Below are 72,089 nucleotides of genomic sequence, written 5' to 3' on the forward strand. Positions count from 1 at the left end.
GCGCCTGCACGCTCTATAGATCCGAAGGGATGTGAGTGGGATACTCTTGCCTCAGACCTCACATCTCAATGTAAGCGGGATTAATCACCGTCCTTACGCCGCCGTCGCTTCCTCGACAGGCTGGATTAACCACCGTCCCTGCCCGGCGCATAGCGTCTCATAATCTCAGTAAAAACATTATTTCAGTGGTTTTCAAAAAAAGCATTTTCAGTATACAGAGATTCATCATCTCAATCCAAGTCCCCGACTCATCTCAACCACTGTCCATTCATAACTCAGTTTCCAAATATCAAAAGTTCATCATTCCTCATCTCATATACCAATCATCCTTCACCTAACGTCAAACCATTCTCAACACGCCAGTAACCTATGCCTCCGTTTTCTAATTTATCATAAAATTATGTATTAGAACCTTTAAGTTATATCCCATGTTCTAATACTCGTAACTAGGCCCAAAAGTCCTAAATGGTGTTATAGAAGCTTACAACCTCGTTAGGAAGGTGAAATAGTTGAAAACAAAGCAAAATTTGAGAAACAGGGCGTGTACGTCCGCAGAGGGGTGTGTGTGTGCACGCCCAGGAAATTTTTAAAAGTGTGCGTATGCACAGGTGTCAAAACTCAAAATGGTCAGTTCACTCACACAACCTGTGGCAGCGCCCCTAACAGACTGGCCTTCCCAACGTGTGCGTCCGCACAAGTTGTGCTAGCGCTGCAAACAGAACGCACTTCCCTGCTCGTGCGTGCGCACAGGTGTGTGCGTCCGCACAGGTCAAAATTTTTCGCAGGGTGTGCATTGATGGTATTTTTGTGGAAAACTGAATTTTCCAAAACACCAAAAACTAACTGGCAAGTATACCGGGTCGCATCAAGTAGTAAAACTCACTTAGAGTGAGGTCGATCCCACAGGGATTGATGGATCAAGCAACTTTAGTGGGTGATTAGTTTAGTCAAGCTAACATTGAGTGATTTGAGTGACAGTTGAAACAACAGAAAGTAAATGACAAGAGGAATTAAAGTGAAGACAGTAAATTAGACAGAAACTTAAAGAGCAAGAATTGTAAATTGCAAGAATCTTAAATGACAAGAAATGTAAATTGCATGAAATATAAAGGGGAGAGGGTGCTGGAAATTAAATTTTAATAGGAAAGTGTAAATAGCAATCAAACAGAGAAGTAAAAGGTGCAAAATCATGCAACAGATCTAAACAGAAAAGGGAAATTGCTTGAAGAATTCAAAACAGAAAAGCAGTGCTTAATTTGCAGCAATTTAAAAGTGGTTCAAGATCTCAGGAGTGCAAGAGACTAGAAAACAAGTCTAGATCTCAAATCCTTCCTTGATCCAATAAGAACAATTGCAAAATGAAAATGGAAGAGTAAATTGCAGAAGAAGAACAAGAGAAGTTACAGATGGAGAATGAAAACAGAATTTCTTCCAATCTCAATCCAAAATTTCAAAACAGAAAAGAAAACTAAGAGAGAAAGCAAAATGAAAACTAAAGAGTGCACAACTCCCTATTGGAGCTAGCCTCCTTTCTAATCGAGCTCTCCTAATGAGATGGAATTGATGCCTTTATATAGGCTTTACAAAGTAAAAAAATGAAATTGAAATGAAAAACAAATTAAATGAAAATCCTAATTCTAGCTTGTTCTTGTGCCTTTGAGTGATGATGTGGGCTTTGCTTGCTTTGGATCTGAGGAGAAATGGGTTTGGTTGGCCTTGATTCAATTTGGAGAAGAATTGAATTTAAATGGAATTTTTATTCAATTTTTGGTCCATGGGTGTTGCTCCCAGGGGAAAGCTCAGTTGGAAAACCCAACTTAGCTTTCAAGTTGTGCTGTCCGTGTCATTTGATGCGCATCCAGCCTTTGTTGTGTGCCAAAATGGTGCGCCAAAGTTTCTTGGTGCCTTGGGTCCGTGTCAATTTGTGGGGGAGAAGGGGGGAGATAGTGCTCAGTTGGAAAAACCAACTGAGCTTTCCTTTGTGGTGCCTTGCTTTCGGCCTCAAGGTCTTAGGTTCAACACTTGGTGGAATCACTTTTGTGAGCTTTTTTTCTTGTATTTTCATGAGTGGGAGCCCGATAAAGCTCAGTTGAGAAAGTGAACTGAGCTTTATTTTGCTTTCCTTGTTTTCCTTGTGTCTCCCCCTTTGAGCCTTGGTGGAAGCATTGGCTGATTTTTTTGCTTATTTTTAGCCCTTAAAGATGCATTTCACTCGTGCCTCAATTTCGTGCCAAATATGGACTATGATACATTGTTGGAAAGCTCTGAATATTAGCTTTCCAACGCAATTAGAAGCACATCAATTGGACGTCTGTAGCTCAAGTTATTGCCCTTTGAAGAAGGCATGGTCATGCTGTAAACACCCACTTTTAACTTAGCGAAATTTCTTGCCTCCAAGCACATTTTTCTTGTACGGCAAAGCTCAGTTCACTTAGTGAACTGAGCTTTGTGTGCTGATTGTTCATGCTTCCTTGATTTGGTCATGGGCCACGCTTTTAAAAGCGTGGCCTAAGGCTCTAAAGTGTGCTCCAACTTCAAAGTGTGCCCCAAAGCTCTTTATTTCTCCTTTTTAGCTTATTTTGTGCTTCTTTGCTTCTTTTTCTTCTTATTTCCTACCAAATTTATAAAATTAAAAGATAAAAAAAATATAATATTTAAGCACAAAAGCATTCAATATTTAAGCACAAATCATCAATTTCTTATATGAAAAAGCATAGAAAAACATGACATGGTGACATGTCATCACAACACCAAACTTAAACCTTGCTTGTCCCCAAGCAAGAAAAGAATCATGCAATAAAGATTGATAATCCAAGGTAAGAAGAATAGCAACTCAATGTTCATGGTTAGCTAGTTTTCTAAGCATGCTACAATCACAAAAGAGATGTAAATGATTGATGCTTCCATCTAGCTCAATTTATAAAATCTTTCTCTTATATTTCTTCCTTGAAACAAGCTTTTGATTTTCTTATTAGCTTCTCCTTTTGGGTGCTTTGCCCCATGAGTTGATAACAAAGCTACGACTTCTAAATGCTTTGTTTTCAAGTATTACCACTTGATACATAAGCACCACAAGCATTTGATTAGAGGACTTCATTAAGCTCATTTTTTTCTTTCCTTTTCTTGACTCTCTAATCATTGATGCTCAGAACCTTGAGCTTTGAGGGAGTGCTTTTGCACTTGAGCCTAGCCTTGACTTCTAAGTGTTTTGTTTTCAAGCATTTGGCTTGATACATAAACACCACAAGTACTTAACATATTGTCATTGGTACTCAGAGCCTTCAGCTTTCTCATTCTTTCCCTTTTTCTTTTTTTGATTAATTGTACTTGCTTCTTCAAGGTTTTCATGATTTTCAAAAGATTTCACAAAATGTCCTAGATGAAAACTTCAATTAAATAAAATCCAATGCAATTAAGCAACAATTAATCATACTAGCTTTCCAGTACTTGTATGCACATGCTAAAATCTTCTTTAATGCCTTGTTTGTTTATGATCATGATACTTTACTACTTTAAGCTTTACAAAACTCAAGTTGGTAGTCATAATGGCATGGCAACATGTTACAAATCAAAATTCAAGCTATGCCTTTATTCATACACACATGTAAACAGAAAAGATGAAGACAATCATGTAGTTTAAGAAACAAATGAGAAGAAAAGGAACTCTACAACCTTGTAGTTCATCTTCATTATTGTTGTCCTTTTTCCTCTATTCTTCCTCTTTCCCTTGCCAAACTCGGAATGCTTGCTCATCCTCAAGCAACAATTAGAACAATGGCTATGGGGCTAAGATAGATCATGAATGTCTCACACAATGAAATGTTAGTAGTACATGTGTTTAAGCAAGCAAAATTAAAGACAATAATCAAGGCACAAGAGACAGAGACATTGTGATTGCAAACATAAGAAGGTGTGCATGATACATTGCATAAAGATATAAGTGGCACACCAAACTTAGTGTGACACTTTCACTTGGAATTAATGCAAGTATCTTGAAAGAATTGGAACCAAATTTTGTTGCATAGCAACACCAAACTTAGAATGCAATCATATGTCAATTTATTTGAATTAAAACTAAGTAAGTGAAACTGTTATTTGTTAAGTACAATCACCAAGCCAAGAATCTGTCAGAATAAGGATCTCTTGGTGATGTACTAACAACGACAGTTAACAAGCAAACTAGAGGAAAATATTTAAAAATAGAAAAATGACTAAAGCAAGTAGAATGAAAAAGTGTCAAATCAAAAGAGAAAAATAAAACTGCAGAGGCATTATGATTATGCAGACAAGTAGTGTTGCTTGAATGAATTGCATAGAAAATAAGTGGCACACCAAACTTAGAATCTTGGTGTGTCACTTTCATTTTTTTATTTGATGCAATCATTCAAAATATATTGAAAACAATTAGTTGCAAGGCAACACCAAACTTAGAATGTAACCATATGCCAATTTATTGAATTTAAACAAAACAAAGAACGAAAATAAAGCAGAGAAGAGAAATTATACCTACGGTTGACATCTTGTTTACTTTCTTCCTTTTCTTCCAGTTTGTTAAGAGGAATGACTTCAAGGGAGGAGAAGATTCAGCTATTGCCCCCTGTCTTGGTTTCCTCTCAGCAAGCTTTCTTTTGTACATGGCTTGCTTGAGCTTTCTTGCTATTGGTCTAGGGGTTGGATTGTTTGTGGTTGACCTCCTCTTGAATGTTGTCCTTGGTAGCTTGGTCACAATCCTCTTTTTGGTGCTTTTGTTAATTGCCTTCACTTCCTTGAATCCAAGTCTTGGTGGTTGTGATTGTTGGAGTCTTCTTTTCATCAAGAGCCTCTTGTATTGGTGGTTCCATGTACTTTTCTGCTTTACTTGAGTTTGAAATTCTTTGGTTGTCTTTCTCACTTTCTTGCTCTTCCATTTCCTCCCTTGCACTCAACATTTGACTTAATAGCTTTTTCATTGAGGAGGTTTGTTGATCTTCCCAACATTTCTTCATCTCCTCTTCATATTTTTCAATCACAGATTCAATTGTTGAGAGTTTTTGGGTCAGGGACATTTGTGAGAGTTGTGAGTCTTCATGTTCCCTTGTCATCTCAAGTGCAGTTTCATTTTCAACTATTTCCACCACCTCTTTCTTTTTCACTAAAAATTCACTTGACTCAGTAGCCTCTTCCTCTTGTTTTTCCTCCTTTTTCGTTGCACTCACCAACTGAGCTAGCTGCACTTCCATGTTTTTGAGGGACGTTTCTTGTTCTTCCCAGTACTTCTTTATCTCCTCCGTAAATCTTTTGAGCATGGACTCAAGTTTTGAGAGTCTTTGGCTATTGGAAGTTTGTTTTGGTTGTGAGTCTTTGGCTATTGGACAATCTCTCATGTGACTTGACTGCTCAGAATTTGCAGTTTCTTGGTAATACTCCCAGCCACCATTAGAATCATGACTTGCATCATTTTGTGGTGGTGGGAAGTATCCTATATGATTCTCTTGCTCATCTTGTGTCTCTGAAACAAATCTCCATGGATTGGAGTGCTCAGACTTTATATTTTCTTGGTGATATTCCCTTCCACCATTAGAGATTGGTGATGGTGGGTAATATCCCATAAAATTTGTATGATCATAAGATGAGTTGAACTCCATTTGAATTTTGGAAAACGCAACACCAAGGAAAATTGAAATTACTCATATCAGATATGAAAATTTCTTAGTGAGGCAAAAACTCAAACACCTTGGTTTCAATTTAAAACAGAAAACAAAAATAAAGAAAATGCTTGATCTAGACTTCTCACCCACTTAATCATTGTTGATCTAAATCAATCCCCGGCAACGGCGCCAAAAACTTGATGGTATTTTTGTGGAAAACTGAATTTTCCAAAACACCAAAAACTAACCGGCAAGTGTACCGGGTCGCATCAAGTAGTAAAACTCACTTAGAGTGAGGTCGATCCCACAGGGATTGATGGATCAAGCAACTTTAGTGGGTGATTAGTTTAGTCAAGCTAACATTGAGTGATTTGAGTGACAGTTGAAACAACAGAAAGTAAATGACAAGAGGAATTAAAGTGCAGACAATAAATTAGACAGAAACTTAAAGAGCAAGAATTGTAAATTGCAAGAATCTTAAATGACAAGAAATGTAAATTGCATGAAATATAAAGGGGAGAGGGTGCTGGAAATTAAATTTTAACAGGAAAGTGTAAATAGCAATCAAACAGAGAAGTAAAAGGTGCAAAATCATGCAACAGATCTAAACAGGAAAGGGAAATTTCTTGAAGAATTCAAAACAGAAAAGCAGTGCTTAATTTGCAGCAATTTAAAAGTGGTTCAAGATCTCAGGAGTGGAAGAGACTAGAAAACAAGTCTAGATCTCAAATCCTTCCTTGATCCAATAAGAACAATTGCAAAATGAAAAAGGAAGAGTAAATTGCAGAAGAAGAACAAGAGAAGTTGCAGATGGAGAATGAAAACAGAATTCCTTCCAATCTCAATCCAAAATTTCAAAACAGAAAAGAAAACTAAGAGAGAAAGCAAAATGAAAACTAAAGAGTGAACAACTCCCTATTGGAGCTAGCCTCCTTTCTAATCGAGCTCTCCTAATGAGATGGAATTGATGCCTTTATATAGGCTTTACAAAATAAAAAAATGAAATTGAAATGAAAAACAAATTAAATGAAAATCCTAATTCTAGCTTGTTCTTGTGCCTTTGAGTGATGATGTGGGCTTTGCTTGCTTTGGATCTGAGGAGAAATGGGTTTGGTTGGCCTTGATTCAATTTGGAGAAGAACTGAATTTAAATGGAATTTTTATTCAATTTTTGGTCCATGGGTATTGCTCCCAGGGGAAAGCTCAGTTGGAAAACCCAACTTAGCATTCAAGTTGTGCTGTCCGTGTCATTTGATGTTCGTCCAGCCTTGGTTGTGTGCCAAAATGGTGCGCCAAAGTTCCTTGGTACCTTGGGTCCGTGTCAATTTGTGGGGGAGAAGGGGGGAGATAGTGCTCAGTTGGAAAAACCAACTGAGCTTTCCTTTGTGGTGCCTTGCTTTCGGCCTCAAGGTCTTAGGTTCAACACTTGGTGGAAGCACTTTTGTGAGCTTTTTTTCTTGTATTTTCATGAGTGGGAGCCCGATAAAGCTCAGTTGAGAAAGTGAACTGAGCTTTATTTTGCTTTCCTTGTTTTCCTTGTGTCTCCCCCTTCGAGCCTTGGTGGAAGCATTGGCTGATTTTTTTGCTTATTTTTAGCCCTTAAAGATGCATTTCACTCGTGCCTCAATTTCGTGCCAAATATGGACTATGATACATCGTTGGAAAGCTCTGAATGTCAGCTTTCCAACGCAATTGGAAGCACATCAATTGAACGTCTGTAGCTCAAGTTATTGCCCTTTGAAGAAGGCATGGTCATGCTGTAAACGCCCACTTTTAACTTAGCGAAATTTCTTGCCTCCAAGCACATTTTTCTTGTACGGCAAAGCTAAGTTCACTTAGTGAACTGAGCTTTGTGTGCTGATTGTTCATGCTTCCTTGATTTGGTCATGGGCCACGCTTTTAAAAGCTTGGCCTAAGGCTCTAAAGTGTGCTCCAACTTTAAAGTGTGCCCCAAAGCTCTTTGTTTCTCCTTTTTAGCTTATTTTGTGCTTCTTTGCTTCTTTTTCTTCTTATTTCCTACCAAATTTATAAAATTAAAAGATCAAAAAAATATAATATTTAAGCACAAAAGCATTCAATATTTAAGCACAAATCATCAATTTCTTATATGAAAAAGCATAGAAAAACATGACATGGTGACATGTCATCTTGCGTCTGCACGAGGGTGTGCGTTCGCACATATCAGAAATTATGAAATTCTGCAACTTTGCAGAATTTCAGATTTTTAACACAAACTTTGAATGATCATAACTTCCTCTACAAAATTTCAAATTTCACAAACTTTATATCGATTTAAAGGGTTTTCAAAGATCTTTAATTCTAGACAAGTTTCATCAATTTTTGAAAACCGAGGAAAAAGTTATGATTGAACAAAGTTTACCAAAAACTCTATTTTACCGAACTTCACAATTTACACAACTTCTAACCATACACATTTCAACTCATACCAAACCATTCAGAAACTCTATCTTTCATCAAAATTGACCTGTTGTGCCCTAATACACCAACATTACCACATTTCCCTTCACATTTCATCATCTTTAACATCAACACCAATATATCAGAATTTTACAACCATAATGCCAATTCATCAAATCCAACATCACTTATATCATCATTATGCCTTTTCAATTTACACAGTCGATCATCATTATCATATTACCATTACTCATCATACTCAAATCCAACAATCATTAATTCATCGTAAATCACCATATATCATCATTTAACAACTCAACAACCATTTAAATTCAAACCTATCCTATGGGTCACTAGCCTAAGTGTCCATGAATATTATATACTACAAAGAGGAAACTGAAACCATACCTTGGCCGATTCCCTATATGCTCCAAAACTCCAATTTAGCCCAAACAAGCTCCCAACCAAAATCCAAGCTTTTAATTCCACTCCAATAAGCACAATTAAGTTCCAAAAGCTCCCAAAGTCACAATAATCAAACTATATATGCATAAACCATCACAAATCAACCTAGGGTTCCATTTAAATGTAAATTCACAAGGGTTTAGTGGCTCTTACCTCTCCCAATAGATTTGGATGTCAAAAACCAATGCTAAGCAAGGCTTAGAGCAAACCTAAACATCCAAGATCACAAAAACTCACTTAATCATAAACCCTAAGAACCAAAATTTTGGAGAGAAGAATAGAAAGGATTTCGTGGTTACCTCTTCAGTTTCTTGTACGGGTTTTGTAGATCTCTTCACGAGGAACGCGTAGCCATAAACGGTGCGGCGATCGGAGCTCCGTAGCTCAAGATATGAGCTAGAGAAGAAGAGGGTGAATAGTGTTTCTTCTTCCCCTCCTCCCCCTTTCTATTTCTGAAGTGTGTGTGTGTTTAATGGAGTTGTGGCTGGTTTGGTTCACTTAAAGAGCCTTTATATGTTGGGCTTGGGCCCAACTTGGGTCCGGTCCAACCCGTTAGCGTTTTTAGCCCGTTTGGCCCAAGTTCGGGCCAAACCTTTAAAATTAACGCCCGGTTTTCCATTTCTAACATTTTTCTAAGGTTTTTGTCGGTTTTCATTTTTTCTCATGCGGTACCGGACAGACTTGAACTGGTTCAATCGGTTCAACTGCCGATTCGCAATTTTTTACGGTTTTTCGTAGAAAGCACATTTTCTGTCTCAGAAAAACCCACTGAGTCCAAAAATCACCTTTAAATCCTCAAATTCTCACTCTAACTTTTTAGAATCTAATTGGGCAATTAATCATTAAATTAACCAGTTGATTAGTTGCGGTACTTACACTTCATATGAAACCTTAGTGAATAAAGATCCTTGAAAGAAAGAAAGAAAGAGAAAGAACAAAAGAAAAGCCAACATTGGTGGCAAAGTTAGGCCACTAACGGTCAGCACCAATGTTGGTAACATAGAAAGAAAGAAACAAGGAATAAGCTAGGCACCAATAGCTTGAACCCTAAGATAAATGCCTGTGGTGCTTTTGTATTAAGATCTGCTTGGATGATTAGGTTCTAAGGAGTGTTTTAACACTTGGTAAATTGGGTTAACTAACCCAGGATTATCAACCAAAAGTTCATTATCAAGAGCAACCTAACTACAAAGCATTTAGTGACCCAAAGAGGTGCTGGGCATCAATGTATTTAGGCTGAATTGGAAGCTATTTGCCTGTGGTGCATATGTGTTGAGGAAAGGCTTGACTTAGTAAGTCTGAGGGGTGCTTCAACACCCAACACCTTGAGCCAACTGGGTCAGGAGTGTTGACCGAAAGCTTACCATAAAAAGCTGCTTCAACACAGAACACTAAGCTCCAAATAAAAAATAAGTTTCTAGCAAGAAAAAGCAAAAAGTAAGCACCAGGGACCAAAGAATAAAAAGGGTTCATAAAAGCAATTGAGTTAGTGCTTAAGGGGATGTTGTAACCTAGAAATCAATAAGTGTTGAGCTTCAAATACATCATGCATGAAACCCCATGAACTAGAATCAACTATCTTCCAATAAGGACCTAAACTCCTCTCTGTTTTCATTCATTCTTTCTTATGTTTTACTGCTTGCTTGGGGTCAAGCAAGATTTAAGTTTGGTGTTTAAAATGCCTAGGCATCTTAGGCTAGTTTCACAAGCCTTTTTCATTAGTTTTCATTTGGTTTCACACACGTTCTTAGGCAATAAGTAAGTATTTGGATGAGAAATGTATGTATGTCTTGATTCAATCAAACATTGTTATTTATGAGCATTTTCATGAGATTAATGCAAGAATTACTTGATGCTATAAATGATGCAATATCTTGTGATTATGTCAAGGTTTTGATGCATTTTGTTTGGTTGATGATAGGTAAGAAGAAGCTAGAGAAAGGCAAAGAAGAAGCAGAGGAGGCAACGTTGGTGGCCAAAGTTGGCTCACCAACGTTGCCATAAACGTTGACAAGGAAAGGGGAGCAATGTTAGTTGCCAAAGTTGGCTCACTAATGTTGTTGACAAATATTGCATACAAACGTTGGCTCAAGGAGGAAGCAACATTGGTGGCCAAAGTTGGCTCACCAACATTGCCACAAACGTTGACAAGGAAGATGGGAGCAATATTGGTGGCCAAAGTTGGCTCACCAACGTTCCAAGCATGAAAAGCAACGTTGGTGGCCCAAATTTCACTACAAGAAAAAAGGCCTATGGCCACGCTTTTTTCTTGCCACGCTTCAAAAGCGTGGCCATAAGTGGTCTATGGCCACGCTTTTATGAGGGTGGCGATAGATTAGAGATTTGGCCACATTTTTTTTGCCACGCTTCAAAAGCGTGGCGAAAAGGATCAACGGCCACGCTTTTGTGAGGGTGGCAATTGATTACAGAAAAGGCTACGTTTTTTTCTGCCACGCTTCAAAAGCGTGGCCGTAGATAGAAACAAGGACATTTTAAAAGCGTGGCCACAGGGTTTCATTACGGCCACACTTAGAAAATGTGGCTATATGCTGGTACACTTTTGCCACGCTTTAAAAACGTGGCCAAAAGTTTCTTTTTTGCCACGCTTCAAAAGCGTGGCCGTAGAGAGCAAGAATAACGTTTTAAAAGCGTGGCGAGATGGACCAAACCGGTTGACCCAAACCCGGCTCCCAAACCCGGCTCCCAACCCGGCCCAAACCCGGCCCCCAACCCGGTCCCCAACCCTAATCTCTCTTTCCTCTTCGAAGCCACTAACCCTACTCGCCTGTATCGAAGAGCTCCTCCCTTCGCCCTTCTCCCTTCGCCCGTCGCCCTTCGCCGTCCGAGCTCCTCCCTTCGCCCTTCGCCCTTCACCCTTCGCCCTTCGCCCTTCGCCCTTCGCCCTTCGCCCTTCGCCGTCCGAGCTCCTCCCTTCGCCCTTCGCCCTTCGCTCGTCGCCCTTCGCCTTCGCCTTCGTCACTGATGGAAACCACTTCTTCTTCATCTTGGTAATCTTCATACCCTTCTTCTCTTTCTTGTTCTTCTTCGAATCAGTGAGGATCTCTCTGTTCACCTTCAAGCTCCAGCAAACATGGGCGACGGCAAGCTCCTCCCTCTTCTTCTCCTCCAAGCCCTCGAATTCCATAGGTATGATCGATTTTCCTCTTTTTATTTTCTCGATTTTTCCGTTGTTTTTACATTTAGGGCTTTCCCTTTTCATTTTCATTTTCCTCTGATTCGTTCTCTCTGATTGCATGTTCCTTTTCATTTTTATTTTCATGTCCCTGGTTAAATGATAATGCTGAAGACGCGTTGCTTGCGATGCTGTGGACGTACGTGGTTTTTTTCTGGAATGAGAAAGCCACAAAGGTGCACTCTATTCACTATATTCTCCTTTGATTTTCGATATCTTATGTTGACTGTTAATATATGTTGTTCGCGGGTAATAATGGATTCCATGGACTTTTTCCTACTATGATGAATGCTGATGATGATGAATGAAATGTCTCAGCCACGTGAGACAGAAGGCTTCTGTAATTTACTCGTGTTGGTGTTAGAAAGAGTGAAATATATCTTCTTCCTTGTGCAGTTGTGAATGATTGAAGTCAAAACCATGTTTTATGCTGATAAATCGAATTATAGAAGTTGACTAGAACCAAACATTAATTTTATACTAGTTTTTTTTTTATTTTAATTTTATTTGGTGGATCGGTGTTTTTTAAGTTAAGAGTATTACTTAATTTGTGTGGACGATGATGAATGAGCATTATTTCATCATCACTTTGTTTGTGTGTCTTGAATAATACAATGGTGGCCTGGGAGCCTAAAACAGTTGCATTGTTAAGACCAGCATCTTAGCATTTTTTTATTTCTTTTTAATTCTCCGCTTGATGCTTGTTAAGTGATTATATGTGCCAGTATGTGTGTACGTCTGTGAGATGATATGGTTGAAACTCCCGTGCTCATTTAAAGGGACTAACGTCACTCATTTCTATTAAATATAAATGTTATCTAACATGGTTCAAACTTTCTGTCCCATTTTAAGGACTATTTAACGTTACTTATTAGCGTCAATTGTATTTTGTTTTGGATTCTTCTCTCCACTTTGCATAAAAACTCGCTTCTGATGAAAGATGCTGAAGTCACATAAAAAGTGTGTTTTCTTACTGGTTTTGGTATTCCATTAATTCTCACTGTTTGTTGCCTTTTGCCTAAACAGTATTTTCACCTCTAATGGCCTTATTTATTATTAGCTTTCCCCTAAAGAGATTTTAAGTTACTGACTTTATATGATGTCATTTCTATTGGTGGATTGTGACTTTGTGAATGAATATTAAGATATTCATACAATCGTCTTACTTATCAATACTTGATATGATATCGTTTATTTGAACTAATTAGTTACCTTTATTCTTTTTCAGCATGGCACTCTCGGGGCACTTGTCCAAGATTCTGTTAAGAGCCACTACGAGACCCTGTTTTACTGTTTTCCCTTCCCTTCCCCTGCTCCAATTCTCTGCTTTCCAGGTTCCCCTTTCATCTCATTTGATTTTATTTCTGTTTGATTAATCTGGTTTAGCTCATTCTGTTTAGCTTGTTTAGTTCAACTAATTTAGTTTAGTTGAATTAGGTGGTTAGAGAATCTGGACTGGTTAGTGGATGTAGGTTTTGTTTTGTTTACTGCTGCTGTTCGGAATGAATTTGTCTTTCCTCTGAAAGTTGTCCTAGATGAACTTGTTTATTGTGCTATTTTGGTGTTGAATTCTGGACCTGTGATTGCTGTTTGTTGTATTTTTTTTCATTGTCCAAAATAGATGCTGTGGAAGTGTTACTGTTTCATTAATTTTTCTTGGTTTGTTGTTGCTGAGTTCTGCTCTGCTTGTTGCTTGGTCCATATTATATGAACTGCAATGATTTTAGTTTGTGGAACTGGTTAAGTCATATGAATTCTGTTTGGTGCTTGCTTGAACCTGGGAAACATGCTATTTACTGCTGTTGTTTATTAAGTGTTGCTGCTTTGTGCCATGTGTTAGCAACTCGTTTCCTTGTTGAGATTCTTTGTGCTCATTATGCATTCATGCTCATTACATCCTTAATCATTGGCTGCTGCTGATTTCTCAATTTGCATTTCCTCTTCTGCTCACTTTCTATGCATGCATATATGATGTTCATTCTTGGATTCTTTTGGGGGGGGGGGTTTGCCTAAATTTGCTTGGCATTGGGAAATTGTTGTGTGATCATGCAATTGCACTTGGATTCTTTTGCAACAATTATTCATGGATCTTATTTTTCATTTTCTTTTCACTATTAAGTAAATAATTAAATTAATTTCACATTGTACAAAAGCACATGGGATTGTGGCCTAAAACATTGGATATCTGAAAGTAAATAGAAATTAAATTGATGTTTTCAGTGAGAAGGATTTCTGCTAATTCTGAGAGATTGAGGTTATTCATTTGTTTGTGATAGAAAACATTGTGTGCCTACTTTGATGTGGTTTCTGATGCTTGCATTGTGTTGCCATTATCTAATATAATCTGAAATTCTGAACAGCCATTTGAATTTGTATTTGCATTTCTCAATCATGCACTATTATTATATTGTCTATTGTTAATTCAAGTATAGTACACACGTCCTTTTCTTTTCTTTTAGCAAAAAAAAAAGCCTGAAAATATATAGAATAACATTGGAAGTATTATTTTTGCAGTAACAACCAATAACAACACTGAAGCTATTGAGAGAGAAGAAGAACAAGTTTGAAGAGGTTCCACTGTTTTGGCTTTGGTCCTTCCTCCCTGCTGGTGCCTTCGTCTCTGTCATTCCCTACTCAGTCTTCTCTGCCATTAGTCACAGATTTTGCAGTTTATTGCTTAGTTTTAAGGTGTGGAGCCTGGACCAAAGTAGTAGCTTCATCCACACTGAACATAAAACTTTCATTATTCTTTTTTCTTTTTTTCTTGTTTCCTTTTTTTTTCCACGCCACATAAATTGGAGCACATACATCCACATTCCACTGTTCTTCTTCCTTTTCCCTTTATATCATTTATTTATATTTATAATTATAATGTCATTCTATTTTTTTATAAAATTATATAGTTTTTTATTTTTCATAGCATCTTTCAATTTATAAGGGTAAGAACTAATTCGTCACAAATTTCTTTTTAAAATTTGTTGTTAGCCAATAGATTATTATATATATAAGAAGGAATTCAAATTTTTAACACTTACTTAAATAGACAATAAATTAATTACTTGACCAACTTAAGTAAGTTTTGTTGTATAATTCTTTTATATAGAAAAAAAAGCTTTAGATAAAAATGGTTATTCCTTCACTTTTTTGTCTAAGAAAAAATAGATTTAGAAAAATAATATTTTAAAATTGGGAATGCTATTAAATACTATTAAATGAATTAGGTCATTTAAGGACATTCTACTCTCATGCTATTTTTAATTAGTTGTTTGGGTTTCAATGTAGCTTATTATAGTGTTAGATGTTTGTAGCCACTTGAGGAGAGATAATTGTTTCATTTTATCTCATGATCGAACATGTGAATAATTACTAATAAAATTTATTTGTTAAAAAATGATTTATTTATACTAAAAAATATTAAACATATTTATATTTTAATATTTACTTAAGTCTTAGTCTATTTTTGTTCAGGCTTTCGATAGTTATCTATCCACTACTACTGCCACTTCTTTGTTCTGCTGCTGCTGTGGTAATATAATAATCTGCTGCTGCCGAGTAGCTGTTCGCTGACGCTGCTACCTCTCTAATTCTACTTCTGCTATGCTACCATTTTGTTGCTGTTGTGGAACGGATTAAGACAGTAATTAAGGTTGGTTTATGCAAATTTAAATACATCTATTAATTTGTTATTGATGTCATGCGTGCAACTTGGTGCTTTCCTGAGGCACTCATCACTTTAGGCACTTCTTTAAGCATTGCTAAAATTCAATTTTCTCTGTTATTTTATGTCTAATGCCTTCAAAGTATTTTCGAGGCTTGCACAATATTGTCTCTTAGTTAAGTAGGAAGCTAGATTTGCAGTTAGTGAGACGAACAGTAAGGACTTCAATTTAGAAACTTAGCTATCTACGTGAAATATATAGGTTTTCGATGGATATGTCGAAAGACTGGATGGATACACCACGTCATGAGAAAGAATATCAAGTTGGTGTAGAAAGATTTTTACACTTTTCTTTCTCATCAAAGGGAGTTCCTCAAGGGGAAGAAATTCAATGCGCTTGTGCAAAGTGTTGTAATATATTCTGGTTAAAGAGAGATGACGTATACGATCATCTAATATGCCACGGTTTTGTAAAAGGTTATAAGCGGTGGTTTAATCATGGGGAATCACTTTTTGCTATGGATATTGACAGTGACATAGGCGGTGAATATAACTGCAATGATAACATTGATGAGTTGTTACGTGATAGATTTCGAGATAATACACAAGTTGACGGACAAAACATGGGGCCTAACGAATGTGCAAAAGAATTTTATAAATTGGTAGACGAGGCAAGCTAAGAACTATACCCCGGGTGTAAAGGATTCACAAGATTATCCTTTACCATTCGTCTTTACTTGTTAAAATGCTTGCATGGTTGGAGTAATGCGTCATTTACTTCTCTCTTGGAATTATTGAAAGAAGCAATGCCATATTTGAATATTCCTATTTCTTTTGATAAAACCAAGAATATGGTGAAGAACTTGGGTCTTGACTACCAAAAGATCGATGCATGTCGCAATGACTGCATGTTGTATCGGAACGGGTATGAGAATGACTCATCTTGTCATGTCTGTAGAACATCCCGTTATATTGAGCATCATGAAGAAGAGGATGATGTTACCTCATCTAGAAAGCCTCGCAAAGTTGCTGCGAAAACTCTAAGGCATTTCCCTTTGATTCCCAGACTTCAACGGCTTTTTATGTGCACAAGAACTGTCGAAGCTATGTCTTGGCATCACAATGAGCGTGTTAAAGACGGGTCCTTAAGGCATCCTGCCGATGGTGAATCTTGGAAAGCATTTGACAATCGACATGAAGATTTTGCAAAGTAGCCTCGTAATGTGAGACTTGGGTTAGCAAGCGACGGATTCAATCCATTCCGAACTTTGAGCAGTACACACAGTACATGGCCTGTTGTTCTGATGGTGTATAATCTACCCCCTTGGATGAGCATGAAGCCTGATTATTTTATGCTATCTTTACTTATTCCTGGACCACAATCACCGGGAAATGACATTGATGTCTATCTTCAACCATTGATTGAAGAATTAAAAGAATTATGGGAGTCAGGTGTCGAAACATATGATTCGAAAGAAAACAAAACATTCAACATGAGAGCGTGCCTTTTGTGGACAATTAATGACTTCCCTGCATATGCTATGTTATCTGGGTGGAGTACAAAGGGAAAATTGGCTTGTCCATGCTGTAATGATGAAACTTCTTCTATCTATCTGAAACATAGTCACAAGACTGTTTATATGGATCACCGAAGGTTTTTACCCATGAATCATCCATGGAGGCATAACAAAAGATCTTTCAATGGAAAAACTGAACTCAGGTCTCCACCACAGTTGTTAGAAGGTTCAGCTGTATTTGATATATTGCGAGAGGTAGATAATTCTTTTGGGAAGAAGCAAAAGAGATCAAAGAATGGCATATCAAATTGGAAAAAACGGTCAATCTTTTTTGAGTTACCATATTGGAAGTCCAACATGTTTAGACACAACCTTGATGTCATGCACATAGAGAAGAATATAGTTGATAGCATAATTGGAACTCTTTTAGATATTCCCGGAAAGACGAAAGATCATGCAGCTGCTCGTTTTGACCTTAAAGATATGGGTATCAGGAAGAACCTTCAACCAAGAGATACGAAGGATGGAAAAAAAACTAAGTTAGCAAAGGCATGCTTTTCAATGACTCCAGCAGAGAAAACAATCTTTTGTAGTGTGTTGAAAGCGGCAAAATTACCAGACGGTAGCGCTTCCAATATTGCTCGATGTGTGCATGAAACAAAAAAGAAGATTTCTGGTTACAAGACCCATGATGCTCATTTCATGTTGCATTACTTGTTGCAAGTACCAATCAAGAGCATACTTCCTGACCATGTTGCCATCGCTCTAGTTCGATTATGTTCATTTTTTCGCCGAATATGTCAGAAAGTAATTAGCTTGGATGAGGTAGTTAACTTAGAAGCAGAGATTGCTGAGACATTGTGCCAATTGGAGAGGATTTTCCCTCCTAGCTTTTTTGACATAATGGTGCACTTGCCTATTCATTTGGCAAATGAGGTGAGGTTAGGTGGTCCAGTTCAATATCGTTGGATGTACCCTGTTGAACGGTATATGTGCACACTAAAATCGTATGTTCGTAATAGAAGTCGTCCAGAAGGATCTATTGCCGAAGGATATTTGGCGAATGAGTGTATCAATTTTTGCTCAAGATATTTGCATGAAGATGTTCATACAAGATTTAATAGAATCCCTCGGAACAACGATGAGTGTGTTTCAGATGAGGTGCGAACTCCTAGTTTGTTTCCAAGCAAAGGATGTCCTCTTGGTGGAAGAATGGGAGATTTGTTTATTTTAGATGAAAAATCAGAAATAAAAGGTCATGCATACATTCTAAACAATTGTGATAAGATCGAAGTCTACATGAGGTATTTTCTTCGATTCATTATCATTTGTTAGATTGAAATCATCATATTTAACCTTACTAAAAACTAAGACTATGAATATTTAATCTCTTCAGAGAGCATGAGGAGGCAGTTAATGATAACAATCCACGAACAACAAAGTGGGAGAAAGCCAAGGACCGCAGTCAACAATTTTCAGAATGGTTTAAAATTCGTGCCATGAAAAAGGATGTGCCTGATTGGGCAAAAGGGTTGGCTAGGGGTCCAAATCAAGTTGCAAAAAGATTTTCAGGTTATATTATCAATGGGTATAGGTTCCATACAAGGCACCGTGATGTGAGACGTAAAACTCAAAATAGTGGTGTCACATTAGAGGCATTGACTCCTAGTTTTGCTAGTGTGAAAGATAAGAACCCAATTGAAGCAAAAGTAGCCTACTATGGTAGAATAGTTGATATGTTTGAGTTAGATTATTATGGCCAATTTAAGGTAGTCTTGTTTAAGTGTGAGTGGTATACAGTTGCAAAAGACAACTTTGGTCTTTCATATGTGTATTTCAATAGAAAATGCTACCAAGAAGAACCATTTGTGTTGGCATCTCAAGTAAACCAATGCTTTTATGTGCAAGACCCATATGTTAGGGACAAGCACTATGTTATGAAAACAATTCCAAGAGATTTATTTAGGGTAAGTGATGACCTTGAGTCTGATTCTCCCATAATATATGCAAGGGAGCCATGCGAACCTGAAGTGATTCCAAGTCTTCTAAATGATAATGGCGAAATTGATCTAGTGAGGAATGATCTACGAGCAACTATTATAGATATGGATCAAAACATGTTTGCCAAACAATATTGTGAGGAAGACGAGGAAAGCGAATATGAGTACATGGATGACTTTGACTCTGAAACATCTTGACAAGTGTTTTTGGTAGAATCCTAAACAACCCACTTTCCTTAGTTGTTTTCCTTAGTTAATTACTTGCTTCAGTTGATTATGCTCATTTAATTATTATTTAGTTAGCATTTTATTAATTGTTATTATTTTGTGTATGTAGAATAGAAAAAGGGGAGATCACTAAGAGAAAATGGATACTTACCTTAGGCCAAAAAATGAAAGGAAAAAGCCCAAAAAAAAACAATTCCTTTGAGGTTACACAAGTGAAGTCAAGTGCTGAATTGCTCAAACAATACAATATTAAGAGAGAAAGGATCATGGCTGAAAATGAGAAGGTTAGCTTGCAAGCTCAAGCTCCAAAGGATCCAACAAGCAAACAACCCATCACAATAGTGGAGGATGCATTTGAAGAGCAACTTAGGACTTCGAAGAAAACAAGGAAGGCTCAACCAACGGCACTTTTTCAAGAATGCACGCATAATGGAAATGGGACAATGTTTGAAGTTGAAAAGAACTCTAAAACTAGGAATCAAAGGACTGCTGAACCTGATGCCATGGATCAAAATGATATAAATTCTGATGATGACGGAGAAGATACAAGCGAGATGAGTGCAACTTCAAATAAAAAAGGAATGAGTCTTGACATGTATTTTAAGGTACATGGGATAAATTTGGAAGATGAAGAAGATGAGGAAGATGAAGAAAATGAGCTTGATGATAATGCAAATGATGCGGGTAGTGGAGGACAAACTAGTAATGAAGGTACTTTTCTTGTTTACTTTATTGTCTAATTAGAGCTTATATTACTTCTCAATTGAATTATGTTATTTTATTCGGACTTAGGCACAATTAAGAAGAAAACCCGTGGAAAAACTACGTGCAAAAAGCTTCATGCCACAGATTTTAATGATCGACGGGAGGTGGAATTTTTTCAAGGGCAGCCTGTAGGTCCAACCAACGAGGTTGTATCTGACCTCAACCAACTATTGGGCACAACAGTTAGAAACCCTCGTTTTGTGGCTTTGTTATATACTAGTTGGCATGGTGTGCCTAGTAAACTCAAAGAGGAAATGTGGGAGTATGCCAATGTATGTAAATATGGCATTATAGATAATTTTTTGTTAATTTATTTGTCACGTTATTTGTGCTAACTGTTGATATTCTAATGTGTTGTGTTGCATAGCAAAAGTTCATTCTTCCCATAAGTTCAAAGTCGTGGGTAATGCGGGGATTTTGTGGTGCATGGAAAAAATATAAGAGAGAAATAAAAAAAGAGCATTTTGTGAAGTACAAGACAAAGAAAGAAATGATAAAGAACCGGCCATTAGAGATTCCCGAGGTTCAATTTCGCAAACTAATTCGGTATTGGAGTCTTCGGCCATCAAGGTAACATTGCCTTTTATTTTTTCCTATACCATCAAGCATACTATCATTGATTCTTCATGTTCCTAAACTTAAGTGTTTTGGAAGAAATTGATTCTTCATTGATTCTTTATATTTAGGCTATCTCTGCTAAGAATACTGAAAATAGGTTAAAACAAACATGTCCTCACCGAATGGGATCCACAAATTTTGGAATAGTGCGTAAGCAGCTGGTAATATAACTTATTCTTTGTGATTTCTCTTTTATATGTATTCATGGTGTAGTTGCCTAGTTAGTATGCTTCATGTAAACTTTTCTCTATGTATTTTAGCGTGACTCTAAAGAGAACAGTGAAGAACCATCAAGGGCTGAAGTTTTCATAGCAACTCGCACAAGTAAAAAAGGAAAAGAAATTGATGCTAAAACACAAGCCACAATTGTGAGTTGTTTGTATTTGTATTTTGGATATGTACATTAATTCTGATGTGATTTCTATCTAAATTGAGTTAATGCGACTTTGAACTCTATTGGTTGTTGCTTTTTGATAGACTGAACTTCAGAACCGCTTAGAAGCAGGAGAAAATGAAGAGGATGCATTTGTAGGAGTGTTAGGAAAGGACCAACCAGGTCGACTTCGTTGTTATGGGGCTTCGATTACAAGAAGCTCTCTTAAAAAAGATGAGGAGATTCACCACATAAAAGTTGAATATAACACTAAGGTCTCATCATTAGAGAAGAAGATGGATGGTGTATGTGGTTTATTAAAGATATTGGTGCACCAACTCAGCCCTGGAATGAACAATGAAGAGGTAACAGCCTTAGTTCAAGCTGCCCAAGATTCTCCTGTGGATACCTCAAGTAGCAAAGCAAAAAATACTCCTCGCTCCTCCGAAGCAACTCACATTCCACACAAAGATGATGTAGGTAAAATTGTGGCATGATTCACATTCTTTATTTTGTTAAAAAAGAGATAAAATTGAGAGAGAAATAGTCAAATAGTAGGCTTCAATTTCAAAAAAGGTGAGTGCTATTTCACTTTGATAAAGTCTATTCAAGTCTTGTATTTACTAGCTGGAGGAGTTTTATCTATAGAAGTCCTACTTAGCTTGACCAGGTTAGTTGATCTCTAGTTGACTAAGGATAGAACAAATTTAGGATTGTAAGTGAAGAAAGAAAAATATCCTGCTAGTAAATGGAGATTCAGTGACTGAAACCGCTGGATTAGAAATAAAAAAGCTTGCAATATGGTCTGAAACTCTGAATAAATAGTGGCAATGTGAAAATGGAGATCAGCCTGGACCTAGAGGAGATAAGTTAAAGTGCAGTGGACTGTGGATATGAACTCTGTTATTTTGACTCCTTAAAAGACTTTATTACCAGTAATGTCTCTGGTCTTTTAGAGTGTAATATTTTTGTGTATGTCTGTATTTTTCTACTATGATTGTTTATGTCTGTAATACATTTGATGACTTCTTCCATTTAGATATTAGTCCACATGTTAAAGCTTCTGCCTGCTGTTTAGTTGCTTTGATGATGTCCACATAATTATAGTTCCAAGCTTGTCATGCTCAAAAAGCAGATGAAAATAACATACATCTACTGAAAATATTATGCATTTTCTGTTTTTTTGAATATGTTATATCAATGCATTGAAGATTGAAGATGCTTGTTTAGCATATGCCTACATTCTCTTTTCTTCTCTTAAACTCGCATTCTTTTTAGTGCACCATTCTGATTATTCAAAATGGTATTACTTGTAAATATAGGATTCAAGAGCCTATGAATATACTTCCATGAAGAACCTGAATGAGTCCGAGAATGGATTTTCGGGTGCTCTGGCCAGGAAAGCCAAATCAATTTGTAGTTGTTCATTTGTGTTTTTTATTTTGCAGGGCACAGGTCAAAACAATTTACCTTGCAATGATGATGCATGAAGTACAAGAAGACTTTGATTAGGAATTCTAATTCATGTATTAGGAATTTCACACTTTTGGTATTTTGAAGATGACTTTGATTAGGAATTCTAATTCATGTATTAGGAATTCATGAGTAGTTATGATTTTCACTTTTGGTATTTTGTTAGTGTATGTTGTTATGTGATCACACACTTATTTTGGTGACAATTTTATGAAAGTTGGATTACTTGATAATTGGTTATTGACTAAATTATAAAATTATCTATGAATTCATATTAGGTTTTATATATTTATGAAGATTAAAAAGGGAATTAGGTTACTGACCATCTTTTTCGCCACGCTTTAAAAACGTGGCCATACGGCCATATCTCTGTCTATTGCCACGCTTAGGAAGCGTGGCTGTATCTAAGCTTTTTCGCCACGTTTTTCAAGCGTGGCCAAATCTCCTCTACTACCATGCTTTCGCCACGCTTTAAAAGCGTGGCCATATTTGGTCTACTGTCACGCTTAAAAAGCGTGGCCAGATCTACCCTATCGCCACGCTTTTACAGCGTGGCCATATCTGGTCTACTGTCACGCTTGAAAAGCGTGGCCAGATCTACCCTATCGCCACGCTTTTACAGCGTGGCCATATCTCCGCCTATCGCCACGCTTTATAAGCGTGGCCGTATTTCCCACCTATAGCCACGCTTTTACAAGTGGCAGTTTGTAAAAAAGCGTGGCAAACAAAAAGCGTGGCAATAGGCTGCAAAAAGCATGGCGATAGAGCAACCGCCACCATTTGATAGGTCACCCTTTCAAAAGCGTGGCGGTTGCTCAAAAAGCGTGGCGAAAAGCTATCGCCACGATTTTTTGAGCTTTTTGCCACGCTTTAAAAGCGTGGCAAAAAACGTGTTTTCTTGTAGTGTTTGGCTCACCAAGGTTGCTAACAACATTGCTGCAACGGAGGTGCAATGTTGCTGGCCAAAGTTGGCTCACCAACATTGCTCACCAACGTTCCAAAGCCTAACAAGCAACGTTGGTCGCCCAAGCATGGCTCCCCAACGTTGCACGCCAACGTCTTGATAAAATCTCAAGTTGGAGTTGGAAAAATTTGATGTGACGCGTATGCGTGGATGACGCGTATGCGAGAAAGTGGCAAATTAGCCAATCTCACGCACACATGGGCGACGCACACGCGTGATAAGACAAAAAAAATAGCTTTGACGCGTACGCGTGGGTGATGCGCACGCGTGACCAGGAGAATGTTGGTGCACCAACGTTGGGTACCAATATCAGTGGCGATGCCCAAAGTGGCTTATGCACCCAACGTTTGTGCAACCGTTAGTGCACAAACGTTGGTCACCAACGCCAGCATCAACTTTCATTCCAAATCGCACCCATGCAAGTGTGAACGTTAGTGAACTAATGCCACTGTCAACATGACAAAGAGCCACTCCTAACTTGCTTCAACTGAGGCCAAAGCCCACATCCAAAGACTTGAAGATTGTTTTGGAAAGTGGATAAATAGGATAGATTTTGTAGTTAGAAAAGAGGCTGGGAGGAAGGGACCCTAATTGGGAAACCCTGAATCATTTTCTTTGTACTTTCTTTTACTTTTCATGTACTTTCCTTTTTGTTTTGATTGAGCAATGATGAACTAAACCCCACATCATTAGGGGGAGGAGCTCTATTGTAATTCACATGATTGAATGAAATTCTTTTTCTTCTCAATCTGCTTGTTGTAGCTAAAGGATGACTTCTATGTTTATTGAGATCCATTCACTCCGGAAGGGGGTTTGCATCTATTGAATTTCTTTGTGAGCCTTGGAAGGGGATTTATTGAAATTAGAATTGAAGCTCTATCCTTCACAATTCTCTTGATCAACACCATTTGGAAGGAATTGAGATCTTGAGAATTTGTGTGGCTCATGGATAAGAGATAAGCACTTGACCTCTTCTCATTACAATTGGATCAAGGAATTGCCAAATTGATTGTGATTAGAGAGATTGGGTTGCCAAGAAATTGGGACTCAATCAAATACAATCCGCCATAGATCTACTTCATATAATTGAGAATGAAGTTGAGACCCATTTATTTATGATGGATTATAATATCTCCAATCCCTAATGAATCTTTCTCTTTGATATTCTTCACTTTAGTTTCATTGAATTTCCTTATTGCGTTGGTTTACTGCTTCCTTTGATTTTACGGCACCCAAAGCCCTTTACATTTCATGCAATTTAATTTCCATTGTCATTTACATTCTTGCCTTTAATTTCTTGCAATTTAAGATTCATCTCATTTAAGTTTCTTGCACTTTAAGCTTCTGCCCTTTTACTTTTCAGCATTTAATTTTCCAGTACTTGTGCCATTTAAGTTTCTGTCCTTTACTTTCCAGCATTTAAATTTCTCAGTCCTTTACATTTTGTGCTTTACTTTCTTGCAATTTATATTTTGTCCCATAAATTTCACCAAACTCTTTCAAATATTAGCTTGACTAGACTCATCACCCAACTAAAATTGCTTGATCCATGAATTCCTGTGGGATCGACCTCACTGTTGTGAGTCTTACTACTTGATCCGACCCGGTACACTTGCTGGTAGTTGTGGGGATGTGATTTTCCGTGTCATCAGTAACCCAAGGGTATAGTGCCTGGCACACTCTTGCAGCAAAAAAGGTTATTAATCATAATTGAATCCCAGGGTCATAATACCCTGCACACTATCGTACTTAACCCAAGGATATAGTGCGTGGCACACTCTCAACATTCAACAAGATCATCATTCCTTTTTGAGTCCTCAGCTCATTAAAAAGCATTATCAATTTCCATTAACATCCTTAAACATTCATATTTCTCAAGTTCATCATAAGCAATTCTATTTCTCAAAAATATCTTCAACCGTATACTTTACAACTCCACATTCACCAGTTCAACTAGAAATTACACAAACCTTCCAAACCTAGGTCACCGGCTCTAAACTCATAACTAAAAAATACCTTTTTTATCACTTTATTGTTTTCCCCTTGATCCAAGGACCTAAAACTAACAAAAAGATTTTAAACAAGTGTTACGGAAGTTTACAAGCTCGCTGGGAAGGTAAAATAGTTAAAAACAAAGTTTTCTTTGAAAAATAGGGCAGTGTGCGTTCGCATAGGGTTGTGCGTACACACGCCCAGGAGGATTTTCGTAAAGTGTGCGTATGCATAGAGGTGTGCATACGCACAGGAGCAAAAATTTCCAACTCTGATCATTCGCCCAATGCGTGTGAACGCCCTCAACAGAGTGCACCTTCTAACGTGTGCGTGCGCACAAGGCTGTGCGTGCGCATAGCTTGCAAAACTTCATTGGTTGTGTGCGCGCACAAAGCGTGCTAGCGCTCCCAACAACAACCATATCCCCATGTGTGCGTACGCACAAGAGTGTGCGTGTGCACAGTTTCAAAAATACACAGGGTGTGCGTGCGCACATAAACCGACAAAATTCAGATTTCGAATACGAACTTTCAACGATCATATCTTTCTCTACAAAATTCATATTTCTACAAAATTGATACCGCTTTCAAGCTCTTTGAATTATATTTATTTTGATACAAAAATCATTCAATTTTAAAAATCGTAGCTCAAGATATGATCTGTCAAAGTTAGCCCAAAACTCATTTTTACCAAAAACCTTAAAAACTCAAATTCACTAAATCTCTCAATTCAAAACCAAACTACTCACATTCCAAACAACACCAAAACAACACAAAGGTTCCTACCACTCATTTCTCAAAAATCAACCATTCAATCATCTATACCATTTAATACTCACCTCATCCAATTTTAAAATTCAACCTAAGTTCACATCAAATTTCCTCAACCACCATCTAATTTCCACACTAACCACAAGATCCAAAATCCAAAATCATCATCAACATATATCATCACACATCATAATCATCGATATCCTTCAATCCAAACCATCACAAACATTTGACATTAACTTATTACCATGAATTCTCATAATCCTCATTATTCATCAATATAACAAATCACCATTAATACTTATAAACACCAAGCATCAATTTATCATCATCCAAAATTCATAATCCACATCATTTATCAACAAAGTCAACACTCACCTTCAATTACCAACAACATCAACATTCATCATTAATCATCAACCATATCAACAAACCCTCATCAACAATAATAAATCACAACATTCATCATCAACCTTCATAGTCATTAAATACCAACAATTAACATCAAAAATCATATATTCCACATCCCAAAACTCTATATCATCATCACCACCATACAACTTATCTTCCAACATCAAAATCACATACAATTAAACTTACACCCAAACATCCAATCCTATCTTAAGGTCAACTAGCCTAAGGTTCACGAAACATTACATATTGCATAAAAGAAACCAAAACCATACCTTGGCTGATTCCCAATATGCTCAAACACCAAACTTGATTCCAATCAAGCTTCCATCAAGCTCCAAACTATCAAAGCCAAACCAAAAGCCACCACCAACTCTAAAAACTAGCTTCATACATACAACATAACCATACATTATCAACTAAAGCTCACACTACATTAACCTGCAAGGATATAGAGGTTTCTTAACTTATCCAATAGTGATTGGGGCAAAGCCCAACAATTACCCGCTACTAGAGATCACCTAAACAAGCAAAACCACAAAATCTACTCAAAACTATAACCCAAAAATGCAGAAATTCTAGGGCTGGAAACTGGAGCTTGAGACACGATATCTTACCATATTTGCTTACCAAGAAACAAAGAGCTTGATGAGAGGTTTGCGTGACCGCAAACAGCTCGTCCATCGAAGCTCCGTAGCTCAAGTTATGGCTCCCGGAAGGTGATGATGAATAGTACCACCACCTCCTCTCTCAATCTGTGTTTCTCTCTTTGTGGAGGGTGAAAATGAGCTGAGTTGGTCATTAACTCACTTATATGTTGAACCTTGGACCCGGTTTGTGCCCGGTCCAACCCGTTAGCATTTTAGGTCCGTTTGGCCCACTTTGGGCCAAAAACTAGAAAGATTAGTGCCTGACTTTCAATTCTAACTTATTTTTGTCCTTTCAAAATAATAAATCAATTTTCAAAATCTTATCTTCCAAAATACACAATACTGGACGGACTAGAGCCGGTACTACCGACCTAAGTGCCAGTACGCATTTTTACAAAAACCTTTTGAAAAGGATACATTTTTCAACTCAGAAAAATTCATTGAAACCAAATTTCACCTTTAAATTTTCAAATTATTATTTTATTAAAATAGTTATGCCGGTTCTTACAATCATAGGATTGAATTTTTTCTTCAGAAGACGAATCCTCAACAATGTGCTTTCTCTTTTTGGATTGCATCCTGGAAATCGAAAAATTATGAATCAGACAAACACAACAAAATTGCTGATAAAATACTCTCGAAAGCAATGCATACTTTTTGGGGGGAGTCTGAATTTTTTTCTTTGGTTTTTGTTTTGTAATTGGCAACGATTCTTCACTTATGAAATTAAATGAGAAATACTCTATTAATACATCAAATATTTAAAATAAACAGAAAAGAAAGCAATGATAATTTTAGAATCTTACTCATTATTGGATTCACTTTCACTTTCTGAAGTGGAATCCTCTAAGATCTGCTTCCTTTTTCTGGATTCCATTCTGGAAGAAAAACAATCATTAGTAAAAAACACCTTAAAAGTGACAAAATACACCCAAAAATATTACTTACTTTTTGACCATTCTGGTGGGCTGTTTCCTTCTTGGTTCCACTGAGTCCTCTTTAGACTCGGACTCAGAAGAAAAATCAAGTTCACTCTCCGATGGATCACTCTCGGATGAACTTGTCTTCTTCTTTTTTTTTTTGTTTTTTTCTTTCTTTTCTTTTTCTTTCAATTCCTTCAACTTCTTTTTTGTTTCTGCCTTCTTAACGAGGCCCTAAAATAGTAGAAACGTTAGTTTACCCGATCTAAATAATTAAAATACACCCAAACTAGAGAAGGTATTCTATTTGGTTACCATATGACCATCTATCTCTGCTCTCATTCTTGTAAACAGTGGCTCTCTATTCTAGTGGCTAACCCAGGGAGGTCCAGGGATTGCTTCTCCCTTCTTCTCTACGTATATTGATAGATGGAAATACACTATCATCAGGGTATAGAGGCAGCTGTCAATCAATTTTTTTCTTTTTCATACGGTAATTAGTTATGCCTTTGATGATGAAATTGAGCACAAGGGCTCCCAAATTGCCATCTGTTATTTTGTCCATCTAAAAAATTGGAGCTAGGTGCACAGGAGATACCTTGTCTATCGTCGTTGGCAACAAGAACGCCATCTAAATATAAAGGATGAAAATCCTCTTGAACATTAGGCGATCATGGTCACTCTCAACACCGATATTTATCATCTCATCGGTTAGATTCTTTAATGTCTTCCCTTGGAACCTTCTAAAAATCAGTTTGTTCTCCTCGAAAAGTTCCTTATAACTCACTTTATCAGGAAACAGATCTCCTATAAAAAAGAAAATAATTTACACTCCAAATCATTTGAAATATACCCAAATATCACTCATATACACCTAAATTTATTACTTATTATATGAGATCAGAATAAGATATCACAAAGAATATATTACAAAAAATTCAAGTATAGAGGTTGATGCATGGCAGAAATTAACCAATTTAGAGATTTCAATTAAGAGGACAGCGTTGCACGTATAGCTCTTAACTGGCTAAGATCTGCCTCACCAATTTAAAAAGGGTTGTCACAAATTTTAGAAATAAAATACTGGGAGTATGAGTCCCAGGTCGTCTCCCAACGAGTTGCATGAAAGAGTGCTGTTTTATTAACTAGGGGTTTTCAGGAAAAAAATTAAGTTTTGATAACGAGTAATTAAAATGATTAAAAATTAAAGTAATAAAAATAAACTAAGAATAATTATTGATACTCTAAATAAAAGGCCTTGACTGGGGGAATAATTAAATGGAATTTTTATCCTTGTTGGAATCTTCTCAAGTGTAGTGTAAAAAGGGTGTTGTTCTCACTCGGTTATCCCTTACTAAATAAGGAAAAGTATGGTGATTAAACTAACTCTTACCCTCAAATCCTAGTCCTCTCCCTTAGGGAGGTTTAGTGCTATTAGGTATGGAATTAGCTAACAACATCCAATTTCCCCAAGCACTTGAGAATTCCAACTCAAGTATCTCCTCTTAATCAACCCCCATGTTAAGTAGAAATTCTACTCCAATGACATGAAATTAATAATCATAAAAATATGAGAAGACATAATTAAATAAAATAGAATAGAGAATTAAAATTAATTAAAATAAAAATAACTCTATATATTAATAAATTCAAAACGCAACATAATTATATAAACAGAGTCAATGAGTAACTAATTGAAAGTAAGGGAGTAAGGAAACAAACTAAAGTAATGTCTTCAATGGAGGTAATGACTCTCAACATCTAAAAATCCAAGCAAAAACATAAACTATCAATGTAATGCAAATCTAAAAACTTAGATCTAAAACTGACGTAATCCTAATGTAATAAATCTGAATGTGTGTGGATGCGTGTTGAGTCTCAGCATGTTTCCTAGGTTTAGTCTGTGTTTCTGTGCCGAAAACTGGGTCAAAATGCGGCCCAAAATTGCCCCCAGCGTATTCTATTATTTTTGTAGATTGCGCAGGTCACGCGTACGCGTCATCCATGCGTTCGTGTCATTCAGCGATTTTCCTTGTCACGCGTTCGCGTCATTCGTGCAGACTCCAATCCACGCGTTTGCGTCAGGCACGCGTTCGCGTCGCTGCGAATTCTCCATTTCGCGCATTCGCGTGGGCCATGCACTCGCGTGATTGCTCGCTGGTCATCTCCTTAGTTTCTTGTGTTCCTTCCATTTTTGCAAGCCTCCTCTCTAATTTCCAAGTCATTCATGCCCTATGAAGCCTGAAACACTTAACACCCAGATCACTACATCGAATGGGCTAAAGGAGAATTAAAATACGCAATTAAAAGTCTCTAAGAAGCAAGTTTTCAACCATGGAGTGATTTTGGGAAGAAATTGTAAATACATGTTAATCATATGAATAAGTGGGTAAAGATTTGATAAAACCACACAATTAAACACAATATAAACCATAAAATAATGGTTTATCAACCGCCCCACACTTAAGCATTAGCATGTCCTCATGCTTAGTTGAAGGAGATAAAGTAAATGAGTAGGTGTTCTGGGGGTTACTTGAAACTGGAGGTCGATCTCCGATGAGATCTTCTGTACTGGTCGGAGATGGCGTGTCTGGCTGGCTGGTGGCGGCCGGAGCTGTTGTGTCCGACTTGTTGGACTTGCTACACTACTGATCCTTGGTCACCGGAGGGTGGGGGGTACCTGCAAGAGACTCCGATGCTTAAGTTAGCACGGGTATTAAGCAGGTTTTTAGTAGAATCAGAGTATGAGTTATACCTGGGTGCTCCAGTGTATTTATAGTGGTTGTAGAGTGACTTTTCTAGATAAGATAAGTTAGTTATCTTATCTTATCTTTATCTTTGAGGTTAGTTTATCCTTAAGGGAACCGCCCTTATCTCTATAGGCTTGGACGGCCTTTGGATTTGGGTCGTGTTCCTCTATTTGGGCCCCTTATTGGGCTTTCCTGTCGATTTGGCCGACCTCTTTGAGAAGAGGTCGGATAGCCTGACCTGAAGAGGTCGGTCGCTTTGTCGCCGATCATCCCGGGTCGGATAGCTCGACCCAGGGTATGAACAGTGCCCCTGCTCGAGCTCGGTCTTTCTTTTGGAGGTCGAGTCTTGGTTTTAGGACTTCGATCCTTCTCGGGTGAAGCCAAACTCGAGCATTTTGTCGACTTCCTCCTTTGTAGAACCTTTTTGAATGTAGAACGTTTTTCTCTAAAAGTGCGTGCTTTTCTATTAGCGCCTTGTTATGGGGAACGTGCAAGGGTTTAATGCCCCAATTAATTTGGCATTAATTGCCCCGTTTCCCTTAACTTCTTTATTTTTGAACTTTACACTCAGGAAACGGTTTCTCTTCTTCACTCTTTCTTCGTAACTTCTCCCTTTACTCTCCCGCTTTCTGTTTCTGGCTTTAAGTCCATAGCTCCTTCCTACGACGCTTGCTTTGTTGCTGTTTTCGTGGAAGAGGGGTGATTCTGGATTTCGCCTTCCGTTTTTCTGCTTTCTTTTGCAGCTTTTCTCCCATTTTCCAGGTTTGGTTCTTCTTCCTTCCTTCCTTTACGCCATTTATTTTGAGAAAGTTTTGATTTTGGCTGGAGAAAGTTTGGATCTTTTTGCCTTTGCTTATGCCTGATCGTGGTGTGTTCTGTAGTTTCTTTGCCTCTTTGCATGAGTTTTCGCTTTTCCTTTTGCTAGTGCTTTTGGTTTCGAAGCTTTGAGTGATAATTTTGTTTGATCCTAAAAAAGGAAGTATCTTTGACGCTTTCTACTTGTCGTGCTTCGATGTTTGGGGATGCATGCTTGTTCTTTACTGATAGACTGTAGGAAGATAGTGATTTTGATGACTTTCTGTGCTTTTTGCGTTTTGTCTTTCTGTAACAACCCTAGTTTTTGAAAATCAAATGAAATAGTTATTTGTGATTTATTTTATTTGTTGATAATTTTATTTTAAGAAAATTATTTTACTAAAGGTAATTAAATGGAGTTTCATGATAATTGGAGTTTAAATTAATTAGAATTTTTATATAATATTTATTAGATATTTGGTATGATTGAAATTATAATTTTGATAATTGAAAAATAAGAAGAATTGTATAATTTAATTTAAATAAATTCTATTTTGAACGAATTATGTAATTAATTTGAACTCTCAGAAATTATTTTATTAGAAATGATTAGATTGATATTTATAAATACTTTAAGTTTAAGTTAATTAATATTTGTGTACAATTTTTATTATAATTAGTTATTTTATAAATTGAAATTAAAGTTTTGGAGATAGAAAATTAATGAGAAGTTATATTATTTAATTTGAATAATTAATATTGAGTTTAAACTATATTTTATAGAAATATGATTAATATGTTCATTTTATAATGTAAATTAGAAATAATTGATTGAACTTAGCAATATGTTGATAAATAATGTTTCTAAATATTTTTAATAGAGTACATTTGATTTTAAAATTATTCTACCCTTCAATTTTATCAAAATACCTATTTATAGCTATCCTTTATTCTTTTATAAAATTCTAATTTCTAACCCTAAATCCCAAAATCCCCAAATTCATTCAGAATCCCTAATTTCCCTAATTTCTAACCCTAACAAATGCAGCCTGGTACGCGGAATCGTGATTACACTCTAATTATGTAAAATTCATTGCTCTTTCTTTTCCTGGAAATGGCGCCAAAAACATGATGCCAAGACCACGGTTCACAACTCCGTGTAACTGACCAGCAAATGCACTGGGTCGTCCAAGTAATACCTTACGTGAGTAAGGGTCGAATCCCACGGAGATTGTCGGTATGAAGCAAGCTATGGTCACCTTGTAAATCTCAGTCAGGCGGATATAAAGTAATAATGGAGTTTTCGAAAGTAATTAATAAAATAGGGATAGAAATACTTATGTAAATCACTGGTGAGAATTTCAGATAAGCGAATAGAGATGCTTTCGTTCCTCTGAACCTCTGCTTTCCTGCCATCTTCATCCAATCAGTCTTACTCCTTTCCATGGATGGCTTTGTGTAATGCATCCCATTGTCAATGGCTACTTTCGGTCATCTTTCGGGAAAATGATCCAATGTCCTGTCACGGCACGGCTAATCGTCTGGAGGCATCACCATTGTCAATGGTTGCATCCTATCCTCTCAGTGAATAATATGCTAACATGCTCTGTCACAGCATGGCTATTCATCTATCGGTTCTCGATCATGTCGGAATAGAATCCATTGATTCTTTTGCGTTTGTCACTAACGCCCCACAATCACGAGTTTGAAGCTCGTCACAGTCATTCAATCACCGAATCCTACTCGGAATACCATAGACAAGGTTTAGACTTTCCGGATTCTCTTGTTTCATTCATGAAACTCACAGTGGTCTTAGATAGATCAGAGACTAAGTTTCCTAAATTAGAAGCATTTTGTTCAGAGTTTTCTGTCTGTTGCTGAGTGGATGATGGAAAAGGTTTGTTATTGTTAAACCTGTTTCTTCCACCATTATTAAAGCCTTGTTGAGGCCTTTGATCCTTCCATGAGAGATTTGGATGATTTCTCCATGATGGATTATAGGTGTTTCCATAAGGTTCACCTAAGTAATTCACCTCTGCTATTGCAGGGTTTTCAGGATCATAAGCTTCTTCTGCATAAGAAGCCTCTTGAGTACTGTTGGATGTAGCTTGCATTCCATTCAGACTCTGAAAAATCATATTGACTTGCTGAGTCAATATTTTGTTTTGAGCCAATATGGCACTCAGAGTATCTACTTCAGGAACTCCCTTCTTCATAGGCGTCCCATTACTCACAGGATTCCTCTCAGAAGTGTACATGAACTGGTTATTAGCAACCATGTCAATGAGTTCTTCAGCTTCTGCAGGCATTTTCTTTAGGTGAATAGATCCACCTGCAGAGGTATCCAATGACATCTTTGATAGCTCAGATAAACCATCATAGAATATATCCAGGATGGTCCATTCTGAAAGCATGTCAGAAGGATACTTTTTGGTCAGCTGCTTGTATCTTTCCCAAGCTTCATAGAGGGATTCACCATCTTTTTGTTTGAAGGTTTGAACATCCACTCTAAGCTTGCTCAGCTTTTGAGGAGGAAAGAACTTGGCTAAGAAAGCCTTGACCAGCTTATCCCATGAGTTCAGGCTATCCTTAGGTTGAGAATCCAACCAGATTCTAGCTCTGTCTCTTACAGCAAATGGGAAAAGCATGATCCTGTAGACTTCAGGATCTACTCCATTAGTCTTAACAGTGTCACATATCTGCAAGAATTCAGTTAAGAACTGAAAAGGATCTTCAGATGGAAGTCCATGAAACTTGCAATTCTGCTGCATCAGAGAAACTAATTGAGTTTTCAGCTCAAAGTTATTTGCTCCAATGGCAGGAATGGAGATGCTTCTTCCATGTAAATTGGAATTAGGTGCAGTAAAGTCACCAAGCATTCTCCTTGCATTATTATTATTTTCAGCTGCCATCTCCTTTTCCTGTTTGATCATTTCTGACAGGTGCTTGCTGGTTTGTTGTAATTTAGCTTCTCTTAGTTTCCTCTTCAGAGTCCTTTCAGGTCCTGGATCTGCTTCAACAAGAATATTCTTGTTCTTGCTCCTGCTCATATGACAAAGAAGAGGGCACAAAAAATAATAATAATAGAGATCCTCTTTTTTTTTTTGAGTGAGGGAGAGATGTTAGTAGATGAATAAACAAATAGAAGGAGATGAGAGAGAAGAAAATTTTCGAAAATTATTTTTGAAAAAGAGTTAGTGATTTTCGAAAATAGTTTTTGAAAAAGGTTAGTAATTTTTCGAAAATTCAAAAATGAAATAATTAGTTAATAAAAAAAATTTTGAAAAAGAGGGAAGATATTTTCGAAAATTAGAGAGAGAGTTAGTTAGGTGGTTTTGAAAAAGATAAGAAACAAACAAAAAAGTTAGTTAGTTAGTTGAAACAAATTTTGAAAAGGCAAGAAGTTAGGAAGTTAGAAAAGATATTTTGAAATCATATTTTGAAAAAGATAAGATAAGAAGATATTTTTGAAAAGATATGATAGAAATTAGTTTTGAAAAAAATTTGATTTTTAAAATCACAATTAAAGACTTGATTCACAAGAAATCACAAGATATGATTCTAGAACTTAAAGTTTGAATCTTTCTTAACAAGCAAGTAACAAACTTGAAATTTTTGAATCAAAACATTAATTGTTATTGTTATTTTCAAAAATTATGAGATAAAATTAAGAAAAAGATTTTTGAAAAACATTTTTATAATTTTCGAAAATAATTAAGAAAAATAAAAAAGATTTGATTTTTGAAAAAGATTTTGAAAAAGATAAGATTTTCAAATTGAAAATTTGATTTGACTCATAAGAAACAACTTGATTTTAAAAATTTTTGAAAAAGTCAATCCAAATTTTCGAATTTGATGAGAGAAAAAGGGAAAGATATTTTTTTGATTTTTGAATTTTTAATGATGAGAGGGAGAAACATGAAAATTATGCAATGCATGAGAATTTTTAGATCAAAACATGTGATGCATGCAAGAATGCTATGAATGTCAAGATGAACACCAAGAACACTATGAAGATCATGATGAACATCAAGAACATATTTTTGAAAAATTTTTAATGCAAAGAAAACATGCAAGACACCAAACTTAGAATTCTTTAATGCTTAGACACTAAGAATTCAAGAATGTATATGAAAAACAAGAAAAGACACAAAACATGCAACTGCAAAGATCAAACAAGAAGACTTACCAAGAACAACTTGAAGATCATGAAGAACACTATGAATGCATGAAAATTTTCGAAAAATGCAAGATGCACATGCAATTGACACCAAACTTATAACATGACTCAAGACTCAAACAAGAAACACAAAAAATATTTTAGAATTTTATGATTTTATGAATTTTTTGTATTTTCTTTTAATTTTTTCGAAAATTATTGTGAAAAATAAAAATAAGGATTCCAAAATTTTAATATGAATTCCAGGAATCTTGCCATGTTAGTCTTAAAGCTCCAATCAAAGGGTCAGACATGGCTTAATAGCCAGCCAAGCTTTAATAAAAATATGAGTGTAATTCAGACATGACAAGCCTAACATGCCCTATCCAAAAGAATTGGACATGGCTCCATTGAGGTGATTAGTTGAAGACCAATCCCAAAGCAGTTTGGGTATGGCTTTACAGCCAGATAGGCTTCAACATGCTTCATGAAATACTAGAATTCATTCTTAAAAATTTTGAAGCCATAGAATAATTTATTTTTGAAAACATTTTTTTTTCGAAAATAGATGAGAAATTTTTGAAAGATTTTTTTGAAAAATTTTTTTGAAAACAAAACAAAAAGAAAATTACCTAATCTGAGCAACAAGATGAACCGTCAGTTGTCCAAACTCAAACAATCCCCGGCAACGGCGCCAAAAACTTGGTACGCGCAATCGTGATTACACTTTAATTATGTAAAATTCATTGCTCTTTCTTTTCCTGGAAATGGAGCCAAAAACATGATGCCAAGACCACGGTTCACAACTCCGTGTAATTGACCAGCAAGTGCACTGGGTCGTCCAAGTAATACCTTACGTGAGTAAGGGTCGAATCCCACGGAGATTGTCGGTATGAAGCAAGCTATGGTCACCTTATAAATCTCAGTCAGGCGGATATAAAGTAATAATGGAGTTTTCGAAAGTAATTAATAAAATAGGGATAGAAATACTTATGTAAATCACTGGTGAGAATTTCAGATAAGTGAATAGAGATGCTTTCGTTCCTCTGAACCTCTGCTTTCCTGCCATCTTCATCCAATCAGTCTTACTCCTTTCCATGGCTGGCTTTGTGTAATGCATCCTATTGTCAATGGCTACTTTCGGTCATCTCTCGGGAAAATGATCCAATGCCCTGTCACGGCACGGCTAATCGTCTAGAGGCATCACCATTGTCAATGGTTTCATCCTATCCTCTCAGTGAATAATATGCTAACATGCTCTGTCACAGCATGGCTATTCATCTGTCGGTTCTCGATCATGTCGGAATAGAATCCATTGATTCTTTTGCGTCTGTCACTAATGCCCCACAATCGCGAGTTTGAAGCTCGTCACAGTCATTCAATCACCGAATCTTACTCGGAATACCACAGACAAGGTTTAGACTTTCCGGATTCTCTTGAATGCCGCCATCATTCTAGCTTACACCACGAAGATTCTGACTAGGAGATCTAAGAGACACTCATTCAGTCTAATGTAGAACGGAAGTGGTTGTCAGGCATGCGTTCATGGGGAATGATGATGATTGTCACGTTCATCACATTCAGGTTGAAGTGTGAATGAATATCTTAGAAGCAAAATAAGATGAATTGAATAGAAAACAGTAGTACTTTGCATTAATCTTTGAGGAACAGCAGAGCTCCACACCTTAATCTATGGATTGTAGAAACTCTACCGTTGAAAATACATAAGTGAAGGTCCAGGCATGGCCGAGATGGCCAGCCCTCAATAGTGATCTAAGATAGCATATCACTGATCAAAGATGTCTAATACAATAGTAAAAGGTCCTATTTATAATAAACTAGCTACTAGGGTTTATATGAGTAAGTAATTGATGCATAAATTCACTTCTGGGGCCCACTTGGTGTGTGCTTGGGCTGAGCGTGATTGTTGCACGTGTAGAGGTCCTTCTTGGAGTTGAACGCCAGTATTTGTGCCAGTTTGGGCGTTCAACTCTGGTTTTGGATCCTTTTCTGGCGCTGGACGCTAGAATTGGGCAGAGAGCTGGCGTTGAACGCCAGTTTGCGTCGTCTATTCTTGGCCAAAGTATGCACTATTATATATTGCTGGAAAGCCCTGGATGTCTACTTTCCAACGCAATTGGAAGCGCGCCATTTCGAGTTCTGTAGCTCCAGAAAATCTACTTTGAGTGCAGGGAGGTCAGAATCCAACAGCATCAGCAGTCCTTGTTCAACCTCTGAATCTGATTTTTGCTCAAGTCCCTCAATTTCAGCCAGAAAATACCTGAAATCACAGAAAAACACACAAACTCATAGTAAAGTCCAGAAATGTGAATTTAACATAAAAACTAATGAAAACATCCCTAAAAGTAACTAGATCCTACTAAAAACATACTAAAAATAATGCCAAAAAGCGTATAAATTATCCGCTCATCACAGCCTCACCCTCCCCCTTCAACGTAACAAACACACACGAACTCACCCTCTCTCCCTTAGCTTCACCGCGGCACACAGACACTCAGAACACTACACCCACTCAGCCCACACTCCTTCCGTCACACACCCACACACTGTGAATGGAGTTACATTGCGTTCAGCCCGCCGCCACTGCGCCGTCCTTGTCGCAGCCACTCCCGCCAGAACTCATGCCACCGATTTGTCACTCGAGGAGCCGCCATTTTTGCTCGTCGTTTCTCCCCAGAGTCGTTGCCGTCGAGGGCCAGCAGAGGAAGAGAGAACGACAGCGATCCAGGTTCACCAGCGAGGAGAGGGGCTGTGTGGCACGTCACCGTTGCGACCCATTTCACGACCATCACGGCGAGGCCTCTGTTGCCGTTGTCCCAACGTCGCCGTTCGTGCCCCTTTGTCGCCATCGCTGTTCCACCCAGCTTCGCCAGTGTTGAGGTCAGCCACTCCACTACCAACGTTGAGCCTTGTTTGGGGCTGGTGCTTCTCTTGGAGGTTGGGAGGAAAGGAGGCAGAACCGCTAAGTAGAGGGGCCACTGTGGTCTGTCATTGATCTGCACGCCGCCTCTGCCGTCAGAGACCACCGTTAGAATCGCTGTCGTTTTGGTAAGCTTGCCCTGTTTCTGGTTCCTCCTAGTTCTGCCAATTCAATTTTACTTTGAAGCTTGTCCTTGAAACTGTTTGTATTGTATAAAGAGATTATTTTAAATTATCTTGTCACCGCTGTTACTGGAGGTAGCTGCCGGCTCTATTTGAAGACTGCTGGTAAGTCACCACCGAAGCTAAGAACCGGTGTTGGGATTCGATAGAGCACCGCTGCTGCTGTGAATTCGTAATATTTGGTTTACCGCGATTAAAATCTTCAATTATGGCTAATTGAGGTAGGGGATTTAACATTTTTAATTTTAGAATGCCTATAAAGTTATTCGGATAATTGCAAATAGTTAATAATGTTTAAGGGTTCATTAGTTGACGTGAATTGTTTGAAATTTGTTTGAGAATAGTTAATTGAAGTGATTATCCTGATTTATTATTAGAATTGAATGTGGTTGTGATTATGCTGAATTGTAATTGAAATTAGATGTGGTTGTGAAATGCATTTCAAATTATTGATTTTTGGCAATGAATTGTTTGAGATTCTGATCCTGAATGAATTACTTTGAATTGTTTGATATTGAATTAGAAATTTAATATATTGGAATGGCTGTAAAATGGATTTGTGACAGGTTGGAATTGGTTAAAATGTAGCTGCAAATGGTGATTCAGTTAATTTTACTTATTAAATTGAAATGTGTTGAGCGGATTATTGAAAAGCTGGTGTATGGATAATTGATAATTGAGTTTAGATTATGACTGTGATTGTAACCGCTTTTGTTGTTGTGAGTGAATAACTAATGAGATTGATTTTGGTTGGAGATTGTGATTCTTATTGGTTTCAGATTGTTTTGTAATTGCTAAAAATCCTGACATTATTTGAGTATGCTAAATTGGTTGAGTTGTGGCTGTATTCTGATTATTGAGAATAACTGCTTGTTGTTAATTTTAGATATTTGATGTATTGGGATGGCTATGAAACTGATTTCGGATTGGTTGAAAATGGTTTTGATGATTGTTAATGTTAATTCATGACTAATTAGAATTAAGTTTGAGAACCATTAAAAGATTGAAGTTTGTTTATTAAATTATTTTCTTGAAATCTGATTTTTATACTAAAATAGTAACGTTGATAATAAATTAACAACTTAAAAACATGGAAGGCTGATTCTTGTAATACTAGTTTATTGAGTTTAATTTTGAAAGAATCCTATGATAAGTGAAAGTTAGTTACGAATTGATGAGGTGAAAGTTGAATTGATGGGTTATGACCGAACTGTTGGCTATTGTAAATTGTGAATTTTTTGACTGATTTGAGAACCTCTTATTTGGTAATTGTTGAGGAAAGGGGGAGACTTGTTGAGAAAGAGGGAACCCGTAAGGATGGCTAAGTCCGAGTTTTAGGGGAGGTGCTGTCGAAATTTTATAAAATTTGAGGTTTTATTTGAGAAGTTATTTTGGAAGATTTGGATTTGAAAAATGATTATTTAAGTTTTATTTGATTACTTCTAATGAGAGGTTATATTTTGAAAGGTGTTTAATGAAATTAAAATAAATGATTTTCTTGAGTCTTTTGATAGAGGACTAAACTGAAAAATAGTTTTAAAGTTGGCTTGACTCAAGGTTGCTAAAGCAGAGATTATGAACTGAATTGATGATTGAGATTTTTGCGAATGAATGCTTGAGAAAGTTAAGAAAGGTTTAAGAAAATATGTTAAGGATTCAAAGGGAAAAGAGAATGGGGAACTGATATATGGATTGTTGAGTTTTAGAAAGGAAAATGAAAAGTGATAAAACACGGGAAAACCCCATGAACTGTTAGTTGTTTAACTACGGGGAAAACCCATGAATTGATAATTGGTAAAATTCGGGAAGTATCCACGAACTGAATGATCATTGATCTCGGGGAAACCTATAAATTGTTATTTGTTTTATATGCGAAAAAACCCACGGACTGATAATCATTGATTACGGGAATAACCCATGAATTGTTGTATGTTGATCTCGGGTATAACCCACGAACTGAAGATCGCTATGTTATTGTGTATTGATCTCGGAGAATAATCCACGAACTGAAGACCTCTGTTTTGTTTGTGAATTGATCTCGGGGATGCCCACGAACTGAGGATCACTGTTTCCCCTTGTGCGTATATTATGGGGTCGGGCTTTGCACCGACTGCTGGTAGTCACGAAGGAGTGGTGTTCTTACCACCGACACATATGCACTAAGGACACAAAGGGAAGCCATATCTGGGACTTGTTCCTAGGTAATGTCGGGCTGCAGGGTGTAAACTGACACGTGAGCTCATGGCCTGCTTAGGGCAGACATGCATCATATTGGTTGTGCATTTACATTTGGTTGTGTTTGCTTATATTACTTTTCTGTGATTGTGTTGTTTGTTTTATTGTGATTTGTTTGTGTGTTTAATTGAGTTTCTTTCTTGTGCTAGTAGTCTGTGAATGTATAGAGATGATTGATAACTGTTTGTTGTGACTGAGAATCAATTATGTGGTTGAAAGATATTTGATATGTCAAATTTTGTGATTGAGATCTGTTTTGGGTTTAGGAATCTAAAGAAAGTAACTATTTATCTAAAGTAAGATTAAAAAGTATTTCAAAGGGTTGACAAAGAATGTTTATTAAGCAAAGTTAATTATTTGCATGTTAATCATTACTTTTACGGCATTTCCATTCCCTACTGAGAACGTGTGGTTTGTTCTCACCCCAAAATCTTCCACCCTTTCAGTGACACAGGTTCGAAGACACAGTTTGAAGCTGCGGGCGATTATAGAACTTATTTATGAGTTAAGTTTATGACTTGAGTTTCTTTCATAGAATTCCCTCGCCCTTACTGCTTAAGGTTTTTATTTTATGCAGAGGGATAGGAGTTGTACCTGAATTTTATTTAAATTCTTTTGTATAATATTACTATTATTAATAATTATATGATTATTATTACTTGGTGATGTTTGCTATATGATTTTAATTAATAAAAACAAAAATTTCTGGTATTTTTACTAAAATTGAATCGCGATATCGAACTAAAGGCTTAATAGTAAATAGTTAATAAGGAAAACAGGTCAGTAACGCCTTACTTTCGGTACGATCATGACGTTCTGGAAGTTGGGTCGTTACAATATGGTATCAGAGCAGTTCGTTCCTGTTAGAGCCTTGGGAATGGACTGACTATGCTTCATTGCATACTCTGAGTGTCTGTCATGCTTAGTGACTTGTTCTGATAACAAGAGTTTGTGTTTTATTTGTATGACTGTCTGATGATTAACACTGTTGGTTTACCATTGCATGCCTCATGGTATTAGGTCTGGCCAACTTAATACTAATGATTTATGTATATGGGAACACTAATGGGTTATCATAGACAAAATAGAAGTTATAGGTGATGCAATTCACGGGGTTTGGGAGCGTTAGAAGTTATAAAGTTAGCTTCGTTTTGACCTGTAATCTTTATTTGTGCCACATGAACTCGTGCCATCTTTTTCTTCGTTGCTTTCGTTGGAATTTCCTTCTTAGAATGTGATTTGATTGTTTCCCAACCATACCTTGTCATTCTTGTATACCTTTGCTTGCCTATAAATCTGATTTCTTACGTAACTCTTTGAATATTCATCCTTGATAATGCCTATGTTTCTGTTCATATATTCTATTTTCTTTGATTTCAGTTTGAACTTATTTTATTTTAGCAATTTTCGAGGGCGAAAATTTTTCTAAGGTGGGTAGAATGTAACAACCCTAGTTTTTGAAAATCAAATAAAATAGTTATTTGTGATTTATTTTATTTGTTGATAATTTTATTTTAAGAAAATTATTTTACTAAAGGTAATTAAATGGAGTTTCATGATAATTGGAGTTTAAATTAATTAGAATTTTTATATAATCTTTATTAGATATTTGGTATGATTGAAATTATAATTTTGATAATTGAAAAATAAGAAGAATTGTATAATTTAATTTAAATAAATTCTATTTTGAACGAATTATGTTATTAATTTGAACTCTCAGAAATTATTTTATTAGAAATGATTAGATTGATATTTATAAATACTTTAAGTTTAAGTCAGTTAATATTTGTGTACAATTTTTATTATAATTAGTTATTTTATAAATTGAAATTAAAGTTTTGGAGATAGAAAATTAATGAGAAGTTATATTATTTAATTTGAATAATTAATATTGAGTTTAAACTATATTTTATAGAAATATGATTAATATGTTCATTAAAATAAGAAGAATTGTATAATTTAATTTAAATAAATTCTATTTTGAACGAATTATGTTATTAATTTGAACTCTCAGAAATTATTTTATTAGAAATGATTAGATTGATATTTATAAATACTTTAAGTTTAAGTCAGTTAATATTTGTGTACAATTTTTATTATAATTAGTTATTTTATAAATTGAAATTAAAGTTTTGGAGATAGAAAATTAATGAGAAGTTATATTATTTAATTTGAATAATTAATATTGAGTTTAAACTATATTTTATAGAAATATGATTAATATGTTCATTTTATAATGTAAATTAGAAATAATTGATTGAACTTAGCAATATATTGATAAATAATATTTCTAAATATTTTTAATAGAGTACATTTGATTTTAAAATTATTCTACCCTTCAATTTTATCAAAGTATCTATTCATAGCTATCCTTTATTCTTTTATAAAATTCTAATTTCTAACCCTAAATCCCAAAATCCCCAAATTCATTCAGAATCCCTAATTTCCCTAATTTCTAACCCTAACAGATGCAGCCTCACCCTCCCCCTTCAACATAACAAACACACGCGAACTCACCCTCTCTCCCTTAGCTTCACCGCAGCACACACACACTCAGAACACTACAGCCACTCAGCTCACACTCCTTCCGTCACACACCCACACACTGTGAACGGAGTTACATTGCGTTCAGCCCGCCGCTACTACGCCGTCCTTGTCGCAGCTACTCCCGCCAGAACTCATGCCGCCGATTTGTCACTCGAGGAGCCGCCATTTTTGCTCGTCGTTTCCCCCCAGAGTCGTCGCCGTCGAGGGCCAGCAGAGGAAGAGAGAACGACTGTGAGCCAGGTTCACCAGCGAGGAGAGGGGCTGTGTGGCACGTCACCATTGCAACCCATTTCACGACCATCACGGCGAGGGCTTTGTTGCCGTCGTCCCAACGTCGCCGTTCGTGCCCCTTTGTCGCCGTCGCTGTTCCGCTGGGTGTCGCCAGTGTTGAGGTCAGCCACTCCACTACCACCGTCGAGCCTTGTTTGGGGCTGGTGCTTCTCTTGGAGGTTGGGAGGAAAGGAGGCAGAACCGCTGAGTAGAGGGACCACTATGGTCTACCGTCGATCTGCACGCCGCCTTTGCCGTCAGAAACCACCGTTAGAATCGCTGCCGTTTTGGTAAGCTTGCCCTATTTCTGGTTCCTCCTAGTTCTGCCAATTCAATTTTACTTTGAAGCTTGTCCTTGAAACTATTTGTATTGTATAAAGAGATTATTGTAAATTATCTTGTCGCCGCTATTACTGGAGGTAGCTTCCGGCTCTATTTGGAGACTGCTGCTAAGTCACCACCGAAGCTAAGAACAGGTGCTGGGATTCGATGGAGCACCGCTGCTACTGTGAATTCGTAATATTTGGTATACCACATTTAAATTCTTCAATTACGGCTAATTGAGGTAGGGGATTTAACGTTTTTATTTTTAGAATGCCTATAAAGTTATTCGGATAATTGCAAATAGTTAATAATGTTTAAGGGTTCATTAGTTGACGTGAATTGTTTGAAATTTGTTTGAGAATAGTTAGTTGGAGTGATTATTCTGATTTATTATTTGAATTGAATGTGGTTGTGATTATGCTGAATTGTAATTGAAATTAGATGTGGTTGTGAAATGCATTTCAAATTATTGATTTTTGGTAATGAATTGGCTGAGATTCTGATCCTGAATGAATTACTTTGAATTGTTTGATATTGAATTAGAAATTTAATATATTGGAATGGCTGTAAAATGGATTTGTGACAAGTTAGAATTGGTTGAAATGTAGCTGCAAATGGTGATTTAGTTAATTTTACTTATTAAATTGAAATGTGCTGAGCGGATTATTGAAAAGCTGGTGTATGGATAATTGATAATTGAGTTTAGATTATGACTGTGATTGTAACCGGTTTTATTGTTGTGAGTGAATAACTAATGAGATTGATTTTGGTTGGAGATTGTGATTCTTATTGGTTTCAGATTGTTTTGTAATTGCTGAAAATCCTGAAATTATTTGAGTATGCTAAATTGGTTGAGTTGTGGCTGTATTCTGATTATTGAGAATAACTGCTTGTTGTTAATTTTAGATATTTGATGTATTGGGATGGCTATGAAACTGATTTGGGATTGGTTGAAAATGGTTTTGATGATTGTTAATGTTAATTCATGACTAATTAGAATTAAGTTTGAGAACCATTAAAAGATTGAAGTTTGTTTATTAAATTATTTTCTTGAAATCTGATTTTTATACTAAAATAGTAACGTTGATAATAAATTAACAACTTAAAAACATGGAAGGCTGATTCTTGGAATACTAGTTTATTGAGTTTAATTTTGAAAGAATCCTATGATAAGTGAAAGTTAGTTACGAATTGATGAGGTGAAAGTTGAATTGATGGGTTATGTGGGAATTGTGGGTTATGACCAAACTGTTGGCTATTGTAAATTGTGAATTTTCTGACTGATTTGAGAACCTCTTATTTGGTAATTGTTGAGGAAAGGGGGAGACTTGTTGAGAAAGAGGGAACCCATAAGGGTGGCTAAGTCCGAGTTTTAGGGGAGGTGCTGCCGAAATTTTATAAAATTTGAGGTTTTATTTGAGAAGTTATTTTAGAAGATTTGGATTTGAAAAATGATTATTTAAGTTTTATTTGATTACTTCTAATGAGAGGTTATGTTTTGAAAGGTGTTTAATGAAATTAAAATAAATGATTTTCTTGAGTCTTTTGATAGAGGACTAAACTGAAAAATAGTTTTAAAGTTGGCTTGACTCAAGGTTGCTAAAGCAGAGATTATGAACTGAATTGATGATTGAGATTTTTGCGAACGAATGCTTGAGAAAGTTAAGAAAGGTTTAAAAAAATATGTTAAGGATTCAAAGGGAAAAGAGAATGGGGAACTGATATATGGATTGCTGAGTTTTAGAAAGGAAAATGAAAAGTGATAAAATACGGGAAAACCCCACGAACTGTTAGTTGTTTAACTACGGGGAAAACCCATGAATTGATAATTGGTAAAATTCGAGAAGTACCCACGAACTGAATGATCATTGATCTCGGGGAAACCTATAAATTGTTATTTGTTTTATATGCGAAAAAAACCCATGGACTGATAATCATTGATTACGGGAATAACCCATGAATTGTTGTATGTTGATCTCGGGTATAACCCACGAACTAAAGATCGCTATGTTATTGTGTATTGATCTCGGGGAATAATCCACGAACTGAAGACCTCTGTTTTGTTTGTGAATTGATCTCGGGGACGCCCACGAACTGAGGATCACTGTTTCCCCTTGTGAATTGAAGTCCCCTCCTTTGCGCCGACTGCCAGTAGTCACGAAGGAGTGGTGTTCTTACCACCGACACATATGCACTAAGGACACAAAGGGAAGCCATATCTGGGACTTGTTCCTAGGTAATGTCGGGCTGCAGGGTGTAAACCGACATGTGAGCTCATGGCCTGCTTAGGGCAGACATGCATCATATTGGTTGTGCATTTGCATTTGGTTGTGTTTGCTTATATTACTTCTCTGTGATTTTGTTGTTTGTTTTATTGTGATTTGTTTGTGTGTTTAATTCAGTTTCTTACTTGTGCTAGTAGTCTGTGAATGTATAGAGATGATTGATAACTGTTCGTTGTGACTGAGAATCAATTATGTGGCTGAAAGATATTTAATATGTCAAATTTTGTGATTGAGATCTGTTTTAGGTTTAGGAATCTAAAGAAAGTAACTATTTATCTAAAGTAAGATTAAAAAGTATTTCAAAGGGTTGATAAAGAATGTTTATTAAGCAAAGTTAATTATTTGCATGTTAATAATTACTTTTACGGTATTCCCGTTCCCTACTGAGAACGTGTGGTTTGTTCTCACCCAAAAATCTTCCACCCTTTCAGTGACACAGGTTCGAAGACACAGTTTGAAGCTGCGGGCGATTATAGAACTTATTTATGAGTTAAGTTTATGACTTGAGTTTCTTTCATAGAATTCCCTCGCCCTTACTGCTTAAGGTTTTTATTTTATGCAGAGGGATAGGAGTTGTACCTGAATTTTATTTAAATTCTTTTGTATAATATTACTATTATTAATAATTATGTGATTATTATTACTTGGTGATGTTTGCTATATGATTTTAATTAATAAAAACAAAAATTTCTGGTATTTTTACTAAAATTGAATCGCGATATCGAACTAAAGGCTTAATAGTAAATAGTTAATAAGGAAAATAGGTCAGTAACGCCTTACTTTCGGTACGATCATGACGTTCTAGAAGTTGGGTCGTTACACTTTCTCCTATGAAAATGCTCGCTGTTTGAGGTCTTCTATTCTTATTTGAGAGATGCTGGAATGTAAGCGGTAGTTTTTTCCTGAAACGGTGCTTTGTTACTGCCTCCAAAGGATGCCCCAGGACTTTGGTTTGAGTCTTGGGGTTTTCTTTTCCTTTTTGTTCTTCTGTATCATATTTAGTCGAGTTGTTTCACCCTTTGTCCGAGATGCTTTTTAATAATCCATTCTTCTTTTCTTATTGTAGGATTAGTTAGTCTCATGTCTTCTCGCAATAACGTTGTAAAGATGTCTTCCCAGGTTCTTGAGGGCATGGCCGTTTGGGTGGACTCAATGGTTCTTATGTGTGTCTCTTTGGTTGATTCCGAGTTTTGTGCACAGCTTAGGCAGTTTCATAGGGTCTGTAGTAGTGCAGGTGATGAAAAGAATCATGAACTTGTCCCTCCCTCTTCTGAAGAGAGAGTTTGTTTCTCTACTCGGGTTGTTAGAGATCGCCCTTATTTCTATGCTTATGACTTCTTCTTTGGTCAGCTGGGTATCACCCTCCTTTTTACTGAATTTGAGACCAACTTGTTATTGTCCTGTAATGTTGCTCCCTCTCAACTTCACCCTAATTCTTGGGGTTTCATGAAAATTTTTCAAGTGTTGTGTGTTGGTTTCGGTATTCCTGCCTCGCAATCTCTCTTCTTCTATCAATTTTGTTTTGACGAAGCCTGGAGTAGTAAAAAAGAAGGCAGCTTGGGTCTCCTTTTGATCTTCCCAGGGGAAGAAGGTCTTCTCCATGTTTGACAAATCGTTTCGCAATTTTAAAAATTACTTTTTCAAGGTCCGAGCTGTTGATGGAGCTCAGCCCTTTTTTCTGGATGAAAATGATGAGCCCGCCTTTCCCTTGGAATGGCAAAAGGATGTGAGAGTATCCAGATACACGTGGGAGATGTTAGATGAAACTGAGCGAGCTTTTGTGACCGTCTTGGAAGAACACTGGGGTCAACCTCCCCATCTTGATACAAAAAAATTTTTAACCAATCTTTCTCTTCTTCAAACCGAGCTGGGTATTTTGCGTTCCTGATTTTCTCCTTATTATCTGTTTATATTGCTTGTAAATGCCATTCCAACTTGCAGCTTAATTTCTTACTGTTGTGTTTTATTTGCAGAGGCAATGAAGAATAATGAATCCATGAAGGCTTTTAAAAGAGCACAGAAGGCGACTGCTACTAAAAACATCTCGGTCAAGGCGGCCACTCCCCGAGTTCTCCTGGGGTGAGGAAGGTGATCCCCACTCCCCGAGTTCGTCTGGCTGACCCTCCACCAACTTTTGCCACTCCTTCTGGCGCTCCTCCCAACAAGAAACAAAAAACGGCTGAGCCTTTCAACTTTGATGCTCTCGACTTCAATGCGATCAAATTCGTGGATCAGCAAATCGGTCCCTACGGTGCTCTTCCTATGGACGATGTGTTTATCCTTCGCCATCTGGAATTTATGGCTTAAAACAGTGTAAAAATGGCGTATATGGGGCTACTTTATACCGAACTGCTCAGAATATTCCTCTCCATGCCACCAAAGAGTTTTTGGAGGAGGCGAAACAGGAGTTTGACCGGATGAAGGGCCTTAAAGAGGAGCTTGAGGTAAAGGTTGCCAAGTTGGAGAAGGATTTGGAGAACGAGAAGGCGAATTCTCTTGCTTTGGCAGCTTCTGTGCGGCTGGCCAAGGACACGGCACTGATGCATAAGGATAGCTACGTTACATCTTATCGGGAGGTAATGCGTCTGAGGGGGGAGCTGGAGAGTGCCCGGGAAGATTACTCTGAGCTTCAGGGTCATCTCGTTGGCAGTGTGACTGCTGCTTATGAGAACCTGAAGGAACAAGTTCGGGTTATTGCTCCCGAGGCCGACCTTACCCTCTTCAGCCTGGATAACGTTGTCAGGGATGGCAAGATTGTCCCTGATGACGAGGATGATGATGTTGAACCTACCCCTGTGTCCTCTGCCAAAGTGTTGACTTCTTCAGCTCCTCCGGTTGTAGCCGATCCGGATTGCCAGATTCTGAACCGGGAGGATGGAACTGTGGATGTTGTGCCTATTCAGACTCGCCCTCCTTCTCCCCCTAATAATGCTGCCAAGAAGGCTCCCGATGTTTGCTGATTTCTCTCTGAACATTTGTGTAGCTGGCCCGGCTTGTGGGCTTTTAAACTCTTTATTGTTTTGTTAACTGCTGACACTTTCTAGTCGCTTGCCTAGCAACTTTTATTTTGAAAAACAAAGGTAGCTTTCTAGCTTTTTGAGGTAGATTTTGGTGGCCTCTGAAGCTTTCTAACTTTTGTAGATTATATCACGCTTTTTTGCATTTAACTTGGTATCTCTTCTGGTTATTGAGAGTGTTGGAATCTTGCGGCTCGGCCTCTTTGGATTGCTTTGTACTTATTGTTTGTAGCTTGGATCCTTTGAGGTTGTGGCTGTGTGGGTCCAACTTGTTTTTTGGTTTTCTCGCTTTTGCTTGTATCTTTATCACTTTCATAACCGATTTCTTTACGTTAGTCCTCTTTCCAGTTATTTTTGTAGTCTTCTTTTTTGAATCTTTGCCAGATCTCTTTTTAAGGACTACTTTTATAACTTGGTTTTTGTAGGAGGCCGACCTCTTTACGTCGTTCTCTTCTAAGTTATTTTTGTAATCCTCTTTCTTGGACCTTTGTCAGGTCTCTTTCAGGGATTACTTTTATAACTTGTTTTGTAGGAGGCCGACTTCTTTACGTCGTCCTCTTCTAAGTTATTTTTATAATCCTCTTTCTTGGACCTTTGTCAGGTCTCTTTCAGGGATTACTTTTATAAATTGTTTTGTAGGAGGCCGACTTCTTTACGTCGTCCTCTTCTAAGTTATTTTTGTAATCCTCTTTCTTGGAGCTTTGTCATGTTTCTTTCAGGGATTACTTTTATAACTTGTTTTGTAGGAGGCCGACTTCTTTATGTCGTCCTCTTCTAAGTTATTTTTTTAATCCTCTTTCTTGGACCTTTGTCTGGTCTCTTTCAGGGATTTTTATAACTTGTTTTGTAGGAGGCCGACTTCTTTACGTCGTCCTCTTCTAAGTTATTCTTGTAATCCTCTTTCTTGGACCTTTGTCAGGTCTCTTTCAGGGATTACTTCTATAACTTTTTCATTTTGGGCTAACTTTGTTATGTCGGGCCCTTCTAAGTTAAAGTAATCCTCTTTAATAGGGTTGGCCAGACCTCTTTCCAGGGTTTACTTGTAACTTGGGTTGACTTGGTCTGACTTCTTTACGTCGGCCAGTCTTTAAGTTATTATTTAGCAATCCATAAGACCTCGTCAGGTTCTTTTTCGGATCACTTTCGATAACTTCTTACATTATTCTGTGTTCATCTTTGCCGATTTGTAGAAGGTGGTTGCTATCTTTAGATCGTCTTTTAGGTGAATCGCGTTTTCACCTTTATCGGACGATTGTCTTTATCGTGATCGTGCAATGAAGTTGCTTTTCACTTTATGCCGATCTGTTGCTTTATAATCAGACGATGAATGCTTCAGATTAATGCGTCTTGAAAACTTGTAGAATATCTAAAATATATTTTATTTAAAGGAAAGTGCAAATATATACATGTGGGAATTTTTCATCCCTTTAAGTCGGATAGTGTCTGAGTCTCAACTTGGTGCCTCATTAAAAAACCTTTTCAGGAAAGAGTGCATCCAATAGTGAGATCTTTACTTTTTCTAGTTGTAGTACCTTCTTAGGTTGCAGGCGTGCCATGATCTGGGAAGCTCTCGTCCATCGAGTTCGGACAGTCTGTAGTAGCCCTTCCCAAGTACTTCTACGACTCGGTAGGGTCCTTTCCAGTTTGCTGCCAACTTTCCTTCTCCTGGTCGAGTTGTTTCAATATCATTTCGGATTAGGATGAGATCATTTTTTGCGAAACTTCTCGGCACTACCCTTTGATTATATCTGGAAGCCATTCGACGTTTTAGTGCTTCTTCCCTGATCCGAGCTCTTTCTTGGATTTCAGGTAGTAGTTCGAGCTCTTCCCTTTGATGTTGGGAATTTGCTCCCTCATTGTAATGAACCACTCTAGGCGATCCTTCCTCAATCTCTAATGGAATCATTGCCTCTATTCCGTATGCTAACCGAAAGTGGGATTCCTTTGTGGTGGAGTGTGGCGTCGTTCGATACGCCCATAGAACTTGTGCAAGCTCTTCTGCCCAAGCTCCCTTTGCGTCTTGTAATCTCCGTTTTAACCCGGCCAATATGACTTTGTTGGCAGCTTCAGCCTGTCCATTGGCTTGCGGATGTTCCATGGAGGTGTACTGGTGCTTTATGTTTAAGTCGGCTACTAACTTTCTGAAGCCTGCATCTGTGAATTGAGTGCCATTGTCTGTGGTGATGGAGTGTGGAACTCCGAACCTTGTGACAATGTTTCTATATAGGAATTTCCAGATTCTTTGAGCAGTGGCGTTGGCTAGGGGCTCTGCCTCAATCCACTTTGTGAAATAGTCTACCCCTACTATGAGGAATTTAACTTGTCCTGATCCATGGGGGAAGGGTCCGAGAAGATCAAGTCCCCACTTTGCAAACGGCCAAGGCGAAGTTACACTGATGAGCTCTTCTGGCGGGGCGATGTGAAAGTTGGCATGTTTCTGACATGGTGGGCATGTCTTTACAAATTCTGTAGCTTCTTTCTGTAGAGTTGGCCAATAAAATTCCGCTCGGAGTACTTTTTTGGCGAGATCTCGTGCTTCGAGATGATTGCCGTAAATTCCGCCGTGTACTTCTTCTAGCACTTCCTTAGTGTTGTTGGTCGGCACACATTTTAGTAATGGTATTGAGATCCCTCTTTTGTACAGGATGTTGTTTATGGTAGTGTAGTACTGTGCCTCCCTTTTTAACCTCTTTGCCTCATTTTCTTCTGCGGGGAGTGTTTCTGTTTTGAGGTAGTTAATTATAGGGGTCATCCATCCTTGGTCCTGACTTGTTACGGCTAGGACTTTTTCCTCTTCTGAGATTGACGGGTTCTGTAGCATTTCCTGGATGAGGCTTCTATTGTTGCCTCCTGGTTCGGTGCTGGCTAGTTTCGAGAGTGCGTCAGCTCGGGTATTTTGTTCATGGGGTATGTCGCGGATCTTATATTCCCCGAGTTGTCCGAGCTGTTCTTTGGTTTTATCCAAATACTTTTTCATGGTAGGATCTTTGGCTTGGTAGCTCCCTGTTATCTGTGAGGTGACTACTTGTGAATCGCTGTAAATGTTGAGTTTTTGAGCTCCAACCTCTTTAGTCAGCTTCAAACCAGCTAATAAGGCTTCATATTCCGCCTGATTATTTGAGGCCGGGAACCCGAATTTAAGGGAGAGCTCAACTTGGGTTCCTTGGTTGCTTTCTATTATCACACCTGCACCACTTCCAGTCTTATTTGAAGAACCGTCCACATAGAGATTCCATTCTGTGGGGATTTTCGGGGCATCTGTGAATTCTGCGATGAAGTCGGCCAGATATTGTGATTTGATGGCCGTTCGAGCTTCATATTGGAGGTCAAACTCAGATAACTCGACTGCCCATTGTAAAATTCTGCCTGCTAAATTTGTTTTCTGCAATATTCCTTTTATGGGTTGGTTAGTTTGAACCTTAATTGTGTGAGCCTGGAAGTACGGGCGAAGTCGTCGAAATGTTAGAACGAGAGTATAGGCAAACTTTTCTATTTTCTGATAGTTCAACTCGGATCCCTGTAGCGCTTTACTAATGAAGTAGACGGGTTGTTGCCCACTTTCGTCTTCTCTGACTAGTGCTGAGGCTATTGCCTGGCTTTCTACTGCGAGATATAATATGAGCGGTTCTCCTTTTCGTGGCCGAGATAGGATAGGTGGCCGTCCTAAGAAATCCTTGAAGTCTTGGAAGGCTTGTTCACATTCTGTTGTCCATTTGAACTGCTTTCCCTTTCTTAAAGTAGCATAGAAGGGGGGAGATCTTATCGCTGATTCTGCTAAGAACCTGGATAGGGTGGCCAATCTCCCATTGAGTTGCTGTACTTCTTTGACACAGGTTGGGCTTTTCATGTTGAGTATGGCTTGATATTTATCCGGATTTGCTTCAATTCCTCTTTGTGTGAGCATGAAACCTAAAAATTTGCCTGCTTCTAATGCAAAGGTTCATTTTGCGGGATTGAGTCGCATGTCATGCTTCCTTATAGTGTCAAACACTTGAGCCAAGTCAGATAACAATGTCTCTTCACTTTGTGTCTTTATCAACATGTCGTCCACATAGACTTCCATGATTTTCCCGATGTGATCTGAGAAGACTTTATTCATTAGCCTTTAATAAGTAGCTCCCGCATTCTTGAGACCGAAAGACATCACAATGTAGCAGTAGTTTGCTTTCGGCGTTAAAAACGAGGTCTTTTCTTGATCTGGTGGATACATGGGAATTTGGTTGTATCCCGAATATGCGTCCATAAACGAGAGGTATCTATATCCGGAGAAGCATCGACCAGAACATCGATACTTGGGAGTGGGTAAGGATCTTTTGGACAGGCTTTGTTGAGATCGGTGTAATCGGTGCACATTCGCCACTTCCCATTTGATTTTCTCACCAAGACGACGTTGGCTAGCCATAGTGGGTACTTGACCTCTCTTATGAATCCTGCTTCCAGTAATGCTTGTACCTGTTTTTCCACAGCTTGGGATCGCTCTGGCCCAAGTTTTCTTCGTCTTTGCTATACCGACCGAGATCCTGGATAGACCGCCAACTTGTGGCACATTAGCTTGGGGTCTATGCCTGGCATGTCTGCGGCTTTCCATGCGAAGAGATCGACATTATCTCATAAGAATTGTACCAGTAATTCTTTTGAGTCTCCTTTCAGGATCGTGCCGATATTAGTCGTTTTGTCCGAGGTGTCTCCGATCTGAATCTTCTCTATCTCACCTTCTGGCTGCGAACAGAGCTCTTCTCATCTCTGAACTCCGCCAAGCTCAATTGTGTGGAATTCTTCTCCTCTGCCTCTGAGGTTTAGACTTTCGTTATAACAGCGGCGTGCCATCTTTTGATCTACTTTTATTGTGGCTATCCCCTCTGTAGTTGGGAATTTCATGCATAGATGTGGAGTCGAGACTATTGCCCCGAGTTGATTTAGTGTGGTCCGACCTATTAGAGCATTGTATGCTGAACTCACGTCGACCACAATGTAGTCTATTTTGAGTGTTCTGGATTGGTTCCCTTTTCCGAAGGTTGTATGTAGTGATACGTATCCTAATGGTTGCACCGAGGTATCTCCAAGTCCGAACAGACTGTTCGGGTATCCCTTAAGCTCCTTGTCTTCTAGGCTGAGCTTGTCGAAGGCAGTTTTGAATAAGATGTCGGCGGAGCTCCCTTGGTCTATTAATGTGCAGTGCAGATTGGCATTTGCCAGTATGATGGTGATGACCATGCGGTCGTCGTGTCCCGAGATGATACCGGATGTGTCCTCTTTAGTGAATGTGATTGCAGGGATGTCGGGTGTTTCTTCCTTTCTCTCGACATGATATACTTCTTTGAGATATCTTTTGTAGGATGACTTGGAGATTCCTCCCCCTGCGAATCCGCCGTGTATCATGTGGACGTGTCTTTCCGGTGTACGAGGTGATCGCGCGGTTCGTCCGATATCTTCGTCCCTTCGTCTCTTTCTTTGGTCGTCATCTCAGGTGGCTAGAAACCGATCTAGTTTTCCTTCCCTCATCAATTTTTCTATGATGTTTTTTAGATCGAAGAACTCGTTGGTGGAGTGCCCTCGCACTCGATGATATTCGCAATATTCATTCCGGTTTCCTCCTCCTCTTTTGCCTTTGAGTGGTCGAGCTGGGGGTATTTTCTCCGTATGGCAGACTTCTTTATATACGTCGACTAGGGATGCCCTGAAAGGGGTGTAATTGTGGTATTTTTTGATTTTCTCTCCTAGTCGATCTTCTTTCCTTTTGGATTTCTTGTCTTTATCTCGGTAGGGGACCCCGGATTTTGAGGTTTCTCCTAACTGAGCATTTTCTGTAACAACCCCGGTTTTCGAGAACACGAAATCTTTTCTGAAAGTATGGATTTCTCCAGAAGATCAGTAAGGGGAAAACCTTTGATATATCATCAAGTATCTCAATCCTCATTGTCATTATGTCATCTTTAAGTTAGAACCTTTTTCGAGACAAGCTCGATAACGCGGTCATGAAGAACCTGGTTTTTGAACCGTATCGGTTAGAAGTTTTGATTTTGTTTTTTGTAAATAGTCTCAGTTTGATGAACCGGACTCAATTTATGAGAGAAGAGAGATAATAGGATGATATTATCATTATATTAGTATTAGAAGCTTCTTGAATAATATTATAAGGTTACTTGGTCAGTTTTAGTTAAAAACAGAAAATCGGTTTAACCGGGTTTACGGTTTACTGGTGCAGCTTAGCACCAACACTCTCTGATGAATTTAGCAATGCTAAGGCCTCATTATACATGTAATATTCTCATAATAAATATGTTACTAGTGTCATTTATGCTAGTAACTCAAAATAATTTTTAGAGATATTTTTACGAGTGTTCCAATACACCTAGTTTTAGTAGTTGTACACCAGAGATATTTTAATATTATTTTAATCCACCTCCAAGCCAACCAATCACAACTCACCTTACACCCCCAAGACCTCCAAGGCTGTCTCATTTCATCATGTTGGCCGAAAATAACAAGAGAGAAAAGAGAGAAACTTTCATGAACACTTAATCTTCAAAGCTTGATTTCTTCTGAACTAAAACTCAAATCAAAACTCCGATTTCACCAAAATGATCCTCTCTTCTTCCTCTACATAACCATGTAACTTATCAAGGATGGAAATAAGGTGAGATGGCTGTTCCTTTCCTATTTCAATTCGGTTTTCAAGGAAAACCATGCAAAATATGTGTTTTCTTGATGTTCTTCCTTAGGAATCATGCTTAACTTAACTTGAGGGCCAAGAAACGTGAATTTCCAGCAAGTCTAAGGTGAGATATCTCTTCCTAACATACTGAGTGAGATTTGGTCAGTTGAGAGTTTTTGGATTTAAAGTTGTTCTTGATGTGATTTAGGAGGAAAAAGTGCTTAAGGACCACCTGAAAGTTTAACCGAATTAGGAGCAGCAAAACCAGGTAGGGTGTCACGAAATTAATCTTGATTAATTGTGTTTGAGTTGTGTGAATGTTGTATAAATTGGCTGTGCTAAAAATTGGTTGCTTATATGATTGATTCTTGGTGAAAATTTGGTGAAATTTTGATGAAATTTGATGAAATTCAAGCTTTAAAGTTCATGTTCTTGGGCAGCTGGAAAAATGAAACCCTAAGCTTAAATTGAGGTTCAATTTATGTTGAAATCATGTAGAAAAGATGGGGTTTTAGTGGCTGCTAATTTATTATGAATTATAGTAAAAATCGGTTGCTGAAAAGATTGAAAAACGGGTAAAAACAGAGAAAGAATCTGAAGAATTTATGAAGAACATGAAGAACACTTTGAGTGTGATGAAGAACAATGAAGAACACCTTTTTGATTCATAAAAGGGCAAGGAAGTAATTAATTTGGTGTTTGGGGGATTATTTGGTAATTTCTGAAAGTTAGGGTGGTAAAAGTAGAAATATTAAAAGTTACGGGTGGTAAAAAGTGAATTTTAAAGGTTAAAAGAAAAGTTAAGTTAATTTTCGAAAATTTAATGATAAAATAATAAAAAAATATAAAATATTAAATAATAATATTTAATTAAAAATAATATTTTAATAAAAATAATAAAATAATGCAGAAAAGGCAGTTTTCTGTAAAAGCTTTAGAAAGACAACTTTAAGCGCAGAATCTCATAATTACCTTCATAAAACACTTAGGGAGTGGTGAAAACATATTAGTGAGGTAAAGATAAATAAAAGATAAAAAGTTGAAGAAAAGATAAAAATCAAAGAAAAAGTCTGTAAAGTTTTAATGACAGAAAAACAGACAGAGACTAGTGAATGAACTAGGGCAACATAGTTAGTCCTGGAATTGCGAATAGGGTTAGGTATTATATGAAAAGTTAAACTGTTTCAGTATAGACTTAATGAACCTATACTTGGGACAGACTAACTATTCATACCGAAATTTACATAAGCTTTAAATACATACGTTAAACAGAGAAATCAGAGCAGAGTAAAGAAACACAGAGAACAGAGTAACCAGAGCAGAATAAAGGGATACAAAGAAAAGAGAAACCAGAATAGAGTAAAGAGATACAAAGAGAAAAGAGTAATATGATAAAGAGAAATGGTTTGAGCCAAGATATTGTAAAAGTGAAAGATGTAAAGTTTGTATAGTATGATTGAACAGAGAAAGAAAGAGGTACTGCATAAGAATGTGAAAGTTATGATGAATAATGAGAATGATAATGAATGATGATAATGAGAATGATTATGTGATGATCTGCTACGTGAAGGCAGTAAGATAGATGGTGGTACGACAACTGAGAACGCTTTCCTACGGTACAGATCCATATTTTATTTCTGTAAGGCAGAGGGGTTATTTTCTGCTACAGAAGTACCGTGACCACCTGTTCCATTTCTGTAGTGGCAGAGGGGTTATTTCCTGTATACAGAAGGTGTGTCGGCGTACATCCCTGCAGTGGCAGATGTGTTATTTCCTGCGTGCAGTGGACCCTATGGTGGCAGAGGGGTTATTTCCTGTACACAGGGGTATAGCCAATAGGAAAGCCTTATCCAGACAGAGGTTGCTGGATAACGTCGGGAGCGGGTTAGTAACCGATAGATGAGCTCATTACCTGCACTAGGGCTAGACATGCATCATACTTGGTTGCGCATTTCCTTTGTTATGTTTGTGGTATGAATGTATGCTTTCCTTGTTTGTATTCCATTCTCTGCGCTTGTGATATTTTCTTGTATTCTTCTGTTTGTGTTCTGCTATCTGTTTTCTCTATCTTCTCTACTTATCTGTGTTTTCTAATTACTGTTTCCTTGTATTCTTCTAATAGTCTGCTAAACAACATAGAATTAATGAACGTAACTAATAACCCCGACCCTACTAAGAACTCCCCAGTTCTTACCCCTTCTCTCTCCCTTCCCCCTTCAGATGGAAGTAAGAGTACCTTACCATAGTTCGCTGATGACCGTTCGCAAGAAGAGGATTCTGCTCTAGATAGTCTTCTGAGTCTAGGGTGAATATCGTTCTCTGATTATATGTAAATACTGTGAGACCAGCCAACGTCTGCACCCCTTCGTATGCGCACTTTAACCTAAATCCTGTGTACGAGATTCCTATTTTGTGGATACTTCATGAGGTACTAGAGAGACGTCCTGTGGAAAAGTCTGATCGTGCAGATGAGTAGCAGATGATGTTCTATCTTTTGATGACGTTCCACCTGACTTGAGTTGTGAAGACTTAGAACGTACTTTCCCTCGCTTTAGTAGTTTAGAGGGACTAGGTGAGTATAGAGTCTAGGCTAGCTTAGGTGCCAGCTTAGGGACCTCTTGAACAGGTCAGGACCTGGGATGTTGTATGTATGTATATGTATATAGTTATTATCTAGCTATACCTAGGGGTGTTCTAACTAAAGGTCTATACTCTAATAAAGGCTGGATAACTGAATGTTGCTAGCTACTTGTGATGTATTTATGTGTGGTTGCTTATAACTGTTTTATCTGTTATCAGCTGCGAGTTGATTATGAATGATTCCGTCTATTAATCCAAATGTTTTCAAAAAAAAAAGTACCTCGCTAACTAACTACGCTTTTAACAACGAATCAGGCTCATATAATAAAAAATAGATAATATATAGGATGACAAATTGGTAGCACTCAGTTTCTGGTGTGTCCTAGGCGTACTGAAAATTGGGTCGTTACATTTTCTTCCATGTTGATGTATTTTTCTGCTCGCTCCTGCACTTCGTCTAAGGAGGTAGGGTATTTCTTTGATATGGATTGACTAAAAGGTCCTTCTCATAGGCCATTGATGAGTCCCATGATGGCGGCCTCTGTTGGCAAGCTTTGTATGTCCATGCATGTTTTGTTGAATCTCTCCATGTAGTTGCGGAGGCTCTCCCGGTCTCCTTGCTTGATCCTTAGTAAACTGGTGGTGTGTTTGGTCTTATCTTTTTGGATGGAGAACCTGGCTAGGAATTTTTTGGCCAGGTCGTCAAAGTTTGAGATGGACTTTGGAGGTAGGTTGTCGAACCATTTGATTGCTGTCTTCGTGAGAGTTGTTGGAAAAGCTTTGCAACGAACGTTGTCTGAGGCATCGGTGAGGTACATTCTGCTTCTGAAATTGATGAGATGATGGTTGGGATCTGTGGTACCATCATACAAAATCATATCCAGGAGTTTGAAGTCTTTGGGGATTTTGGTTTTCATGATTTCCCTAGTGAATGGATCTTGCTCTTTGTGTGAACTTTCCTCGGGAGTGGTCTGAGGGGTTTTTGATTTGAGATCGGCTTCTAATTGTAGGAGTTTATCTTCCAATTCTTGTCGCCGCCGTACCTCTCTTTGTAGATCCTTTCCGACCTCTTGTTGTTGTTGGGTTTCATTTTCAAGTTGCTTTAAGCGGTCTTGAAGTGCTTCTATTACCCCCGGATTTGATGAGTTTTTGTCCCCGTTGGATTCCGGAGTATTCTTTAGCGTAGTGTCCGCGTTCTTGTGCGGTGTTCTGTTTTCCAGATCTGAATCGTGGTCGTTGTCATGGCCGTCCGCCATGGTGTTAGGATGACTTCCAGGGTCCCCGGCAACGGCACCAATGTTCCAGGGGTTACCTGAAACTGGAGGTCGATCTCGGATGAGATCTTCTATACTGGTCAGAGATGGCGTGTCCGGCTGGCTGGTGGCGGCCGGAGCTATTGTGTCCGACTTGTTAGACTTGCTGCACTGCTGATCCTTGGTCACCGGAGGGTGGGGGGTACCTGCAAGAGACTCCGATGCTTAAGTTAGCACGGGTATTAAGCAGGTTTTTAGTAGAATCAGAGTATGAGTTATACCTGGGTGCTCCAGTGTATTTATAGTTGTTGTAGAGTGACCTTTCTAGATAAGATAAGTTAGTTATCTTTGAGGTCAGCTTATCCTTAAGGGAACCGCCCTTATCTCTATAGGCTTGGACGGCCTTTGGATTTGGGTCGTGTTCCTCTATTTGGGCCCTTTATTGGGCTTTCCTGTTGATTTGGCCGACCTCTTTGAGAAGAGGTCAGATAGCCTGACCTGAAGAGGTCGGTTGCTTTGTCGCCGATCATCCCGGGTCGGATAGCTCGACCCAGGGTATGAACAGTAGGGAAATGTAAAACTCATGAAATGCAATGCAACCTATATATATAAACTCTTCAAGACAAACATAAATCAAATTCCACTAATTCAGTTTATACAGTAAGAACAGGTAACATTGTAGGAAGATAGCTCATGAAAGCAGGGAGCATAGAATCAAGCATTGAACCCTCACTGATGGTGTATGTGCACTCTATTCTCTCAAGTGTATAGGGTAATCACTCTACTCTTCTCTAATCATGCTTTCTAAATTTTGTTCTTCACCTAACCAATCAACAATAATTAACATACCAATGCAAACATCATGAGGTCTTTTCAAGGTTGTAATGGGGCTAAGATAAGGGTGAGGGTATATGTATGGCCAAGTGAGCTATAATATGAATCTTTGACTAACCTAAGCTTTCACCTAACATACATATACTCTATATAACTTTAGAATCATGTCTAGCTACCCATAGTTTTCACTTTTGCATTACATACTCATGCATCAACTTTCTTTTAATTTTTTTTATTACACATGCATTGATCTTTGAACTTAACTTAACTTAGAATCGGGGTAATTTTGTCCCCTTATTATTATATATATAAAATTCTTTTTTCAACTTAAATAGAAAAATAAACATAACTTATCAATGCACATGGATTTTTAATTTTTCTAGTCTCACATGAGTAGGTACCCGAATTCCCATTATTTTATCATGACACATCCCCTTATTAACCCTTGTTCCACAATTCTCCCATACTTAATTAACACACAATTTCTATCTTAAGCTAACCAAAGATTCAATTGGGATATTAATTGTTTTTTTTTCGCTTAAGGCTAGTAATGTGGTAAAATATAGAACAAATGGGATTAAAAAGCTCAAAGTGGCTGACAAATGTATTTTAAAGGGTAGGCTTATTTGGGATAAGTGGGCTAAAGAAATAATGGCCTCAATCATACACATGCATATAACATATAAAATATTAGACATATAGGATGAAACAAAATAAGATTCCAATCATAGAGAAGTAAACACACAAGAATAAAATATTTATGGTTAAATAATGTAACCATGTAATTAAGCTCAAATCTCACAGGTTGTGTGTTCTTAGCTTTTTAAACTATGTTCCAAATACAACTTCAAGCAAATTTAACACAAAAGTTTTGATTTAAATTAGTGAAATTTTTTAAAAATAGGGTCTTAGAAGAAACTTATTATTTTTAATCAAGTAGAACATGCATGCAAATAACCTATTTCTATGCAATCTATCCTATTCTACAAAAGAAAAATTAACTAAATATCCTATTTTACTGGTGTTTAAGGAAGAGAATTTACCTCCGGAAGTCAGGTACTGACCGACCTCCCCACACTTAAGGCTTTGCACCGTCCTCGGTGCCATCTGTCAGTGATGCACGGAAACTTGACTCTCAACAATTTTCCTCGGCAAGTATACCGAATTGTTGTCAAGTAAAAACTCACAATAGAGTGAGGTCGAATCCCACAGGGATTGATTGGTCAATCAACTTTAATTAGAGGAATGTTCTAGTTGAGCTAAGCAGAATTTGATGTGAGAGTTGCAGGAAATTAAACGACGGAAAGTAAATAGCAGAAAATGTAAATGCTGGGAATAAAGAGCTGAATATAAATGACGGAAAGTAAATTGCAGAATTTTAAATGGGGAATGGGGAATTTAGCATGAAAGTAAATTGCAGAAATTAAAGAGAATGGGTAAGATTAGAAATAGGGGATTCATTGGGCTCAGGAGATGTTGCATTCTCCGGATCAAGTTCATTTTCATCTCTTCCTCAATCAATGCATTCATTGATCTCCTTGGAAATCTTAAGTGATTGAATTCCAATTCCTTGGTAATTCAATCTCTCAAATCTTAATCAATAGCCAATTCCTTGGTCCAATTGCTCATGAGAAGAGATGAAGTATGGTCACTGATTATACCACATGTATTTCCAAATCAAAGTGTTGGTAGGATTATATGTCACTATATCCATCCAAATCCCAATTTGGTCCAACATGAGAAAGCATTTCTAGCATGATCTCTTCATTCCTCTTCCAAGGTTCTGAAGAGATCCAAGTATGAATAGCTTCTTTTCCAAGACAACTACCCAATTGGATGAAGATTGAAAGCTTTCTAGTAAAATCAAGAGAAAAGAAAGAAGAAGAATAATGAAAACTATTATTGATCCATCAAATTACAACAGAGCTCCCTAACCCAATGAAAGGAGTTTAGTTGTTCATGGCTCTGGGAATGGAAAATAAAGATGGAGAATGCATTCTGAAAGTAAAACTAGAAGTTGCAGAGAAAGTAAAATTATACAGAGAGTAGTTCTCCCAATCCCCAAAAGCTTTTCTCTAGTTCAAAACTACTCCTATTTATACTACTCTTCTAATCTTCTAGTTGGCTCTTCAAGTCTTGGATATGGGCCTTTGGATCTTGAGTTAAAGCAGTTATCATCTTTAGTGGGCTCAGCTTCACTTGCAGAGAAAGTGTGCAGTAGGCATGGACTTTAGCTTAGGGCGTTAGTGGTGTAAACGTTAAGTGAAAATATGGGGTCGAGAACGTTAGTGACAATCACCTTTTTCACTAGCGTTCCTAACCCAAAATGGTCCACATTAACTTCAACGTTAGTGGCACTAACGTGACCACTAACGTTGCCTCTTGGCTCTTTGCAAACGTTATTGGGGCTTACCTTTCCCAATAACGTTGAGAGTACCCCTTTCTCCCTACGTTAGAGTTCACGTTAGTATAGTTAACATGACCTTTAATGTAGGCTTGCCAAATCTTCGAGAGCGTTAGTGACACTACCTTTTTCACTAACACTCCAAAACGCCCCTTTCCCACATTAGTGCCTCATGTTAATTACATTAACGTGACCGCTAATGTGGTGTTGATTGCCATGTCCAACGTTAGTGACAAAGGTGAGTGTCACTAATGTTGGCGATTCCATGATCCTTCCACGTTAGAGTTCACGTTAACCAAGTTAACGTGGCTCTTAACGTAGCCAATATGGGCTTAGTCCAACGTTAGTGACAAAGGTGAGTGTCACTAACGTTGGCATTATCTTCCTCTTCCATGTTAAAGTTCACGTTAACTGAGTTAACGTTACTCTTAACGTGGCCAATTGCCCTTTTGCAGCGTTAGTGGCACTCACTTTTACCACTAATGCTTGGAGCTTCCTTTTTCTCCACGTTAACTACCACGTTAATGTAGTTAACGTGGTAATTAACATGGGCTATGATGGCTTCGAAGACGTTATTGGCGATCACTTTTCTCATTAGCGTTGCAAGCTAGCTCCCATTCCACGTTAGTGGTCATGTTAGTTAGACTAACGTGGCTACTAACGTGGCTTTTCCTTGCTTCCTTTGTCCTGAAATCAAGCAAATAAAGTGCATCAAAGCTCTAATCCAAGTTATAAGTCATGCATCATCCAATTTGTCATTAAATTCATACATAATTCTCATGAAATCATATAAAATTCACAATTTTTGCTTGAATCAAGATGTGAGTAAAATTCTACCCAAAACTTACTTATTTCCTAAGAAAATGCATGAAACTACCCTAAAACAGTAAAGAAAAGGTCAGTGAAACTGGCCGAAATGCCCTGGCATCACAACACCAAACTTAAAGCTTGCTTGTCCCTAAGCAAGTACTGAAACATGATAATGACGAACGAAATGACAAGAGGAATGAATCATTATTGTGGAAGTCATGTCCTTGGTTTTATGGGGTTTCATGCATAGCAACTTAGGTTCATTCCTCTACTGGCTTTCAAACCTTTATCATGCCCTGGAATACTCACTTGATTGCACCCCTTGAGACCTTTATTTATTGATCCCTTTGTCTTTTCAAGGATTATTGCATCCTTAGGCTAAGTGCTCTATGAGGGGGCGACTCTTTAAAATAAGCTTTCAGCCAACACTCCCGAACCAGTTGGTTCAAGGTGCTAGGTGTTGAAACACCCCTAAGGATTTACTCCCTCAAGTCTCTCTCCCCATACATACACACCACAGGCACATGGTTTGTTATTTTCTTTCCTTGAGGCCTTGGTGTCTAGCACCTCTTTGGGTTACTAAATATTCTGTAGCAAGGTTGCTCTTGATAGTGGATTTTCAGTTGATAATCCCAGGTTAGTTAACCCAAGTTACCAAGTGATGAAGCACTCCTAAGAACTTATTCATCCAAGCAGATCCTTGGTACAAGAGCACCACAGACACATCCCTCAAGGTTCAAGCCCTTGGTGCCTAGCCTTATTTCTTATTGATTTTCTTTCTTTTTTAACTCTTATTGTTCTTTTCCTTTTTCTTATTAGGATCTTGTTATTTAGCTAGTCTCATGGGGTGTGTTTCAAGCATATGACTTCAAGACAGATAGTTGCCTTCCTACCTTGTTGGTGAACCAACTTAGCTAAGTGATTACTACACCACAAGCTTAAGAACCTATTCCACAATTGATCATCACTCTGGTCTTTCATAACATCTCTTTTTATTTGACTTAAGGGACAAGCATACAAGTGAGTAAGGTGAAAATGAAGACAGGTTACTTGGACCAGCACACATATGACAAAGGCAATGAAAGCAAATATTAAATTCTAGTGATTTAAGCTAAGGAGTAACTATTAATCAGGGGCACATTCAGACTTCCAATTTTTTTTTTAACATCTCCAAGCATATGGGATCAAGTAGCAATACAACCTTTTGGTGGTGCCTTCTGGTTATCTCTTTGTTGTCATCATCCATAGCTTCTGCGTCCTTCTTCGCCTCCTTGGATGGTGGTGCACTGTTTTTCTAGAAGGTTGATTGAATTCTTGCAAAGTTATTGGAAGTTGCTTGTTCCCCAAGCACTTGAGGAATAGATAGCTTGCTTGTATGCTTGTAAATTTCTGGACTTAATTTGGTGTGTGAACACCAAACTTAGTTTATTGCCTCATGCAGAACCTCATGTGCTTTTATTGATAAAACAACTATGAAATAGAAACTAAACTATTGTTAAGCGGTTTCCCTGATTGGTTGGGGCTAGCAACTTGCCATTGAAGAGGTGTAATGTGATTCTAACTGAAGTCTTTGGTGGAACACTAAACTTAGAATTACACATTCACTCTTGGATTGGTTTGGTGTGCAACACCAAACTTAGCTCCTCACAATACGAGGGAAACTACTTATATCCTTTATTGAGATGATCATGAAAAGGAAACTACCTTAGGTTGGGTTGCCTCCCAACGAAGCGCTCTTTTAGCGTCGCTAGCTCGACGATTTCTCCATCAGTTGAGATGATATTTCATTTTGGGGCTTTCCCCCATGTTGCCCATGTAGTGCTTGAGCCTTTGTCCGTTTACAGTGAACGTCCTCCTTGAACTTTCCTCCATGATTTCTATGTGTCCATACGGCGAGACCTTTGTGACAAGAAAGGGTCCTGACCACCTTGATTTGAGTTTCCCAGGGAAAAGTCTTAATTTGGAATTGTAGAGGAGCACTTGCTGTCCTTTTTCGAAGCTCCTGGGTGCCAGATGGAGGTCGTGCCTTCTTTTTGCCTCTTCTTTATAAATCTTGGCATTTTCTTAGGTTAAGATCTGAACTCCTCCATTTCCTGCAGCTGCAAGACCCTCTTTTCACCAGCAGCAACGCTATCAAAATTTAGTAGCTTGAGAGCCTAGAGGGCTTTGTGTTCCAGCTCCAATGGTAAATGACAAGCTTTTCCATATACCAGTTGATATGGGGACATCCCGATTGGTGTTTTGAATGCCATTCTGTATGCCCAAAGAGCATCATCCAGCTTCTTCGACCAATCCTTTCTTGATGCTCCTACAGTCTTTTCCAGAATCCTTTTTAGCTCTCTGTTAGATATCTCAGTTTGCCCACTTGTTTGGTGGTGGTAAGGCGTGAAAATCTTGTGTTTCACCCCGTATTGTAGGAGGAGTGCTTCTAGTGGTCTGTTACAAAAATGGCTCCCTCCATCACTGATGAGTGCTCGGGGGACTCCAAACCGGCTAAAGATATTCTTTCTGAGGAAGTTCATGACTACCTTGTTGTCGTTCGTTGGGGTTGCAATAGCCTCTACCCACTTGGAAACGTAATCCACTGCTACCAAGATGTACTTGTTTGCATATGAGGTTGGGAATGGTCCCATGAAATCGATTCCCCACACATCAAACAGTTCCAGTTCTAAGATGAAATTCTATGACATCTCATTTCTTTTGGGTAAGTTTCCAGTTCTTTGACATTCATTGCAATTCTTTACTAGTTCTTTGGCATCCTTGAAAAGGGTGGGCCAAAAGAATCCGCTTTGTAACACCTTGGCTGCAGTTCTATCCCCTCCAAAATGGCCTCCATAGCACGAGCCGTGGCAGTTCCACAAGACCTCTCGTCCCTCTTCTTCCGAAACACATCTTCTCAGGATTCCATCTGAACACTTCTTGAAGAGATATAGTTTATCCCAAACAAAATACCTTGCGTCATTGATGAGCTTTTTCTTTTGATGTTTTTTGATCTCTGGAGGTAAAGCCCCAGTTGCCTTGAAATTGGCAATGTTTGCAAACCAGGGTGCTTTGTGAACCATCATTAACTGCTCATCTGGGAAACATTCATTTACACTTGTATCATGTGTTCCACCTTTTTCATGAGGGATCCTGGATAGGTGATCGGCTACCTTGTTCTCCATTCCTTTCTTGTCTCTAATCTCAATATTGAATTCCTACAACAATAAGATCCACCTTATCAGTCTTGGTTTTGACTCCTGCTTGGCAAACAAGTATTTAAGTGCTGTATGGTCTATGAAAACAATCACTTTGGCACCAATGAGGTATGATCTAAACTTGTCAATTGCAAAAACTATTGCCAGTAACTCCTTTTCAGTAGTGGTAGAATTTCTTTGAGTGTCATTGAGGACTTTGCAGGCATAGTATATCACATGGACTAAGTTATCTTTCCTCTGTCCTAACACTGCCCCAACTGCAAAATCAGATGCATCACACATCAATTCAAATGGTAAGTTCCAGTCAGGTGGGGAATGATACGGGCAGAGGACAACCTCTTCTTTAAATTTTCGAATGCTAGCATGCATTTTTCATCAAAGGCAAATGGTGTATTAGATACAAGAAGATTGCTTAGGGGCTTGGCTATCTTTGAAAAATCTTTAATAAACCTTCTGTAAAAGCCAGCATGCCCCAGAAAGCTCCTAATTGCCTTGACATCACTTGGTGGGGGTAATTTTTCAATAAGTTCCACCTTAGCTCTGTCTACCTCAATGCCTTGGTTAGAAACCTTATGGCCAAGAACTATTCCTCCTGTCACCAGAAAGTGACATTTCTCCCAGTTCAAGACCAAGTTGTTTTCTTGACATCTTTTTAATACCAGGGCCAGGTGATTTAGGCAATTAGGGAAGGAATCTCCGAATACCGAAAAGTCATCCATAAAGACTTCAATGAATTTTTCTATCATATCTGAGAAAATGGAGAGCATGCAGCGTTGGAAAGTTGCAGGTGCATTACATAGCCCAAATGGCATGCGCCTGTAGGCAAACACTCCATATGGGCAAGTGAATGAGGTTTTCTCTTGGTCTCTCAGATCAACCACTATTTGGTTATATCCTCAATAACCATCGAGAAAACAGAAATATGCATGTCCTGCAAGTGTTTCTAGCATCTGATCCATGAAAGGAAGGGGGAAATGATCTTTTCTTGTAGCTTCATTGAGTTTTCTGTAGTCTATGCACATCCGCCATCCTGTGACGGTCCTTGTAGGGATTAGTTCGTTCTTCTGATTGGGGACTACAGTGATTCCTCCCTTTTTTGGGACAACTTTCACGGGGCTGACCCACGGGCTGTCGGAAATCGGGTAGATTACCCCTCCCTGCCATAACTTCATAACTTCTTTCTGTACCACTTCCTTCATGACTGAATTCAGCCTCCTTTGGGGTTGAATGGATGGTTTGGCATCATCTTCCAACAGTATCTTATGCATGCATATGGCCGAACTGATTCCTTTCAGGTCAGCGAGAGTCCATCCAATGGCATCCTTATGCTTTCGTAATACTTGGAGTAATTCATCCTCTTGATCTCGGCTGAGGGATGAGTTTATGATTACTGGGTAACTTTCACTTTCTCCTAAGTATGAATATTTGAGAGTGGGTGGCAGTGCTTTGAGTTCAGGTTTGGGTGCTTCTATCTTTTTATTCTCCTCCTTTGGTGCACCCTGTATATGAATCTCTGCTGTTGCAGCCTCTTTGCTAGATGTTGGTTCCTCCTCTGTTAACCCTTCAAGTTCTTCTTCTTCAAAAATCTCCTGTACTGCATCTTCCAGTGAATCCAACCTCATACATTCTCCCAATGGTTCTGGTGGGTAACTCATGGCTTTGAACACATTGAATGTCATCTTTTCACTGTGTAATCTCAAGGTGAGTTCACCTTTTTGAACGTCGATGACAGCTCCAGCAGTGGCCAAGAACGGTCTCCCCAGGATGATGGAGGCCTTGGCTTCCTCCTGCATGTCCAGCACTACAAAGTCTGCTGGGAAGATAAAATCTCCTACCTTTACCAGCAAATCTTCTACTATGCCATGAGGAAATTTGAACGATCGGTCTACCAGTTGTAGGGCCATTTTTGTTGGCTTAGCCTCCTCAATCCTCATTTTTCTCATCATAGCTACTGACATCAGATTTATGCTGGCTCCTAAGTCACACAGAGCCTTCTCCACTGTGATTTCCCCTATAATACAAGGGATCTGGAAACTCCCAAGATCCTTCAATTTCTGGGGTAGTTTGTGCTGAATGATGGCACTACATTCTTCGGTTAGTATCACAGTCTCATTACTCTTCTAGCTTTTCTTCTTAGTCATTAATTCCTTTAAAAACTTGGCATAGAGCGGCATTTGCTCTATTGCTTCAGCAAAGGGTATGTTGATTTGTAGTTTCTTGAAGATTTCCAAAAATCTTAAGAACTGGTTGTCGTCCCCCTTCTTCCTTAATTGCTGAGGGTATGGTGTCTTTGGGATGTCTGGCTTCAGCATTTCTCCTTTTTGCTGTGAACTAGGAATAGGGATTTAGACTTCATCTCGCTCCTCTTTCCTTTTGTTTGAGTTTTTCTCTTATGAATTCTTAGGAATTTCTTTCAATTCCTTCCCACTTCTAAGGGTGATGGCCTGACATTCCTCTCTTGGGTTTGGATCGCTGTTACTGCACAGGTTATGGGTGGGAATTTGCTTGAATAGGTAGCCAATTTATGTCTCAAGTTTCTTGATGGCAGCATCTTGATTCTGCATATTGGACCGCACTTCCTCTTGGAACACTTTACTGTCCTGGACTTCCTTACATATGACTTCAAGTAGAGTTTCAATCCTTGAGAGTCTGTCTTCGGATGATGGTGGGTTGGAGTTGGAGTGATGAGAAGGGCCATTCTGGCTTTGGTATGGATGTTGAGGTATGTTGTTAGGTAGGTGCTGATTTGATCTCTGTGTGGAATGTTGGTGAGCCGCATTATTGTTGGGGTTGTGACGTCTCTGATCTTGGCCTTGGTCTTGTTGGTTTCCCCACCCAAAGTTTGGGTGGTTCCTCCAACCAGGATTGTAAGTTTTGGAGTATGGATCATGTGCCTGCCTGAATGAGTTTCCAATATAGTTGGCTTGTTCCTGATCACCATCTGCCTCTGCATTCACTCCTTCTTGAGTTGCTGATGAGGTGGTGATTGCTGCTACTTGGTTCCTCTCCATCTTTTTGGTAAGGTCAGCCAGCTGCTTGGTAATCAGCTTGTTCTGGGCCAGCAGTGCATCCACGTTATTCAGCTCCATCACTCATCTAGTGTTGCCTCTTTCAGAAGCATAGAAGTAGTCATTCTCAGTTACAGTCTCAATGACATCTATGGCCTCTTCAAAGATCTTCTTCTTGTTAATAGATCCCCCGGATAAGTGGTCTACTGCCTTCTTTGATTCATAGGAAAGACCTTCATAGAAAATGTGTAACTGCACCCATTCATTGAACATATCTGACGGGCACCTTCTTGTCAAGTCTTTAAATCTCTCCCATGCTTCGTAGAGAGTCTCACCATCCTGTTGTCTAAAACTTTGAACTTCATCTCTCAACATGTTAATTCTTTGAGGAGGATAGAATCTCGCCAAGAACTTGTTCACCACATCCTCCCAGGTTGTTAAATGGTATGCGAAATTGTTACTCAGAGGTTGTAAAATTTGTTGTTCGTTCTCTCCCTGGCAATGGCGCCAACAACTGGTGCACAATACCATGGTCCAAACATAACTTCACAACTTTGCACAACTAACCAGCAAGTGCACTGGGTCGTCCAAGTAATAAAATCTTACGTGAGTAAGGGTCGATCCCACGGAGATTGTCGGCTTGAAGCAAGCTATGGTCACCTTGTAAATCTCAGTCAGGCAGATATCAAATGGTTATGGAGTTTTCGAATAATAATAATAAATAAACAGAAAATAAAGATAGAAATACTTATGTAAATTATTGGTGAGAATTTCAGATAAGCGTATAGAGATGCTTTCGTTCCTCTGAACCTCTGCTTTCCTGCTGTCTTTATCCAACCAATCCTACTCCTTTCCATGGCAAGCTTTATATAGGGCATCACTGTTGTCAATGGCTAGATCCCATCCTCTCTGTGAAAAAGGTCCAAATGCTCTGTCACGGCACGGCTAATCATCTGGAAGTTCTCGATCATACTGGAATAGGGTTCACCCTCCTTTTTACGTCTGTCACTACGCCCAGCACTTGCGAGTTTGAAGTTCATCACAGCCATCCCTTCCCAGATCCTATTCGGAATACCACAGACAAGGTTTAGACTTTTCGGATCTCAGGAATGGCCATCCATGGGTTCTAACTTATACCACGAAGATTCTAATATCTCGGACTTGGTCCCCTGTATTAGATATCTAAGAGATACTCATTCTAGCTTGTTTGCATGTAGAACGGAAGTGTTTGTCAGGCACGCATTCATAAGTGAGAATGATGATGAGTGTCACATAATCATCACATTCATCATGTTCTTGGGTGCGAATGGATATCTTAGAAGCGGAATAAGTTGAATTGAATAGAAAACAGTAGTACTTTGCATTAAATCATGAGGAACAGCAGAGCTCCACACCTTAATCTATGGAGTGCAGAAACTCTACCGTTGAAAAATACATAAGTGAAAGGTTCAGGCATGGCCGAATGGCCAGCCTCCAAACGTGATCAATATGATCCAAATTTGAACTAAAAATCATAAGATGTCTAATACAATAGTAAAAAGTCCTATTTATACTAAACTAGTTACTAGGGTTTATAGAAGTAAGTAATTGATGCATAAAATCCACTTCCGGGGCCCACTTGGTGTGTGCATGGGCTGAGCTTGAAGTTTACACGTGCAGAGGCTTCATCTGGGGTTGAACGCCAAATTGTAACGTGTTTTTGGCGTTCAACTCTGGTTCGTGACGTGTTTCTGGTGTTTAACTCCAGACTGCAGCATAGAACTGGTGTTCAACACCCTTTTGCGTCATCTAAACTCGGCCA

General features: G+C 38.1%; 1 protein-coding gene, 1 long non-coding RNA gene, 1 other non-coding gene and 1 pseudogene across 3 annotated transcripts; all 4 read left to right on the top strand.

Annotated features, from left to right (window-relative positions):
- Positions 1-11,468: 11,468 nt before the first annotated feature.
- On the top strand, positions 11,469-13,037 carry LOC112763292 (uncharacterized). The gene is made up of 3 exons (XR_011874767.1): positions 11,469-11,657; positions 11,818-11,879; positions 12,932-13,037. It is a non-coding gene; the product is annotated as an uncharacterized lncRNA (long non-coding RNA).
- Positions 13,038-16,695: 3,658 nt separating this feature from the next.
- LOC140180602 (uncharacterized) lies at positions 16,696-19,076 on the top strand. Its single transcript, XM_072221849.1, has 2 exons — positions 16,696-18,182; positions 18,275-19,076. Exons 1-2 carry the CDS (start codon positions 16,696-16,698, stop codon positions 19,074-19,076), a joined length of 2,289 nt encoding a protein of 762 aa, XP_072077950.1.
- A 14,919-nt stretch (positions 19,077-33,995) lies between these two features.
- Positions 33,996-34,103, top strand: LOC112768333 (small nucleolar RNA R71). Its single transcript, XR_003185768.1, has one exon. It is a non-coding gene; the product is annotated as a small nucleolar RNA R71 (small nucleolar RNA).
- A 36,458-nt stretch (positions 34,104-70,561) lies between these two features.
- On the top strand, positions 70,562-70,663 carry LOC112768526 (small nucleolar RNA R71; annotated as a pseudogene).
- The last annotated feature ends 1,426 nt before the right edge of the window (positions 70,664-72,089 follow it).

The sequence above is a fragment of the Arachis hypogaea genome, chromosome 17 (assembly GCF_003086295.3).
Source record: "Arachis hypogaea cultivar Tifrunner chromosome 17, arahy.Tifrunner.gnm2.J5K5, whole genome shotgun sequence".
NCBI classification, from domain to species: domain Eukaryota; kingdom Viridiplantae; phylum Streptophyta; class Magnoliopsida; order Fabales; family Fabaceae; genus Arachis; species Arachis hypogaea.

Excerpts from the sequence above, each read along its gene's own strand:
- LOC140180602 (XM_072221849.1), top strand. The coding sequence starts at position 16,696 with ATGAAGCCTGATTATTTTATGCTATCTTTACTTATTCCTGGACCACAA. Across the intron at positions 18,183-18,274 it reads AAGATCGAAGTCTACATGAG|AGAGCATGAGGAGGCAGTTA; the intron begins GTATTTTCTTCG and ends TAATCTCTTCAG.